General features: G+C 39.8%; 3 protein-coding genes across 10 annotated transcripts; 2 read left to right on the top strand and 1 right to left on the bottom strand.

Annotated features, from left to right (window-relative positions):
• Positions 1-2,128: 2,128 nt before the first annotated feature.
• On the top strand, positions 2,129-6,965 carry btf3 (basic transcription factor 3). Of its 2 annotated transcripts, none has more exons than XM_005815356.2 (6): positions 2,129-2,218; positions 4,289-4,357; positions 5,076-5,189; positions 5,267-5,468; positions 5,569-5,625; positions 6,465-6,965. In XM_005815356.2, exons 2-6 carry the CDS (start codon positions 4,289-4,291, stop codon positions 6,509-6,511), a joined length of 489 nt encoding a protein of 162 aa, XP_005815413.1. In that variant the 5' UTR covers positions 2,129-2,218; the 3' UTR covers positions 6,512-6,965. The 2 variants fall into 2 exon arrangements, with proteins under 2 accessions (XP_005815413.1, XP_023194569.1); XM_023338801.1 differs by lacking the exon at positions 2,129-2,218 and adding an exon at positions 2,251-2,281.
• Positions 6,966-10,276: 3,311 nt separating this feature from the next.
• On the bottom strand, positions 10,277-14,486 carry ankra2 (ankyrin repeat family A member 2). Its single transcript, XM_005815355.3, has 9 exons — positions 14,316-14,486; positions 13,789-14,108; positions 13,538-13,696; positions 13,394-13,459; positions 12,684-12,781; positions 12,477-12,602; positions 12,257-12,323; positions 12,076-12,156; positions 10,277-11,211 (listed from the first exon to the last, which is right to left on the bottom strand). The coding sequence occupies exons 2-9, from the start codon at positions 14,087-14,089 to the stop codon at positions 11,156-11,158; spliced, it is 954 nt and encodes a 317-aa protein (XP_005815412.1). The 5' UTR covers positions 14,090-14,108; positions 14,316-14,486; the 3' UTR covers positions 10,277-11,155.
• Positions 14,487-19,230: 4,744 nt separating this feature from the next.
• Positions 19,231-68,806, top strand: arhgef28 (Rho guanine nucleotide exchange factor 28). 7 transcript variants are annotated; one of them, XM_023338182.1, is made up of 36 exons: positions 19,231-19,492; positions 25,398-25,452; positions 31,139-31,283; positions 31,370-31,744; positions 33,649-33,826; positions 34,585-34,774; positions 35,249-35,312; positions 37,270-37,316; positions 38,733-38,805; positions 43,336-43,445; positions 43,526-43,758; positions 43,851-44,025; positions 44,113-44,209; positions 44,643-44,738; positions 45,629-45,671; positions 46,376-46,477; positions 47,018-47,141; positions 48,222-48,357; positions 48,430-48,485; positions 48,573-48,633; positions 48,767-48,902; positions 48,988-49,103; positions 50,552-50,698; positions 50,991-51,241; positions 51,308-51,433; positions 51,519-51,636; positions 51,738-51,986; positions 52,097-52,173; positions 52,258-52,436; positions 53,147-53,238; positions 53,350-53,535; positions 54,439-54,650; positions 55,282-55,329; positions 56,967-57,485; positions 60,827-61,076; positions 66,742-68,806. In XM_023338182.1, the coding sequence occupies exons 2-36, from the start codon at positions 25,420-25,422 to the stop codon at positions 66,894-66,896; spliced, it is 5,199 nt and encodes a 1,732-aa protein (XP_023193950.1). In that variant the 5' UTR covers positions 19,231-19,492; positions 25,398-25,419; the 3' UTR covers positions 66,897-68,806. The 7 variants fall into 7 exon arrangements, with proteins under 7 accessions (XP_023193950.1, XP_023193948.1, XP_023193949.1 ...); XM_023338180.1 differs by having other exon boundaries at positions 48,988-49,115; XM_023338181.1 differs by having other exon boundaries at positions 44,113-44,218.
• The last annotated feature ends 2,108 nt before the right edge of the window (positions 68,807-70,914 follow it).

Below are 70,914 nucleotides of genomic sequence, written 5' to 3'. Positions count from 1 at the left end.
TCACTTTTGACTAAAGATGCTGAAATTAGTGTCTGATTCAGCATATAATGAACGTTGCAACTTGTACCGTAAAACGGCAGCATGTAGTTCACTTACTTTCTCAGAGTTAATCTAATTCATTCAAACAAAGATTTGTATTTGTGAAACTTTTTTTTTTTCAACCCGAACAGGTGATCAACTCAAAACCACTCCTACCTTTTTACTCTCTCTCTTTCTCTTTGTAGCTTAAGCACACCCGTTACCGTGGCAACCGCCTGCGCCCCGCAAGACGAGCAGAGATTACGTTAAAAACATAACATTCAGTCTGTTACCATATCAAGTTTCCAGGCTTGATATTTATTTCTCCATTATTAATCAGCGCGTCCCTGAACACAACGGTGGTGTGTTCAGGGACGCTAATTAAAACTAGCTAATTAAAACTCCTGCTCTGCTAGTTAGTCGGTCTTTGAATCCTTGTTTTTTTTTTTGTTTGTTAAAGGAAACAAAACGCACTGAATTGCGCAACACCTTGTTGAAACAATAATTACTGAGATTATTAATTTTAACACGTTTCGTTGATTTTTTTTACAAAAAAAATATTACTCTTTAATGAAGCTACAAACGTTTAGGGTCTTAGTGATTATTTTGAGAAGCGCGTCAGAAGAGGAAGTTGTGGTCTCGGCGTCCTGGTGGCGTTCAGTTTGCCACCTACTGCCGAGATCGACTTATTGAGCCCCCCTGGTCTAGAGTATTGTAGCATTAAGGTTGATATTTTCATTTATCCGTCACCTTGTGCAACATTTCTTTTTGAAACTGTGGATGAAATGATGGAAATGAAAGCAGAATTTAGCTGTGAGAGTCAATCAATCAATCAATCAATCAAATTTTATTTGTATAGCACATTTCAGCAGCAAGACATTTCAAAGTGCTTTACATCATTACAAACACAGAAACACAATGCAATATAGAATCAACAATCAAAACAAAGCATTAAGTCAAGTTCCATCCATAAATTTGTAATTAATTACATTTCAAATACAATTCTAAACAGGTGGGTTTTTAGTTGAGATTTAAAAGAAGTCAGTGTTTCAGCTGTTTTACAGTTTTACAGAAAAGAGAGTGATTGAAATGGGGCTAAGTTTTGAGAAATTGAAGACCTTGTTAAACAAAACTATGGAATAGTCCAGCCGTGGCACTAATTACATTATATATATATATATATATATATATATATATATATATATATATATATATATATATATATATATATATATTATTTTTTTTTTTTTTTTTTTTTTTTTGAAGTGTTGCATCCTGCCTTTCTTGAGACAAATGTGAGAAATGAAGACTGACGTTTCTGAATCGGCAGCTGCTGCTGGACTAATCAATATGGGAATTCATCTCTGAGTTGATCTGTTCACCTCCAGTGCAGCCAATAGTCAAATGCAAGGAACTGTGGATGTAAAAAAAACTTGGTGCAATATTTTCTAAGCATCAACACAGTTGAATCTTCTGTGGCAGAAAAGGTGCTGAGTTCATTATTATTTGACCTTTTTTTCTTCTTCTGGAAACTCTTTTGAAGTTTCAGTTATTTTTGAGTTTTATTTGAGGTCCTATGATATGTATGCATGTCCACCGGCACCCGGAAACTTAGAAGATTGAACTCTATCAGTGTGTACAAAAACAGTATTTGTGTGTCCATTTATAAACACTCTGGAAAACTGATTCACAATATAAACTGTGAGAGGAAATAATTTCATAAGCACCCGTCTAGTTTTCTTTAGTATTGTATTTAATCTTTTTTAACTATCTATTGAAAATCCTGTAGCTGTGTTAGTAAGCTGTGTCTTTGTGAAATCTGTTTCTGTTATTTGTTGGGTCATAACTAATAATTCATAGCACTAATCAAACACGCTGCCAATGTTTGTATGTGTACATGTATATCATTTATAGAAAATGAGCAATCTCATTGACCAGCAGATGTCAAACTGTAACTGTTGCTATGTGTACTTACGACAACTGTTTTTATACACCTCCTAATTGAATTAAATGTAACTTAAGGGACTTGAGGAAAGTTTTGCAGACACTTTCATGCGGAGCGAGTGTCGCCTGCAACCTGCGGAACTAAACCCAGGGCAGAAAAAACCCAATTACGCTTCTCTTCTTTGTCTGACGTCACGTCCTCCCTCCTCTCTCGCTTCCATCTTGCTCCCCGCATGTGTCTGCTGTTAGTTTACAGGTCAGTGAGGAGCTTTAAATACTTTCTTCTCCGTACTGTTATCCCCTGATCAGACGGCCAGAGGTAAACGAAAGCCTTTCCCGACCGGACGGCTGACATCCGCCGCGGTGTGAAGCTAATCTTACTCACGGATCTGTGTGGCGGTGTGACAGGCCGTGCTGCTAGCAGCTAAGCTAGGCAAAGTTAGCCTCCAGCTTCCTCGCGTAAAAACTATTTAAAAAAAACAAAAAAAAACTCATTTAGGCTGAATGCAGATGAACTAAACTTGCACTTGACGTTGGATAACGTGTTGCCGGCTCATTTAGTTCGACTAACAATATTTCCTTGTTATTTGCTTGGCTTCGCTCGTTCACAGCACCTCCCAGAAATAAGAATAGCTTGAGTTTTGTAGCACTCGCCCTGCGGATTGGGTCATTTTGTCTTTTTTTTTGTGTTTGTCATACAGTGCTCACCGACGGTTCGTCTAATATGGTTTTAACGTTTTATCCTGAGCATTTGCAGTATTGCCACACCCACACTGACAATGCTGCTCCGTGCGCATTTGTTTATATGCGTGATATTCTTCCTTTGCTTTTACCTTCTTTTTTTTTTTTTATCCAATCAGAAAGCACTCTGCAAAAAGCTCCGTTTTGCACCGATGACACAATGTGTAGAAATAAGTGAATTAATTTAAATAAATTGTGCTTACGGTTAGAACTTTTTTTTTTCATTTGATTTGGCAGGTCAAACCTGAATAGCCTAATTTTAATATATATATATATATATATATATATATATATATATATATATATATATATATATATCTGTTTGTTTAAGCCAGCATAAACTATGTAAGTAAATTTAGGTTGGGTTTGCTTATTTTACCCATGTTGTTTCTTAAATGATTTGTGGGGGAAGTGGTGTAAAAATAAATTGCATCTGATTTCAATGGTCAGAATCTACTTTCTCCAAGATAAATTTCTGGGATCAGTCATCAAACGTTGTGTTTTTTTCTGCCTGAACATTGTTTGAACCTGTGATCTTTTGTAATTATAGTACTTTAGCATTTGGTGGATTGCTTATGGAAGATTTGAACAATGTTGGAGTTTTGCTTTCACCAGGTTTTAGTGTCCTATAGATATACCTATTTCTATATCTTTAAAAAATGATGTTTCTTGAGGTTTGTGTTTCTTCCCTAATTTCCAATCATGTTTGTTGATTTGTTTTTTCCTTTTTTGAAGTTAAGAGTTGTCACTAGTTTTATCATCTTAAGGAAATGCTTCCAAGTTGCTACTAAACAGATGGTTATTATTTTCTGCTAAAAGCAAAAAGAAACTCTGAAATTTTCAGATTAATTGCACATATTTACAAGGAAAGAATTTGGATGTTTTATGTTGTAAAATTTGCAAGGAAAAAAAGTAAATTTTCCAAGACTAAAGGCATGCATTTACATTTTTTAAACTAGGATTATTGCTGATATTAAGTCAGAAATTTGTAAGAAAAAAAAATCTCATTCAAAAGCAAGACTCATAAAGAGCTCATAAAGTCAGATTTTTCAATTTTAGACATCAGAAAATAACCAAATTACTACTTGTAAATATATGAAATCTCAACATTTCCTAGTTTTATTGATCTGCAACACAATGAAGAGTCCCTCATAAATGCAAATTTTGCTGTTATGATAAAGTATTAGAGTTTTTCTTTTTTTTTTTTTTTCCAGAAACCACATAATTAAGACAAATTTATAGAAATAAGTTCTGAGCATAAAGTAGGATTTGTTTTCTAACTTTCGTGGCTTCTAGTGTGTCTGAGAGAATCATTTTCTCTCTGCTACGCTTGCGTTCTTATTTCCTGTTGGCAAATGTCAAAAATGTCGTTCCTGCGAGTTCATGTCAAGATTAAAACCTTCGCTCACGGTTTCTAATCTAATTTAGTGTTTGAGTTGACAGTGTGATGTCTTTACCTGCATGGTGTGTCTTTGTGCGCTTGAGATTTCTGCATCATGTTGTCCCATGTTCTTATATCTTAGATTTGTCTGTAAATAACTGCAGCACTACCCCTGTTATAATATATCAATCTGTTCATTTGCAGATGAAAGAAGCAATTATGAATCAAGAAAAACTCGCTAAACTACAAGCGCAAGTCCGCATCGGTGGAAAGGTAAAGTCTTGCCGATATACGCAGTGTTTCGGTACTCTGTGCTCCTTTTAAAGGTTCCTTTTGTTTTTGTTTTTTTTTTTTGCTTCACCTGAATTTCTCAGAACCAACAAATGTTCATGAATAAATTGCAATTAATTCATGAGAATCATGAATGAACTGGCCTGGTCAGAAATGTAGAATCAGGAAATGACTCTAACAGGACCTGTCCGACAACATGAAGTAGGCCAAAAGATGTCAAAACGCCAATCAAGACCCCGACCTAACGAAGCAAAGTTTGAAAACGGTCACTAGGCCATTTCTAAATAGTTCTCACCAGCGAACTACGGTGAGAACTATTTACCACAAATGGGGACAAAGTTGAACAGTGATGAACCTTCCAAAATGAGGTGGAAATCTGCTTGTTTCAGTAATTCTTGAAATTGGACAGTTTGTGACCTCAGCTAGAAGCGTATTTGGGTTGAATAATCTGAAACAATTAAAATGGCCCAAAAGAACAAAGGTTTATGAGTTGTCTAGTTAAAGTCTGGGCCCCAACTCTGATTTGAGATGTTACTTAAACAGGCCACTCATACTGGGGTGAGAGGAGGGGCCAATATTTCTCCAGTGTGAAGTTAACGACTCATTCGGTGTTGTCGTGGTTGCTTAAATGCCTAACTGTGCAAATACTACTTCCACGGCACGTGCAAGATCTTAAGAGATCCCTGTCTCTCTCCCACAGGGAAGCGCCCGCAGAAAGAAGAAGGTTGTACACAGAACGGCGACCGCCGACGACAAGAAGCTCCAGTTCTCACTAAAGAAGCTCGGCGTCAACAACATCTCCGGCATCGAAGAGGTAGGCGCCGCGATGCGGAGCCCGCCACCCCCGTCCGCGCCCGCCTCCTTCGGTAACGCCTCGGCGTCTCGTTCCAGGTGAACATGTTCACGAACCAGGGCACAGTGATCCACTTCAACAACCCCAAAGTGCAGGCCTCCCTCGCCGCCAACACCTTCACCATCACCGGCCACGCCGAGACCAAGCAGCTGACCGAGATGCTGCCCGGCATCCTCAACCAGCTGGGAGCCGACAGCCTGACGAGCCTGCGGAGACTCGCCGAGGCTCTCCCCAAACAGGGTCCGCGACCCCACGCCGTCGTCGCAGATTCCGTAGCTTCGCCGCGCTTTTCCGGTCTCAATGCCGAGGTGGTAACTTTGATTGCTTCCTCTGCTTTCAGCTGGAGATGGAAAAGCACCGATTGCAGCAGTAGAGGAAGAGGACGACGACGTTCCAGGTGAGGGATTGGACATCTGAGGAAATCTTCCCACAGTGGGATCATTGCATCAAGGTGTTCCTCCTCCGGCTTAAATAAATAAAATGCCACAGGGTTTTCCTTCCCAGGATGCATTGCTGTCTTTTGACGATGGCGTTCGTCTTTATTTGCTTTTCTTTGCTGAGAAAGTTGGACCCAGACACATGAGGTTGTCATTAGCGCGATCCCGGGTTTTCCCAGGACTTCTCAGGTCCTCGCTAACGCAACAAACAATTACGCAGCCGCCCCGCCGTCGAAGCGCGTGATGGCACAGGGGTTAACTACCCTCACCACCACGTTGTTGATGGAGTTGGGTTTCCTTTTGTTCTCCTGCTGTTTGCCCAGACGTTTTTAAAAATTGTTTCCATTTTAACCTTTGACCCTCTGAGACTTGGACATGGTGGTTCTCACAGAGGAGGGAGAAGCCAAGTTCTTGAAGTGCTTTGCCATAATTTGTACTTTTTTTTTTTGTCGACAAGAAACTTATTTTCATAGCATGGCCTTTATATTGTTGTAATTTAAATTGATTCTGTTACTTTTTCTAAAACCCTGGCATAATTTTCTTGACAAATTTGTGCACCACTTTGTTCCGGCCTCATCTAAAATACATTGAAGTTTGAGGTTTTTATTGTGACAAAAGAAAGGTAAAATGGTGTGAATGCTATAACAAGGCATTGAATGTTGAGCACATTGCAAGTCTGTGTACGAGTCAGGAATCAGGTTTCAGATAAACTCACTCTTCCTGGGAGCGTTTTGAAAGCTTGGATGCGACTTTCTCTCCCGCTCAGTCAGTTCAGCCCTCCGCGTTTGTGTCGTTTCAGACCTGGTGGAGAATTTCGACGAAGCGTCTAAGGACGAGGCCAACTAGGGGGAGACGGGAGACGGCAGAACTCAACAGGACCACGTGGGGGGCAGGAGGGGCAGGAGACGTTTCGCATTGAAGAAGCGGAGAGTTGACAGTCGAAACACCGGAGCAAGTTGAGACATCGTGTCGGCTTTGAGCCTTCTGTAAAAAGCGCAACACTTCAGTTAATTGCCGCCACACTCTTCAATCATTTCTTTTGAGTCGTTTTGTAGAGTACTACTCCGTACGGAAACTGGGGTCACAGTATTTCAGAGTTCAGGTGTGTTTATTTCTCAGTACACCTCTTTGCCACCAGGCACTCCACATGCTTGTCGTGCTCATGTGGTCTTAATGTCCAGTTACAGTAAGAGATTGTGTGTCCGATGCCCCCTGGCCGTACATCCGTTTCCTCTGTTACCGAACTGTGGCCTCCCTAAAATCACCATATCTGGAATAAATCTTTGCTACTGTCACTAAACAGAACAATGTGTCTGGTTTTTTTTAAGCGGGAATGATAAAAAGCTTCAAAACATGTTTTCGTCAGACATGTTTGGCACTTTTCACCGAATGTCTGACTTTCCCCCACGCTTCTCTTGTACTCTTAATTGCAATATGTTGTATTGTTTAATGCTAACTTAAAGGGTTAGCATTAAAGTGTATGCAGAGCCGCAGTCTTAAATTCATGTATTTAAAATTAAGACCCTACAATTTCTTGAATTCAATGAAAAACAAGTTGGCCTGTTGCAATAAGCAAATTGAAGAATTGAACGATAAAACAAGCTCAATAACTTCCATTTCATGATTTAAAGTTTTTCTTTTCTTTCTCTCTACCAAAAATTGGTTGACAAATGTCTTCAGTCTCAACTAGCCTCTTTTTATTTCTTTGACAATGTTGTTTACAGAGACTTCATAATTCATCGCATTTGTTTCTGTTGCTTTGTCTTCCAGTCCCAGTGTTAAATGTTCCTTAGAATTTAAAGTTTATTGATTTTTAAGAATTGATTCTTGCTTTATTGTGCCATTATCATTAGGTTACTTGAAAGTGGTCTCAAAACAACAATACTATTTATCGCAATAGCTTCTGGGACTAATTATTGTTCAGCAAAATTTGTTACCGTGACGAGCCTAATGACAAGTTAATGGCGGGTCTTGAATTTTGTTGTGGCAGGACCGTTTAATCTGAGTATGTGTAGTTTTCTTGTGGGACTTTACTGTTGCACAGAACTTTGAGTCACATGCAAACATCTTCACTGCGATTCAAAGCGGTTGCAGCCATACACCTAATTTAATATTTTATTGTTTGTTTACTGATAACTAGCTGCTATTATATTCTTGCTAGTTTGACGGCCATCAAACGTAAAAGCAGGTTTATTGCCAGCTGGTTGGATGATATTTGTCTTGCCCATTAGCTCACTTCTGCTGCTAACCAATATGACTTGTATATATTTATTTGTACGTGTGTGTCACGATGTCTTGCAATGCATTCTCATTAGTCTTAAAAGGTCTTAAATTTGAATTGATGAAACCTGCAGGAATCCTGGTATCCAGCTATACAGTTAGGGCCAGAAATATTTGGACAGTGACACAAGTTTTGTTATTTTAGCTGTTTACAAAAACATGTTCAGAAATACAATTATATATATAATATGGGCTGAAAGTGCACACTCCCAGCTGCAATATGAGAGTTTCCACATCCAAATCGGAGAAAGGGTTTAGGAATCATAGCTCTGTAATGCATAGCCTCCTCTTTTTCAAGGGACCAAAAGTAATTGGACAATGGACTCTAAGGGCTGCAATTAACTCAGAAGGCGTCTCCCTCGTTAACCTGTAATCAATTAAGTAGTTAAAAGGTCTGGGGTTGATTCCAGGTGTGTGGTTTTGCATTTGGAAGCTGTTGCTGTGACCAGACAACATGCGGTGAAAGGAACTCTCAATTGAGGTGAAGCAGAACATCCTGAGGCTGAAAAAAAAGAAAAAATCCATCAGAGAGATAGCAGACATGCTTGGAGTAGCAAAATCAACAGTCGGGTACATTCTGAGAAAAAAGGAATTCACTGGTGAGCTTGGGAACTCAAAAAGGCCTGGGCGTCCACGGAAGACAACGGTGGTGGATGATCGCCGCATACTTTCTTTGGTGAAGAAGAACCCGTTCACAACATCAACTGAAGTCCAGAACACTCTCAGGGAAGTAGGTGTATCTGTCTTTAAGTCAACAGTAAAGAGAAGACTCCATGAAAGTAAATACAAAGGGTTCACATCTAGATGCAAACCATTCATCAATTCCAAAAATAGACAGGCCAGAGTTAAATTTGCCGAAAAACACCTCAAGAAGCCAGCCCAGTTCTGGAAAAGTATTCTATGGACAGATGAGACAAAGATCAACCTGTACCAGAATGATGGGAAGAAAAAAGTTTGGAGAAGAAAGGGAACGGCACATGATCCAAAGCACACCACATCCTCTGTAAAACATGGTGGAGGCAACGTGATGGCATGGGCATGCATGGCTTTCAATGGCACTGGGTCACTTGTGTTTATTGATGACATAACAGCAGACAAGAGTAGCCGGATGAATTCTGAAGTGTACCGGGATATACTTTCAGCCCAGATTCAGTCAAATGCTGCAAAGTTGATCGGACGGCGCTTCACAGTACAGATGGACAATGACCCCAAGCATACAGCCAAAGCTACCCAGGAGTTCATGAGTGCAAAAAAGTGGAACATTCTGCAATGGCCAAGTCAATCACCAGATCTTAACCCAATTGAGCATGCATTTCACTTGCTCAAATCCAGACTTCGGACGGAAAGACCCACAAACAAGCAAGACCTGAAGGCTGCGGCTGTAAAGGCCTGGCAAAGCATTAAGAAGGAGGAAACCCAGCGTTTGGTGATGTCCATGGGTTCCAGACTTAAGGCAGTGATTGCCTCCAAAGGATTCGCAACAAAATATTGAAAAAAAACTATTTTGTTTGGGTTATGTTTATTTGTCCAATTACTTTTGAGCTCCTAAAATGTGGAGTGTTTGTAAAGAAATGTGTACAATTCCTACATTTTCTATCAGATATTTTTGTTCAACGGTTTAAATTAAACGTTACAATCTGCACTTGAATTCTGTTGTAGAGGTTTCATTTCAAATTCAATGCGGTGGCATGCAGAGCCCAACTCGCGAAAATTGTGTTACTGTCCAAATATTTCTGGCCCTAACTGTATGTTGCTCTTTATTAAAATGGAAGCCCTCAATCTTGACAAAATGAAGACTATTGGACTATTGGCTGATGTGGTTACCCAAATGATCAACCACGGTTTACACTTCTTTCCGTACTAACAAGTGTAATGAACTTTTGAATAATCGCTTCAAAAGTCATTTAATAATTTAGCTTTAATTATAAACAGATTTTTTTATTTTTTATTTTGTCTTTTGTTTAACTCAATTCAAACTCATTTCTTGGTGACTCAATGTTGTTTACTCAGTGTGGAGCACTTTTAACTGCAGAGTCCTTCACATCTAAGAAGTGCTAATTATAGGGCACCTCTGTAATTTGGTAAAGACGAAAAACATTTTAAAAAAAGTAAATTGCCACAACTAATGGGATTTTATGTAATTTAAGTTTCACATGGTGGCCTTAAAGAAAATTATATATACATGTATATTTTATTTTCTCACATGCCATTCAGTTTTGGAAACCTATCATTTTGTAGCTTAAAACAGCTATTTTGTTATGGTAAAAAAAATGTAACTTTTTTTTTTTTTAAAACAGAAAGACAACCAACAAATGCATTTGGACAGACGGCAAAATTACAACTGTTTTAATGCACAAGCCATTTGATACAAAGCTGCAAAAGAAGCACCACGATACCACTTAGGGCTGTCGATTTGCAGTGTACGGTCTTTTTAAATTCACAAAACATCTAAGCGTGGCTGTACGTAAACACACAACTGACCCTAGAATGGCCGCAATACATTCAAATAAATAAAATAAAAAACACACAAGTAGATTAGGTAATTTCACCGACATGTTGCCAGCTTCATGTTCTCACGGTTCAATGTGCCTCTGAAATGTGCTTATTGTGAAGACCAGACATGATGATGAAAAACCTTTTTTTTTTTTTTTTTTCCAACTTTAGAAACCATTTCAGTATGGTTAAAGTTATTTAATCCTCCCACAGTCCTAGGTCGACGTTCGGGAAAAGCGAGGCAGATGTTACGGTCGGACAACGGGTGTCTCGTCGATTCCCGAAACCACAGAAATAAATAAATAAATAAATCGGAAAATCACACACGGGGTCCACTCTACCTCTTTAAGGTCAGCAGGAGGTTAACGGGTGGAAAAGGTGTAAAAACATATTAGGATGTGACAAAACCAATAACCCGTTGTTGCTTAATTAAAACATCACTTGCATGTAGTCTGCGACTCGCTTCCACGTCCTTCAGTGTGCTCCGATTACGTTTACAACTCCAGAGGATCACGTTGACGTTAAAGTGCAGAGCATGACTGCTTCGAAAAGGGTTAGAAGTGAAAACAAGCTGTCGTGTGCACAAGATTAAATAAATAAGATTTTACGACACCGTTTTTAAGAGATCAAAATATTCCCGCAGGCTGTAATCCAGGGCATGCTACATGATTGTCCAGCACCAAGCAACGTCCCACAAGGAGTCTGTCCTCCAGGAGTTCACTCTCTGATTCCCATCAGTAGCTTCAATAGGTGGGCCTCCATCACCTGTTGAACTAAACACACAAACACGGATTTGTTTCAAGTGTAGAACCAGTAGATGGCGCCACGGCCAAAGAAACAAACCCCTCAGAAACAGCGACACTTTGCTAGCTGTAAAATCACTTTGGTGGTAGTAACATGGTGAAGGTTTGCATAACAGCCAGGTGATACATGTGCGTCTTCATTGGTTATATGCTCGGGAAGGAGTTCTGTCCCACTGATGAATGTGGCTTTGGTGCAAAAATGCACCAAAGTACACTGGCTTTATATCCGCAGGATGTAAAGCCAGTCTTTTCAAGAGCTGAGAGGCAACTCTGATGAAGACTTCACTCCAAAAACAGAATTAAAAGTCAGATTGCAAAAGCGACAGACTTTTAGATCATTTCTGTGGTGTGCAGAAACCAAAACTTAAGTCTTTGGCTCTAATGTCAATTGCTACATTTGGAAGAAAATGTAACAACTGTGAACATCATTGAGAACACTGTCAGCTGGGAAGTATGGGGTTGGCAGCATCATGTTGTGGGGAAATTTTTGTGGCTGATGCTCCTTATGAAACAGCATAATGAAGAAAGAATAATATATTGACGCAACATCTCAAGATACCAGTTCAGAAAATGTTTGATTTATCTTCAGACAACAGGATAAAAATAGTTTTGTTTTTTTAAACGTAGGGGCGTAAATAACTGGTTTCAACTTTAGTCCCAAAACAACAAAATATCTATACTAAATTCCAAGTTGTGCACCCGGTTATTGTTTTTAAAAATCACTGAAGCCATTTCCTGGACAATTATTCACGTCTTTGATGAGCATGTAAACTTGTGACCAGCGCTGTAGTCAGAGCTAAACGTAGCGAGCAGACACGTTTGTTCCTCACACACCGTTTCGATGACCCATAGCCACGGCCATATCCATGGCGTTGAATCCCGAATCCGACTCTACAGTAGGATCAGCGCCGCTATCTAGAAAACATGAGTCACATTTCACGTTAGTGTCGAATCAAACAAAAGAGACGGGTATTTATCCTCTTAAAGTTATTACCTACAGATGAATTTTTCTTACCTAACAGAATCTCAACACACCGCACATGGTTGCCATGGACAGCATACAGCAGAGGGGCTCCTCCATTCTGAGGAAGATGAGTTAATGTTTAAACAGCGACACCCAGAGGCCAACCAAGGGAGTTAAACATCGTTACTCTGTAACATTAGCCTTCCACAACCAGATCTATGTTGATGCATCAACCACAATGGGCTGCAGTAGACATGGATCAAGCTCATACCCAGTCGTACTCATTGACGTCCACTCCACAGTCGATGAGCATCTTCACTATGTCTGTGTATCCCTTACTGCAGGCCAGAGACAGCGCACTTTCCCTTCCTTTGGCCAGCAGGTTTGGGTCGGCCCCCTGCAGCCAAGCGAGAGAGAGAGTGAATGTTTTCAGAGTCGATTCAATAACCATTACGTGCTCCGTTTTGTTCCGCCGTACGTTCTGCAGCAGAAACTCGACGACGGCGATTTGTCCGTGCGCCGCAGCCCACATCAGAGGGGTGAAACCTTCGTCGTCTTGGAGATTGATTACGGTCTCTGTGCAAAGAAATACACCTGAGATTAAAATCTGTTGGAGGTGGCAGAGGTACAAGAACAGGGTACTGTGGGTACACTTTTTCTATAGTTCATGATTATTAGGTCAAAATTGGCAATCATGGGCGTGCCGTGGTGGCGTAGTGGTTAGCGCGACCCGCATTTGGAGGCCTTGAGTCCTCGACGCGGCCGTCGTGGGTTCGACTCCCGGACCCAACGACATTTGCCGCATGTCTTCCCCCCTCTCCTTCCCTGTGTCCTGTCAGCCCACTGTCACATAAGGGGCACTAGAACCCACAAAAAAAGACCCCCTGGAGGGGTAAAAAAAAAAAAAAAATGGCAATCATTGTAGTGTTTACGTCTTAAATTGTTTTGTTCACACTGTAAAAGGATTAGAAGTGATATTAGCCAAGTTACACCAAGGTCGGATGCACCACAAAAGGCAGGCACTTTTTGGCTAATGGCTGACTGACAATTTTTAAGGTTTTTCTCCTATGGAACATATAAGATGTAAAAAATACAGAGAACAGTGCCCTGAGGAACGCACAATGACAAGAAATTGCTTTTACTGAAAGACAAAACTATATGCTCTAAAAACAAAGATGAACTGCCCACCTTGTTCAATTCTACTGGCCAAAAACACCATTTCTCCCTGGGCTGCCAGCTGATGAATGGATAAAGCTGGGAAATAAGAGGAAAACTTAACGTGTTACACTTCCAATTAAATGATACAAGTAAAACAAACAAAACATCACTTACAGTGGACCAAAAGAGGCGTGGAGGAAACCTCGTTGCCACGGTGTTTGTTGGTCAGCGTGGTAGACTGTTTGATCGGGGAGAAATGTTTGGTGGTGGACGGCGTGTAAACGTGACGTACTTGTATACCTGGTGACGGTGAGGTTTGGATGTTGCACTCAGCTGAAAGGAAGAAACGAGATCTTTTAGTGCACACACAGGATGACTTCTTGTACATTATAGAAACAAATTTCCCCTTAGAAGGCAGATCATACCTTTAAACAGAACGGAAGCAACCTCCAGGTCAGAGTTCACCTGGTCCTGAATGTTCTTACTGTCCTCCTCGTTGAGGGACTTCACAAATCTGGAGCAAACATTCATGTCAAAGCGATTGGGGAGGATGAACTTGATGCCCATGGCCACATTTTGAGGGCTTGGCTCGTCGGGGGTCGGACCCACAGACTGCTCGGTCTTTATGGAGCTCAGGTCAGGCATCACGCAGATCCCCTCCATGTCCTCAGCGACCAGGGGGCAGACAGCGGTCCCCTCGACAGCTGCCACGGTGACGTTATCCATCCTCTTATCTTTCACACGGCTAAAGCGGACCGGTAAGAATAATGAAATACAACGCTGTATCTCGGAGCTACCTTCACGGAACTCCACGAGTGTCAAAATACAAGAATTAAACTAGAGCAGCAGTTATTTTAGTCATCCACATGCCCACAAAACCAAACTGTCAGTTAGCTATTTGTTAGCATGTTATAGCATATTGTTGCTTCAGCTTTCTGTTAGTCATACTTACCTATCGGGAAATAAAACATGTTCAGTTCTTCAGACTTGAAACTTAATTTTTTACCAGCGTCCGAGAAGCTAAATCGAAAAAAAATACAACATGACGCCAAATTAGAAAATCGTCATAAAATCATCTCTGCGGCTTCGGTGTTTTGATAAATTTGCGCATGCGCACTTTGATTCTGGGTGCTCTCCCTTATTTGGTTCTCCTTGGACTTCCGGTGTCTTCAGCTATCCAACAGGTGCACTCAGCTGCGGTTTAGTATGATGATGCATTCAAGTCGGGTCGTACACTGTATTTTAAAACTTTTTCCCCCCCAGTACTTTATAAATGACATTCCAGGTTATTTGCAGGTAAGTTTTATGTTGTAAAGATTAAACATTACATAGTAAAATCAAATGCTCACCAAAAATAATCTCAAATCTGTACATGGCCTTAGTTTAGACCTCTTTTTAAGCAGGGTTAAAAAATGGGGCACCTTTTTTGCTCAGAACTAGTGTGTATCTAGAGTTTTGACGAAAATACATGAATGTAGATTATGCCACAATTTCAATTATTTGCAATTTGTGGTGCATCTTGCTGTGTTTTATTAAATTCATTTGACAAATGTGAGACCAGAAATATTCAAGATACTGAGCAAAGTACTGAAGTTAGGCATTTTCTGAAAGAAAAAGGGTATTTTATCTGAAGATTTTTGCAAAAATGAAACTAATTTATGCCGTGGATTTTACACTTCTACCAACAGATGGCGCCAATGTAAAGGTAAAAATCAAACGTTACCTTGAAATTGAAATGATCTTAAATTTATTATTGAATTCAGGCTTCACGTTTTTGAAGAAAACGAATTAAAAAGTATACCTTAGTGGTTTTTAAACCGTAGATATAAGATTAAAAGTATTTTTTTAAACTTATGATACATTAGTAAAAATGTTAACATGTTAACAAAAAAAACTTAAATGATCTGGAAGAAAGAAACAGTAATTTCTGAGGTCTCTGGGGACTCTATTTTTAAGCTGTGACTATCTCTGTGTTGTAAGAAATCTTTTTACATATTAAGACAAACAAAACATTCAGACTTGGTTAGTGGGTGGATGACAATGCAGTGGGGAGTGATTCATGACACGTTTCCTCCAGTAAAACTGTCATTTTCAAGGAACAGAGCCAAAAGACACATTGTACACTATATAAAGCAATATTGACATCATAAAATAGCCAGAAAAACACAAAATGAACAACTCCTTAAACTAGCAGGAGGTCTCTTCCTTCTTAAAAGAATACGACAACAAAGGACATACTTGGGAATTTGATCAGAGTGAAGTGACAATACATCTCAAACAATGTCCTTGTGAACAAACAGGAGCAAGGAATAGATGTTTGGGTAAACAGTCCAGGGCAGCACTACAGTTGGAGAAAACCAAACACAGTAACACCTCATGTCAACAGTCAAACACGGCAGAGGAAACTTGTCCATTTAGCCACAAGCACAAGTTAAGCACAATCTAAAAGCCTGGTGATTTATTTGGTGCACTGATCTGAAAGATGGTACTAATACTGTTTTTGACATATTAATAGGTTTTAAAAAAAAATACCAGAACAGTTCATTATAATATAAAATCTAAAAATGCTGACTAAATCAGTGAAATTCTGGGGTAAGAAGAGGCACTATTTCCTCTGTGTACATTAGTACAATTGTTAGCATGGTCTCCCTGTGCACTGGCAGATTCTCTCCAGGTACTCCCGCTTCCTGTAATGTTAAAAGCAGAATCAGCCAGAACCCAAAACGCAGCCACAACAAGAGGATGTTTCACCAAAGGTTTTATTACAAAAGTAATTGGTGTGGAAGGGTGTGGCCTCCCTGGTGGAGTCAGGGATGGGGGATCCACAGAGGTCAGGAGTCCAGCCGGGGGCAGGTAGGGTAAATGGACAAGGGGAGATCTGGGGGGGCTCAGGGGACAAGCAGACGACAGGGACAAAATCCACCAACCAGAAGCTGAGTCTTGAAACAGTCCGGGGTCATGCACGGGAAGGTCTCAGGCAATGAAAATCCAGAATCCAGAAGGCAGGAGGCAGGAGGCAGGGTCAGAAACAGGCAGGGTTCAGCAACAGGACTTTCAACAGCAGAAGGATTAGGCAAAAATCTGTGGTCAAAAACAGGCAGGATCAGAAACCAGAAAACTCTTTGGAACATGGGACAACAAGGCTTGAAAGCTGTGACAGGGGCAACAGACGATCTCACACTGAGCTGGTGATGAGCAGCTGTTTAAATAGGAACCAGCTCAGTGCAGGTGAGGGCAATGAATAATCAGCACAGCCAAGGCAGAGCTGAAGGGCTGGAAACATGACACTTCCTTCATAATTGTGATTCTGTGGGAAGACTTAAAACTCGATTTAAGCAGCTCTTCTCCACCTAATCTAACTGAAACGTAGCTATTTTGCGAAGAAAATTTGGGGAAATGTTTCGTCCCGAGATATGAAAAGCTAGTCGAATCACACAGTAAAAAAAACTGTAATTGCAGCAAAAAGTTTCATCAGAGTAATGATTCAGACAGGATAGAATACAAATGCAAAAAAAAAAACAAATTTTTCAAATGTTTAAGTTTTGTTTTTATTCCAAACAAAATGTGTTGAATTTTGCAGTCAGAACGTGACAAAATGTGGAAAATGAGCTAGTTTGAAATCTTGTCAGAAATATTCTGCTTTCGTTTAGCTTCAGCCCTTGCTAGTTGTAGTAGTACCTGAACACCACACCAGCATGACTGAAACTCACTTCATTTGTGGTTGGTCACAAACGTTGCAGATATGATGAAGGGACACTGCATTGCAAAGAACTGTAGCCGACCTTTGCAAACCTCCACTCCCCAGTCCTGTTTGACAAACAGAAACAAGCAAACCCCCACACAATGATGCTGCCACCACCGTGTTTCAATTCTGCTTTTTTGTTGTTGGAAGTGTTGTTTACGGGTCAAACATGCCTTGTGGCCAAATGGCATCACTGAAGGCTGGTGTGGCGTAACACAAACTCTTCCAGGGGTTTGAAAAATCTCTAACCACTGGAACTTAGAGATTTTTCAACTGGACTGGTGCATACGTCTATCCAGTGATCTTGCTTTCAGGTTTTCACAGTAGGTGATGTCACTCGTCTCTTGTCTGAAACGCATCCCGATAACGTTTTTCAGTTTTTTAAGTGCAGCCTTTTGTTATGCAGAAAGGGCACCGTAATGTGACATGGCGAACCATTGTTCGTATTTGCTTGTTTACACTGACCAAACCGGTTCCGATGTGTTCTTTCAACAGGTTTGCTGAATTAAAAGTTTCTTCAGATGTGAAGAATCTGCTGCTGCCTCACCCTGACTCATAAGTCTGACTTTACGAGACAAACGCTTGAAGGATTTTTGAAGAAGGCGTCTTTTTTTTTTTTTTTTCCACAACAGAGTCAGTCAGAAGTAAAATGTCTGCGTGTGTACGCCCATAAACCCGTTTTTAAATTTTATTTTTTTTTTGCTGCAGCATCCTCTAATTCAGTGATGGCTTGAACTCTTCTTGATATCAGCTTAAGTGGTTCCAGATAAGCCGAAATGACATTCAAGTGTACTTGAGAATTTTATTTGGATTTCACAGTGACAGCCATAGTTTGCAGTGGTTTCATAAAATGTACTGGATTACAATGGATCTCTTTGTTATGAGGTAGCAAACGCAACTGCAAAGTGAGAACAGTCTTACATATTTGCAAAAAAACAGGAACATTTACATACAGTTTTGACATACATCAATTTTTTTGTTGCTATAAAGGTGTATCTCATCCTTTTGGCCCACATTTGTTGCCTAAAAATGGGTATCAATTTTTATTTTTTATTTTTTTTAACCACGTGGTGAAATTAAGCTTTAAAATAATGTCACTCTCAGCATATCTTGGGGTGAAGCATATTTTTGCTGGCACAAAATGAGATGTAGATCGTGTCAGAATATGAGAATTTTCTGCACTGTTTGACGGTAATTTTAAGGTAGACATTATTTTAATTAAAAAGTAAAATTAAACCACATTTTAATTTCAGCTTTTCTGTTCTGATTGTGTAAGTCAAATTGATCATTCGTATTCTTATTTTAAAAAAGAATTTGACCTTGTTTATATTATTTTTATTTATGGGTTTATGACGAAACAATCCAATTACAGAAGGAAACACAGATTTACTTGGACACCAAGTGTGTGTACAAATAGAGGCAATAATAATAGTAACAGTCTCTAATTGGTTGAAATTTACAATATGGCACAGTTATGAAAACAAAATTAGAGTTTAAAGTAGCAATTTTTTTTATTTAATGTAGTAATGCGAATATTTCTGAAAGTAAGTGGAACTGAAACTGACAAAAATGACTAGAGTAAGAAAGTGGTAAAAAAAAAAAGTCTATTTAAAACTGTTTAATAATTATCTGATTTAATTAGCAGAGAGTTGAGTAAGCGGACAGACAGAAATATGAAGTTATGTGCAAATTTAGGTGTTTTAAAGAACCGAATAAAAATAAGCATGAAGAAGTAAGATAATCTTATCCATCCATCAGAGAAACCATGACAATGCAGGAAGTCAGCGAGTTGATGCATTCCGCTTCTGTTGGGTTTCCTTAGACTTTCTTTTTTTTTTTTAACCAAATTGAACAATAAAGTAAACTCGGTAGCATTGTGTGACCACTAGGTTCAATTTAAATTGCATGCAATTGAAAGTATGGTGTAGCAAAACTACAGTGGTTATGCCTGATATACTAAACATAATATTTGACTATTTACTGCCTAAAAATGTTAATACAATCCCCAAGATTGCTTTATTTAACACCAGACGTAGCAAGCAAATGAATAATAGACGTCATGTGAGGGGGCCGTGGGACTCGTCCTGTCTCTCTCCTCTGTCCTCCAGCTGCAGCCGGTGGCTGACGGAGAGAGAGGTAGGGGGCCGGACCACAGCAGAGCAGCCTGGGAGCAGTAAACCCAGCATGGCGACACCTGTGGACATTAACTCCTCGTGCTGACTTGAGTTGTTCCCCCCCAGTACAAAAAGGAAGAAAAGAAAACGCGGATGAAACCGAAGCAACTGGTGCGGAATGAGGGCGTGAGAGTCGCGGGAATGTACGGAGAGCCGAAGCGAGACTGAATTAACAGAAAGTTCCGCGACAGACGACAGAGGAGACGACGGCAGGTAATGGCAGACTGAGTCATTCTCATCCAGGGGAAAAAACAAACAAACAAAACGGTGCTTTAAACAGCTTTTTGGATGGCTTCGCTTTTTTTTCTTCTCGTGCTGCCTTAATATTAATGAACTAGCTCGCGTGCGTTTGTTTAATTGATCTGTTTAGACGAGGACCGGCCCAAGGCATAAGCAAACTAAGCAGCCGCTTTGGGCCCCACGGCCACTAAGGGGCCCTCTCAGTGGAGCTGATTTTTTTTTTTCTTTTTCAGTAATAATTTCTATGTCATTATAATATCAAAAGCAATTTCACTATGAAGTGATTTGTTTTTACAATAATATATATTTGATATATAGAAATTAGAATTTTATTGATTAAAAAAACCTCTTGGGGGCCCCTGGTGGCCACGGTAGGTACTGCACGCTTCGCTGGCAACATGAGCTGCCATGCAGAGCGCATCCAAACGTCCAAAGCTCCGGTCAGAAGTAAAGTAAGTAAAACAATGTGTCAAAGGAGGACTTATCCTTCGGGGAGGGAGAGAAGAAAGAGGAAACCTAGAAAAAAGCCAAGAAAAAGGTTTGCTTTAATGTGCTTTGGTAATGTAACGTAAAAGATTTGTAAAGCTGCTAATAGAAAATTAGCTTGATAGTGACCTGGAACGGTTCAGTTCAACAGCCAAACATTTACGCTGGGGTCTTTGTGTTTGTGTGAAACTGAGTTTAAACTTTATATGAATTGATTCTACTGCTTGGCTCTGTATATTTCTGAGGTATTTTTGGCTTTAAAATTGTGTGTTTGATAAAGTTTGATAACAATAATTAAAACTTCTCAATGTTTGACATTGTCTAGCAAAATATTTTTCCGTCAGGCTACTTAGTTGCTACATCAATGAGCTGCTCTATGCTGTAGTTGGGGACATGTTGTTTGCTGCTGATCATAATCATTTTGTAGCTAAAACAAACAATATTTTTACATCAACTTCTAAGTTATGTGAAACTTCTGTTAAAATCATTGAAGGCACAGAATCAGTACCGGTACCGGTCCACATTCTCAGGGGAGAAAGACTCACCTGGTATAAATTACATTTTTAGCTATTGGAGTTACGCTTAAGAGAAATTAATTTAATCATAGAATGTCATGAATATGTGTGCAGGGCTGCACCGATTGCAGTTTTCTGGCCGATCCCTGCTTACCGATCTTTAAAAAGCCTGACCTGCTGATTTTGATTTTGGCTGATATGAATTTTTTTTTGTCTGAAATGTTGCTAAATATAGCAAGAAAGTCGGTGAGTTGGCAACAGTGGGGTGAATATTGTTAACTGTAAACGTTCAGACCTGACCTGGTCTGTCAGTCACACCTCTCACTGTAGAGCAGAAGAGGACAGAGGCTGATTTATAAACCTTTGCTGACGAAGATAAGATGAGGGGATAAGATGGGCTTCACATGTAACTGTCGGCTAATCAAAATTCAGGAAATCGGCGCCTAGAAATCAACTGGTCAACAGTTGGCCAATAAATGTATCCTATATTCTACTTAATGTAAACAGCACTGCTAGAGATGCAATAAGTTTATAGCAGGTGTGTGAATGACCTAATGATCGGGCTGCTGATTGCAGCCAGTCCACATTGTTAGCAGAACTAGAGGGCCGAAAAAACTAAATTTTGCTTGGGGCCCCATGCAGGCTTGGGCCGGCCCTGGTTTAGACCGGTGCGTTCACAGGTAAGAAGCGGAGCTTGAGTTGCTTCTTTCACAAGCCATTCTTTGTTGTGGTCCTTCACACATCATTTGTTTGTTCTTGTGCATGTGGGAGGTTGCATGAGTGGCTTTCAGCATAAGTTGCGTTATTGTTCCAAAGGAATAAGCCTCGATGCTGATGATGTTCCACAGGCTTCTTTGTTTGAAGACGTTTTGACGCTTCGATCTGTATTTTTCTGTAAAATTCAATCAGATTTTAGGGATAGTTTCTTGAACTGACCTGTTTATGGTCAGTTTTTTTTTTTATTTGTTTTGCTACATAGTTGTAAAGCAGTTTTAAAGCTATTATCCATTGGTATGTATTTTAGTTGTGCGCTGGCAATAAAAACCAGCTGGGTAATGAAGTACCAGTTTACATTTCTGGATTTCACCATAATCAATGTTTTAAACAATGACTTTGACAAAAACAATCTGTGCTCTTTCTGCTTTGAATGCAATTAGACCAGCAACATCTCAAGAGGCACTTTTTAAAAAAAATGGACATTTAAGTTCTCATTCAATAATTACTTACTCAAAACAAACTTATCTATCTTGAAAAATAAAAATAAAAAACCCTTCCATAAATTTCTGACAAGTTATTTGTATGCTAGCTTATTTGGAGTGCAATGAGATATTTGCACTAGAAACTAGACAAAAATACTTAAGATGTTGTGTTTTTGCAGTTTGTACCTGTAGGACACATTATGACATCTCCATCTTTCTTGTCAACATCACAGGAAAGAAATGAGACAAAAAAGTCTAATACTTCACAATCAATGAACTCAAGTAATAGGAGATCCAAATGCATGCATTTCCTTTGTACTGACAGATCATGTAAGAGTGACGATGAGGCCACATGAAATTCAAAACGGCGTTTATGAATTTCAAATACACAGGAATACCAATCATAGGGAATGCTTCAAATAGGAAACTGTAACTGCACTTGTCGCAGTTTGCTTCAGCAGCAGTATTCATCTCGGCTTGGGAGTCACCCGATTCAAACTGCGACGCAGACACCAAGTCCTCAATCGGCGACAACGCTAATGCAACCCAGATTCCTCTCAAAATCTGCAAAGAGTCACTTATCTGTCACAGTCTTCATCATTGCCAGCTGATCAAGCTCGGTTTGTGTGCAACGTGTGATGTCATCGACCAAACTATAAACTAAGCAGAGTTTGCAGTTTTCCTCTAAAGTGGGATCATTTAAAACGCCCTGTGTGAAATCCTACATTAGAAATCCAAACATCGTCAGTGTTTGTGTGGTAACTAGATTTGCTAGTGGTAGAAAAACACATTAGAGGATAGTATCTTTAAAATAGCATCTGTCATTGGTTGTTTACATTCTGAAGTGAATGTTTCCAACATTGCATATGACAAATGCATCACAGTTAACCGGGAGGAAACTCCTGATACATTTGCATCATTTCTTCTTAATGATCATGTTAGCGCTCATTAGCGCCGTGTTAGTCTCCTCCTTGCGTGTAAAATGCGCAGGCATAATTGCAACAGGGAGCTAGTTTAAAGCTGCTTCTTTTCATGCAGTGTGGCAGCTTGCCGTGTGAAAGGAATTACATAATCCAATCGCGCTTCACCTGACAAGAAAGTGCAGGGCGTACTCACTTACATCTGAGAACATTTACATGGCATTCTTAGCTGTCAAAGACGCTCACCGAATGCCTTTTGACAGCGTGCAATCTTCTGGCGCTTGTAATCTCTTTTCCCACGCTGGGTTCTGGGGGAGCGTGGCTCTTAGCCAGCTCAGGTTTTTGAGTCACTATAAGCTCAGGGCCAGGACAATGACAAACGCAAAGATTTGTCTTTGCAACTCATCCTCCTCCCAAGGTGATTTTTAAAATATTTTTTTGTCTTGGTTTGGTTACCTGATCGTCTGACATCACGGTAATTGTTGGCTCAGATCAGAGCCAGACGGCTCTTCATTGTTTGAACCGGTGCATTGGGGTCATGCCATTTTTAAAAAAAAGCTTTTGTAAAGGAGAGCGAACCGAAGCGTTCGCATTTGTTGACCTGATGGGGCAGAGCCTGTCAACCCGCGGCAATGTTTACACTACAATATGAAATGTAGACTCACCTGTTGACTGACATAGTATTAAAATCAGAGACACCCTTGCCTGTGGCATCTTCTCCTGAAAATGCTGTATGTGCTTTGGATACTTTATAGTATGCAAACTAAGTGCTCTAGGGGGTTATTTCCCAGTCCTTCCAGCTTTAGACACATAAAGAAAAACACTCAAAGGAAATCGCAACTCCCAAAATATGTATGGAGAAGTATTTTTGTCTTAGTGCATTTAAAATAAGACAAAACTAATAAATAACTTTTCAACAAAAAAGTAGTTGCTTGTTTTAGTTCAATAATTCCTTAATATTGATGAAAATGTACAAGTTCCACTGGCAGATTATTTCATTATTTCACTTATCTGAAATTATAAAGTAACAAGGTTTTTAAAAAAAAAAAGCCGATGAAAAATCATCTCATAATACTAGAAATAATCTGTCAATGAAACTAGTACTTTGGAACCAATTTTAAGAAAAGTTTGACTCAAACTCCTATATCTTGTTGAAAAGTTACTTGCAGTCTAGTTTTGTCTTATTTAAAGTATATACAGACATGTGATCAATGTCAATAGATAATAGATAGTCTGACAGAATATTCAATAATTTCACTCAACTGCACAGCATTCTGGGGGATACAGGCTGAGGAAAGACTTTAGCTGATCTCTCACGGCCGCTAAAGGCGAGGTGGGTGGCCTTAACTAACTCACTCTTTGGTTACTTAGCAACGTACTCTGCAGCATTTGTAAGATTTCGCAATTGTTCCTCATAACTTCTTAAAAATAAACAACAGAGTTGCCAATAAACAATGCGTGTTGCAACAGCTAATGAAAAAGAGAGTCTGGGAGACAATGCCAGCTGTGAAATTACTTTAAAAAACAAATCTTCATAACTATACAACACAAAGCAACTAGACACATATATAAGCATGACAGCAACAGGAGAATGTTACTTTGTCTTCATCATTATTAGCCTAGCATAGAGAGCGAAGAAGCAAAAACAAACAAGACGCAAAGCTAACCTGTCTATCCCCACGATCAAACTGTTAAGTGTTAGTTTGCAGCCTAAAGCTCAGTTGAGGATGATGTCATGGCTGATTACGTCTGAGCAGAAGATGCAGTTCTAGTTTCCTGCTGTGCTTCACCATGTCAGAGCAGGTAGACGGTGTAGCCACGGTAGCATCAGCTACACAGGTTCAAGTTAACTTCATGCATTCACTAAAGTTTTAAAAAATAATTAAAAGGTGCTTCACTTTTACGTCAGAATGACTTTTTTTTAAACTAATATCTATAATTTGAACACGGTAGTCTTTAGATCATAAAAAGAGCTGCATGATATTAGAAAAGCCTCAAATTAGGATATTAGTGTTAAAATATTCTTTTATTCCCCATAATGCTGAGTTAACGTTTGAGATATTGCAAAAGTTGTACAAGGTTCAGGCTGAGATTCTTTTGCAGTAATTCAAGGAGAATCTCCTCCAGTTATGTGATAATTAGGATAGCAGAAAACATTTCGTAGGATTCTGAGTTACCTTAGCGAGATGTTTTATTTGCAAACGCGTAGCTTCAGACCACAGACAGGAAACACTGGAAACACGTAAGAATAAGGAAGAGGTAAGAAAAAACATATTTGCAGAAACTGGCTGAAAGTAATCTTGGATCTTGCAAAAATCTCTGTCAGAGCAACACAGAATTTCAATAAAAATAGCTGGATCTCATAAAAGTAACTCAGGATCATTCTAACTTAATTTTTGCAAGATCTTTCAAAGGGAGCTTTGTTTTCTATGAGCAGCAGCTCAAGCAGAATTATCTCTTTTGCCTCCATTTCTGATTTGCTTATAATCATTAAATCATTTGCTTATAATTAAAATATCAAACACCAAATTGTGGAGATTAAATATCTTCTTTATCTTTATCTCAGAGGGGTACAATTGTTTCTTCTTTTCATGCTTCTTGACAAAAAAAAAAAGCTCCAGACAACTAAGAACAAATGAGTGCGGTCCGAAGAAAACATGGGTTATAGATTAGACCTGGTCCAGGCCACCCACAGCTTTAAGGTTTCTGGTGTTATTATTAACTTAACATTAGAGTAACTCGACTCTTTCATCTGCAGGTATCTGGTGGATGGGTGGAAAATGGAGGTGAACAGACAAGAGGTTCCTTTATATGTAAGTAACTGCACAATTAGCTTTTATTTTGACACGTGTTGGTCTTGTGTAAGTCTGCTGGGTGATTTTTTTCATTTTTTTATTTTCCTGTCTAGAAGTAGAGCAGTTTGAGCTATTACTTTGTCTCCAAAGAACTAGCCTTCCGAGATCTGGTTGACTGGTGCGACTTGTGCCGCTGATGAAACCCAAGCCAGGGTTTTAGTCCCAAGGGAAGCCAGACCTTTAACAAGCTGTCCGCCGAATGAATACAACCTCTAAAAGCATAACTTCTCCTAAACACGAAGGCCGTGATGCAGGAATAAACGCGTCTGAGTGGGATTTTGGCTCTTTAAAAGCAACTCCACTTAAGTTTTAAGTGGTGAAAAAGATATATGGGATGTGCATTAACAGCTGGTTAATTGTGGGACAAAGTTTTTCCTTCGTGTAACACTTTTATTTCTTCAATCTACCTTCCATTTTCCCTTCAGTTTTCCAAATCTGCTGTCTCTTTTTCCTTTTGCCTCTCTCTGTTTTTCTCTCTCTCTCTCTCGCCCGGGTGTTCCCTTGCCCTTGTGTGCGTGTGGAAACGTGGGTGGGCCAGTTGTTGAAGCGACGCCAGATTTTTTTTTTTTTTGCAGAGTGTCTGCTTGTTTTGCTGTATCACCGCTTTCAGGAGGCAAAAAAAAAAAGAAAAAAATGGTGGTGTTGGGTGGAGAGACGATGGCTCTCCCCCCCCAAAAAAACCCCTTCGCCTAGACTCAACGAGGTCTGAAAGCCAGGCATGTGAATCATTACGGGTTCCAGCGCCTCTCCGGTTGGAGGAAGTGGGGTCTCCAACCTGGAAGGTCATACGCCTCAACATTAGCAACTCCGGCTGCTGAATGAGATCCAGATTTCAATGGCGGGCTTTGTGCGGACAAGCCGCGGCGTGCCGCTGCCATATAAAGGCCTCCATTGTAACACGCCTGGTAAAGTTTTATGGGGCACCTTCACAGATGTAACGTGGTGTCAGGCCAGTTGCAGATACTTGTGAGATCAATGGACAAGTGGACGCAGTTACGCCCAGACAGGAGGAGTTTGAGTTGGAAGCGGGTTTTAATTGAGGCGACCTCTCGACCAGGTCTGCAGTCTCCCTCTGAGCATAACGGAGATGTTTGATTGCTTTTGTGATCCGCACTGGCTTTGACAAGAAAATTAAATGTAAGACAAAGATTAGCTTTAAGCTTTCATTTCCAGGTATTTAGATGTTCCAAGTTCATACCCAGGCGGGTTTTGTACTTACTTCAAAGTAGACTGAAAGAAATTCCTCCGAAACAAACAGCTTAGCGATGTTTAGTTGTCTCAGTCAAACATAACTATGACAATTCATTAGGGCCATTGTAAACAGATAAAGAGGAGAAATAAATTTCAACTAAACTCTTTTTTTTCTCTTCTTTTTCTAAAAAAGATGACAAAATTTCAGAGATCCAAAAGTCAAAACATTGCAAGAAATTTTGAGATTAAGCTCTGAAATTTTCTAAAAAAAAAAGAAAATTTGTTCCTTGGTCTTCATGATCCCAAGGAACTGATCTTCACCAATCTTAAAAGAAAACAAACTCTGTGACCTTCACAGAACAGTTTACAATTAAATCACACAATTAAATTACAACCAGGTCACTGTCTACAAGTGCAAAGATCACTGAATGAATAAAATAGCAAAGTGACAAATATAAAGACGCAACAGAGTTTGAATGCTTAGGAATATCTAATAACCAAATTAAAAATGTAGTTTGTCTAAAATGCAAATGAATTATTTTAGAATTTAAACAGCTTTTCTCAACCAGCTAAACAAAACACCGGAGCTGGTCATCTAAAAAATAAAACTTCTTCTAGCGAGGCTAAAATAGCTTTAGTTTGAATCATGTCATCATAGCAGTTATTATTAAACAGGATTCCAGTTATATTTTCATAAATAGACAAGGATTAGGTAAGGTTGTCAGAATACAGTCAGTTATCTCACTAAAGCTGCATGTTTCTGTGTGCAGGTTTCTTTTGAGTTAGTGCAAAGTAATTGTGCAATTATGTAATTGTGTTGCACTTCACCAATTTAAATAAGCAGCACATATACTGGACATGTGCTTAGCAATAAACCATATAAAAAAAGCAAAATATTGTTTGCCTGAAGCTGGTGAACGCTTGTACCAGCAAGTGTCGTGTACTTGAAATACCTGCTTAAGGCTTTTTGATTATCCCTTTGAATAAGTATTCATGTTTTACTGCAGAAGCTTGATTTCACTCTGACAATATGAAACAGGAGATGTTTAATGCGTTTGATTTGTTAATTCTCTATTTGAATGGTTTTGTAATCCAGGAGCCCATCCCAGATTACTGTTATAATGTGTATCTCTAAACAAAAAGTGTTTACTATTTTAATGTCCTTTAGTTTGTTTGCCAAGTCCTGGACCCGACGTTCTTATGAACTCCTCTGCTTTGATCTTGTGGGCCCAGAAAATAAACCAGGTTGGGGCGGGCTTAGAATTTTACTGCCATATATTTTGGTACTATTGTGGAAAAAAAAGATGTCTTCCCCCTCTCTCATTACCCTCTTTCCTGTCTAACTACTTTCAATTAAAGGCCACTAGAACCAACAAAACCTTAAAAAGAGAAACGAGACAGAGCTCCACTCTTAAGGTTTAGCTGGTGACCTTCTGCCAAGCATCCCACTTCTGACACCAACTGTGCAGGATGAAGAATTACCAAGATGCATTTCTGCTCAAACTGATGCACAGGTGTACAGGAGAGAGTAGCATCACAGCGTGCCAAGTGGTTCCTCTGGGAGAGAATTACAGAGTTTAGCTTTTTGTTGTTGAGTGGAACACTTTCTAGTCTCGGTGGAATGCATTACTCATACAATATACAGTATATCATATGTTATTTATTCTTTTATATTGCTCCCAGAAGGTTTAGTATGAGGGCTTTTTACACATTCTGACAGGGCCTCTGGTAAGTGTGGAGAGGGCACTTTACTTCTGAGTTACTTTTTAGCCGTTGGCGTTCTTTATGCTGAAAAAAAATGTGTGGCTGACAGCTGTCATTATTTTCACGTCAGATTAAATCTGCAGAGTTTGAGAATAGGATGTTGGTTGTCACTCTCGGCACTCCAAACAGATCCTGAAGGTCAGGATACTTCTCTGAATTTCCGCTGTAAACAATTCAAGACTCTCTTGCTTATCTGTGAGTTTATAAATTCAGAGAGAAATTTATCAGCGCAAGTTTGAAGTCCTGACGATAATGTTTTGTTTTGTTTTTGTTGCACGTTTTTTGGTTTTGATCATTTATATTTTGTGTGGCCTAATTCTTCTTAAATGTCATATGAAAATAATAATAATAATAAAAGTGTGTCGTCCGTTTCTCTACAAGACAAAATGCAATTTGTGTCTGAGCTGTAATCCTATACGGAGAAAAACTGACATCAGGCAGCTTCTCACTAAGGAGAACTGCTTGTTATCGGAGCTGTTTTTGTTGTTCCAGCGGCGCTGGTCTCGCTCCCCTGACGTCACGAATGTGTTGCACTCAGGGGATCACAGCAAAGCGCTCCACTTGATAACTGCTGGTTTCCTGGAGACCGGACGGCAGATCTGATGTTGTTTTGCTCCTGAATGGTGAACAACACACCAAGATTCTTGTCATCCCCTTTTTTGGATGCAGCGTTAGGATTAAAACAGTTAAGTCATATCATACAGCTATGCCATTTTAAGACAGAGTTATGTTTTGGTCTTGCTTTGATTGCTGTTATCATTAGCCTGGATATTTCCGTTATAATATTGTGCCTCACCTGAAAATCTGACCATATGGGAAGCTAGAGTTGTTGAATTATTCAGTGATCCTGGATCAGGTTGTGTCATGATAACACGGTGGAGAATAGGCCATAGATCACATCAGTCTGGAGTCTTATTAACAACTCCTGGGGCCAAATGTCTTATTCTTTCACAAGGCACAGGAGGTGCGATCCAGATATTGCATGTTGTGTCAACTATGATTATTATTTTTGCTGTTGTATAAAAGGGTTAAAAACATAGAAGTGAGAGAATAATTTGTCTTTATGTATTTGTTGAAAAAGATTCATACACAGAAAATAATATAGTCAAAGTTTAGAGATTAATGTGAATGCATTTATTTAGGACAGGCATGATCTGTCCGAAGGAATGGAAATACACAGCAAAAAATATTCAGTTATTCTGCAATTAACACTCTATATCAGTCTATTTCTGAAGAAAAACAGTTTGGTTTTTTTTTCAGAAACAAAGAATGTTTGTTTCTGTTTTCTGGAATAATTATTTTAGCAGTCCATCAATTTTTCCTCTTTTTCTTCTTGGATATAAAATTCAGCAGATTTTTCATTCAGCTAAACGATATTAGCTTTAAAAGATGGAAACAAGCAACTCAATTTGTTTTTGAGAAAATAAACAAGGTTGTGAATTTGAGTTGGGTGAATTTCAAAAATGCCAGTTTCAGGTAAAACATCTTGACAAAGTTGTTTTTATCTTAAATTTGAAATGCTTTTTCAAATTTAAGATAAACATTTGAACAAGCGTTCAGAAATGACTTAGAAATGACTTAGCTCACACAACGGAGTGAAAAAAGGCAGCCAGTCTTGGCTCCCACAGTAAGACGGCTGTTTTTCCTACCCCTGCTCATCTGTTGGCTGGACTTAAGTAACAACTCTTCATTCATTCACTAGATAAAGATGATTCTATTGCAATATGAAGTTTTGTTGAACAATTGTGTGATTTAGAAGAATGTAGTTGGATTAGGATGGCCATATGGTCTCCAGGATCTCGCAGACTGTTCAAGCCTCTCTGGATTGCAGCAGATATAGAAATCCAAGTTTTTGATGTGAAAGTCTTCAGCGTTTTTGGTTTTTGAGACGCAGGTTTTTCCTATCACAAACATACTGCTACAAGTGTTGCTCTCCAGCCGCACTAATTCCCTGTAAATAGGGGAGGTTTTGGCATCTCACCCATCAATTTCAACATCACTGTGGAGGAGCAATCATTATGAATTAAGGATGATTTTAAGGAAATCTTGCTGAATATTGCAATACAGATATTTCTGAGGACATTGTTCATGAGCAGCAAACACCAAGGAAATTCACCTAATGTGGGCATTGAGGGAGTTATTGTTCATTCAACTGGTCAGCTATTAAATATGCTATTAAATATGTCACCTGAAATGTTATATCCTACCAAATATTACACCAAACCAGTCTTTTGCAATTTCAGCATTGAAAACACTGATGTTGACGATGCCACTGTCTCAAGACTCAAAGATCCTTCAGGAGCCTTTTTTGCCGTCTTGTGTAGTACCTCTCTTCCTCCATCATGACCTTCATTCTTACCTTTGCTATGTCTTATCCACTTTCTCTCTTTTTATTAATTTCTTTCGTCTTGTATTCCGTCTACTAATAATGAATGTTAGCGGCAGAGAACTTTGGAAAGCTAAGTCTGGAACTTTTGCAGCACGACGTTATCCCCTGTACAGACGTGGAAAGCACCGATCATTCCAGCACTTACTCTGGCACCTTGTAAAAGTACTTGAAAACCTTTTTAAAACCTGTATAAACCTTGATAAAAGAAACCAACCTTTGCCTAGTTACCCCCAGCTACGTGTTCTGATTGCCTTGCAAAGATATATTTAAATGAACGGATGTTTTTTCTCCTCATCTTAGGGACAAGTTGATGGTTGCATGTTGCTGCAAGAAGCAGTCCCTGAAGACGGCGAGTTTTATGTTGTTGCAGAAGGCTCCAGACTTACTCACGTGGCCACCGCAAAAAGAGGCGGGGACGAGCGGACTCTTTGTTTCACCGTTCCAGGTGATTCCCTAAATCATCATTGGGTGACACTCATTGACTCCTTGGCTGCCATTTTTGTAACGTGTTGTTTTGTTTTTCATCCACAGGTCATGATCGTGTGGAAGTTGTCTCCGTCACAGCCTACATCTCCACGAACAATGGAGTTTATCCTTATGGGTGTACAGCTTTCCTTCAATACTTTAGGGATACTGCTCAGGATGCAGCAGAGTACCTTAGGGGGGATTGGGACCAGCTTGACCCCCAGAGCCATCGGGAAGTCTTGAGGAGGTTTCCTCTGTTGGCGCAGGCAGCTGACCAGGAGATCTGTGGACTGTTAGAGTTCAGAGAAGTAGAGACCCAGCTCAGAGGAAGTTCAGGTGATAATGTTGACCTGAAACATCTGGATGAGAAGATCACTCTGGCCCTGGCTAACATGGAATACCCTCAGCAGTGGAAAAACCCTGACAGGGAGCAAGGAGAAGGTAATGTAACAGTACGGCAGGCTGGGGTCATGCGGGCAAGTTTACAGACACTCCGGTAGCTTCTTCCTGGCTGTTGATGCTTTTTGACAACTCCGAAAACCCAGACGAGTTTGCACACTATGTGGTGAAGACCATTTAAACTTCACAAAGTAAAATCCCATTCATTAAGGCTGGTGTCCGGTTGGAATAATTAGCTTCTAAAAGGGGAAGATTTCAATAAATGTGTGTATATTTTTGCCTACCGTCATTATTTTTTTATATCTGGAGTTGAGGTGACATCACATTGTGGGTGAAAGAATAGTTACTGTAGAATGATGTTTCACAATTTTTAAACTAAGGTAAAATTTGACTAGACTACAGACAGTGCAAATTTTAAACTGTCTCTAGTGTTTTATCTCAACAGCTGGCGTTGTTAGCCTGGCTAACATTACTAAAAGAACGGTCCTTATGCTTATTCCATAGAGAATGTATGTCTTCAGCTTGATTCTGAAAAGGCTGCTAACATTTACAAAAAGTTTAAAAGTATAAAACAGAAAATCATTAGCTGTTTTTTGCTCACAATTATTAGTTAACATTTTAACTCTTTTAAACAAATCAGAAATCACCGCCGGGAAGAAAACGCTCTACTCTACAGGCAGACATCAGCCAACAAACTGAAATGTAGGACACAAAGAGCCCTTGTGTAGCAGAGTGTAAATATGGTCATAATTTGTTTAGAGAAAGCAAATGTCCATGCAAAACACACACAAGGTACAGATGCAAAGTAGCTGTTGCCCCCTAGCCCATCCCCCACGCGGGTGGCCTCTCAGTTTGTTGTTTGCAGACACAAAACTTTGACAATAACTTTCTTGTTGTTTGACCTTTTCATGAAGTCGTTGGGCATTATTATCTCGCCACAGTTTGAACAAAACTGGGTCACAATTAGCAGCTCTGTTATAGAGCCCATGGGGCAATTCTTGTTATTTTGCAAATGTAGTGATAATGGATTATCTTGCTTTTATTCTTTTTAACATTTCTGCACCATAATAAAAATTCCAAAGACCCATATGCTGTCAATCCTTTAGAAAATTCTCTCTGAGATCACAATGAAAAATAGAAAATAAATAAAATACACCAAGACGCTGTTGCTTTCTACCGATGCATAGTATTAGCCAATAGAGAGCAGGTTGAAGTGTTTCTGCTGAGTCGAGGGGCCAATGTTTACAGTCCCTTATACTCCACTGATCAGCAGCCTTCAGGACACACACTCCAGGTGTTTGTGTTCAGTGAAACATCCTGTTTTTCTGGGTCGTAATATTGCTGATTTACTGTTTGGAACTGACGTAATTATGAGTCATTCATTCCTCCTTTTTGCACGTGTTATTACTACAGATTCCACACATGCATAGTGAATCATGTGTACAACTCAGTGAGTTGCACATAATCACCAGCAAAGATCATTTTGTGCCTTTACAACACAAACGTCAGTGTTAAATGGAGCCTTAAATGGCCTTAAATGGATTAGGCCTTAAATGGACTTAAAAAGCCTTAAATGGATTTATGCAATACACTTAAATACAAATAAGTGCACAAATTTCAAGTGAAAGGAAAATAGTTCCTTTTTTTAATTTAGTGTATATAAAATCCTTTCTGTTTACAATTATGCACTACTGTGTGTTGCTCTATCACATAAATCTCAGTCGCAGGTTGTAAATGACAGCTAGTTCTCAATCATTGTGATCTGGTTAAATAAAAGTTCAATAAAGAAAAAAATCAGTGAACGTTTGTAAAGTGTCAAATGAGAACATTTGTAAGGCTATTGCTGAGATGATTGATGCAGCTGTTGATGTGTGAAAAATTCTGTCTTTGGTTAAAATTTTTGACATTTGATTCATTTGAATTCCCGTTTTGTCTGTTCTCTCTAGGTCATGAGCATCATCACAAAGAAGCCCTCTTTCACCTTGCTGTCCGCTTGCATTTGGTCCACCTCACTCGCTTCCTAATTCACCAAACTGCAGGTGAAACATTGCCGAGCTTACCCAACGAGGAAGGGGAAACTCCACTCCAGCTGGCCCAGGGGGACGGATTTGATTCCACCTTCAGGTACCTGGCAGTGTAATGCTATGATTATCTTATGGGAATCCACTAATTTGTGGGACGATTACTCCAAGCACATTTTCCAATTTGGAGAAATACCCAATGCTGGAGTAAATATTCTTATTTTGCAAATATTAGTTATATCCAGTTGAAGAAAGCCTGATTTTCTTGTTACTTACGTCTGTGCTTAGATAATGAGCAACACCTGAAAGGCTTCTCAAGCTGCAAAACAAGTACTGCTGTATACAGACTGTGAAAACTTCCAATGTAATGAGGCAGCGCTTCTCCCCAGGGCTGTAAGATCTCCACTGGGGGCTTTTTAGGGCAGGCAGAGTGTAAACAGAACTTAGAAAAAACACATAAACTACATTTGTCAAGAACCAGCTGACCTGAGGAGATTTGAGCTGGAAAGTTAACTGCAGAAGAAGTAGAAAAAAAATGTTACGTATATTTGCTCCTCCTTGCGGAGTTGTGGATGTTTTGAGAGGCTGAATGTTTTCTGCAGTATTTATTCTGCTAACAAAGCTACTGTACAGCTAGAAAGATTTTAACTGGAGATAAATATGACGTGAAACTAATATTGTGCATTTCTGTTGCTAAGAAATAAAATTTAATAGCTATAAGCAAAGGTACTAAATGTCAAGAGCAAGTTAGATATTGCTTGTTTATAACTACTCAGCATGACCCTACTTCATGTTAACATCCGCACAGAGTGTTTTACTCAGTACTCTTGTTTGTTTGCTTTCTTTCTTTCCCCTCCTCAGTCTCTCTGAGGCTCCTGTAGGCCCTCCTCCGGGTGTTTTCTGTCTGTGGGCTGACAGCTCCTGCATGTTGAGGTTTTGTCCAGGAACAGAGTCCGTTTCCCTCACTCTGCGACAGGCTCCCGTTGGCTGCCCCCAGGACGCCATTATGGTTCTCAGAGAAAAACTGGAAGACCACAGAATCTGCAGACAGGTTGGGTGAAACCACAGGGAACGCTGTTAGTTTGATTCATTATTCTGACCTTGTTGGGGGTTTTTTCTCCATAAATGCAGTATAGTATTCATGGTTTGGTTGCCATGGAGATAAAGCAACATGAACACATTGCCTTCTCACTAAGTATTTACATTCCTTGAGTATTTCCACATTTTGTAACACTCCGACTACAACCCTAAGCGTAATTTCTTGGGATGTTTTTAAGTGATCACAGTGGAAAGGAATGGGTTCTTCAAATATAATTTGGCAATCGTGGTGTTCCGTTTACTCTCATACACTCCAATGAAATCCACAACAACTGCTAACCTACCAGGAGCTACCCACTTAACCAGGAGAGCAATTACTTTGACATGTGTGTAGTTCACATACAAAACAAAGAAAAGCTTAAAAGCAAAAGCATTTAGCGTAATATTTATGGTCGTTTTACAACACGAATATTTGTTTCTGTTCAAGATCAACAGTGTGAGAGGGAAACACAAGAAGTGTCACAAAAACGAAGCTCATCTGAATGATCAAAGTAAGTGTTTTGTTTTTCCTTTTTGGTATTTTAAATGCGGTGAATAAGTCGTACAGTAGTTGCGTAGCTGCGTATAATATGAAGCCGCTGTAGCTTTGCATTGATTGAATTGAAGACTTCAATAAAAAAAAACATTTTAAAGGACTTACAGGTACCACTCAATTGAATCTGCTTTATGAAAATATATTTTTTTTAAATCTGGATTCTTCTTTTCCTTGGGCTTCCGTGGTTAAATGATATGAATCACACTATGAATCACATGCGGCTTATTTCAAATAGAAATGTTTATCAAGACAAGAATTTGATGTGTGTGGTGCTATGAATGCTGTGTCATGCAGTTACCTAAAAAAAAGTAAGAAATAGTTTTTTATAGTTATCACAACAGTGCTATAAAATATTGTGATAAGCTGCACTTCATTTAATCATATTTTCAAATTTACATATAGAAAATAGTAAAAGTCCAATTTTAATGCATTTTTCTACCATTGACCGAAATTCTTTGTGACAGCGATAAATCAAAATTCCTACCATGACAAGAAATTTTTCTCAATACATGTTAAATGATACAATAAATGCCCTCACCCTCTAACTGTCTTGTTTTACATCTTGTATTTGACTGGAGTTTGAGTGGTCGTTTTACAACACGAATATTTGTTTCTGTACAAGATCAACAGTCTGAGAGGGAAACACAAGGAGTGTCACAAAAACGACACTTCTTGTGTTTCACAGAACACAACTCAGAGAAGAGACTATTGAAATAAAAGCAAGGTTCCGAAAATATTTGTAAAAGAGAGCAAAATGGAAATTGAAAAAAAAATCCAAGATTTACCTCAAGTGGGTCAGGAATTCTTACATTCCTGACCCACTTGAGGTAAATCTTGGATTTTTTTTTCAATTTCCAATTTCCAGTGGGTCAGGATTCTTACATTCCTGACCCACTGGAGAATAACGTGTGTCTGGATGGATATAGTGTCTAACAGTATAACTCTAGACACACACTCACGTTGGCGTTCATTCATTTTTAAAGCGGTTTATCAGCATCACTCTCCTGTGTTTTAAGGTTCTCTGATTTGTGTACGTTCGCTTTCCTCTCGTAACTCCGTGCAGACCCTGGGAGACGGCGCTGTCGCTCCGACTAAATGAGTATTTGACTTGCTCCAACCTAATAATCAGAGGACTCTGGATTAGTGCCAATAATTATTAGCTTAAGAGCTTGTGTTTCCCACCATCCCGTTCAGACGGCTGGCGATGGGTAGCTTCTGCATGGGTATGCGAGTGCGCGGGCTTCACTCCAGATCTGTAGGAAACGAACAACCGCAGATTCACTTGTGCAAACACCGGGTTCATCGAACATCCATCACTTGCAGCCTGCAGAAACTAGAATTAAAAAAAACAAAACACTTTTAACAAACCCCATAAAAGGAGACGTCCCTGTGCAGCGTAAGACAGAAATCGAGTCGAATGTTTCTGTTTTTTCCAAACCCCACCTCCTTCCTTGCGTGACATGCTCAGGCTGGTTTGGAAACCCACGTAGAGAAAGATTTTGATCAGTTCTTTTTCTTTTTTTTCTCCTGTTTTATATTTGTCAGTGGCTAGATCTTTCCCCGTAACTTGGGCCACTCTTTGTGGTTACCATAGAGACGGCAGATGGTGATATCGACTCATGAAGGCAGGCAGGCAGGAAGTGTACTTCAGTATTGACCTCAACCCTGTCCCGACTTCTGCAGCCATCCATTAATTCTCTTGAAATAACTTCTCAGCAGGGAGTGTGTGTTCTTTCTCAGGACCGGCCGCGGCGGACGGACAAAACATCTCATTTGTTTCTTTTGGATTTGCGGACTGAAGAGTTAAGAGAGAGAGCCTGATCTCGTTCTTTCCGCACGACTCGCTTTGTTTATTTTTAAGTGGAGGTGTTTTATTCAACACCTTTTGTTTAATGCTTTCTTTTTTGGCACAGGTGGGACCAAGGAGCTTCATGTAGATGGGAAGCAGATGGTGGACAACGTGAGTATTCTTACAAAAACAAAAAGTCTCAACATTTTTGCTTTTATGGTGCCTTGCAAGAGCTTTTTTTTTCTCACAACAATTACACTTAAATCATTCATGGTTTTGAAAGTTTTTACAAATAAAAGTCAGAAAAGTTGTCCGTACTTCAATGGAAGATTGCTGAAAGCCAGTCATGTCTTCTGAAAACATCAGGCTTCATTCTTGCCAATGATACTTGCTTGGATTTAGGTGTGGACTTTGACTAGGTCATTCTGAAACAGCGACATGCTATTCTCTAAATGATTTGCTTGCAACCTTCATAAGTGACTCTTTGAACCTAATAACTTTGGCTGAAAATGATAAAGAACCAACTGATGATTTTAAATACAGTTACAATAATAAATGCAGGTTTCAGAAGTTTTTACATTTTTTCAATGAAGTAATTGAATTAAACTCCCCACAACAGAATGACACTAGAAGTACCAGCATTATTCTTTTATTTCTATCTTTCTTGTATTTTGTCTAGAAACTACAAATATACTTTGCATCATTTTCCACAGAAGAAAATATATGGATTTTGGGGCAAAAGTTTTAGGTTTTTCCTTTAGTTTCAAATCCCAAAATTGAAGTAAAATGATGTTTCTTTTAGAAAAGGTAGATATTTATTAAAAAATGTTAGTTGTCTTTTCCCAAGGTCATGTAGCCTTAATGGCTCTAAACTGGTTTTATTTAGCTGAACTGTGTCTAAATCGATATATATATGTATATATATATATATATATATATATTCATAGAGACGTGATCAGTATCAATGGATAATACGTCTGGTAGTGAACTCCACCCTGAACCACACAGCATTCTGAAGGATGTAGGCAGAGGAAAGTTTTTAGCTGCTCAACCTCTAATGATGTTGGTGGTATCAAGAACTCATTCGCTCTTTGGTTACCTAGCAACAACCTGTTGCTAGATAACCAAATTCAGGTCAACTCACAGAAGAGAGAGAGAGAGAGAGAGAGAGTGCGTTGACCTCACAGAAACCTGAAGCTGCACAGCAGCAGTTTCAGGTTTCACCAGCGCTCCTCATAACTGCTTATAATTAAACAGCAACAGTTTTTCAGCCCTGTCTGATGATGCGTTTAGGGGGTTGGGTGACGTTAGCTTCCCCGCATCACTTTAAGTTTTGGACGTTGGCCACAAAGTGTCAGAGTAGATCAGGGTGAATTTGAACACGGTACCACAAAGTTTATTTGTGGTAAAAAGTTTTAGAAAATCCTGAACTATTATGCAATACTGTTTTGTTGTTTTGGTTTATACGCTGATGTCTGAGGTTGTAATGTAGCAAAATATAGAAAGAAAATGACACATACTTGCCCTGAACAGTGTGTTTATTTTTTTAATGTCTTCTGTGTGCCTTTGTGTTCCTTCCCTTTTAAGGTTTTCTACGATCCGACGACGTTGTTTTTAATCGACACCGATGGCGAAGAGGAAAACTCGTCATCGCTGCCCGGTAATTCTTCCCCCTTCTGCTCCTGGTTTAGATGTATTCATCCCACTCTCTGAACTTCTTCCATTTTACTACAACAACCTAATATTCCTGTCTCTGTCTGAAATGACGAACAGCTAAGCCCTAGAAGAACACAACAAAATTTTTGTGGCTGCAGAGAACAGCGGGGGTGCAGGAACAGCACACCATCACCGGCTGGAATCCTGTTTTATTTTAGGACTGGCGCAATGTGCAACCGGACTTCTGTTTCGAATCACATCACTGGAAATCAATACAGTTACTGTTTCGCAGACGCAGAGAGGGATGCACTCCTGCCTGACTTGCAGTGGTTGGTGGGAGGTTTCTTTCAGTGAATCTGTAAGCCTGTTCTGGTTGTGTCCCGCCTGCTCGGACTCGTTTTCGAGAGTCCAGGAATCTGCCCCATCACCAGGACAAAGACGGGAATGGGGTCAGGCTCGTCCCACTCAGAATCAGTCTGACCTGGGTGTCTTGTCCTCTCTTCCCCCTCTCCGCTACCCCCAGAGTTGTCACCCTGCCATCCCCTCCCCCAGCTTCCCCGATTAGACGGAAGAGCTGTCAGCACGAAGAAACAAGAGTTGGAATGTTAATAAGCTAAAATGCTTTAAAAGCCTCAGAGTTTAGACAACATGCTTACTTTAGGATGATGCTTTTTCTTTTTTTAAGTAAAAATCCATTTGTGTCCCATCAACCAAATGCTTTAGTAGTTATTGCATCTACGCAAGGTGGCCAGAGTTATTGTTTCTTTCCAAATCTGCTAGGATGATCATAATAGTTCCTCTGGTTTCGCCGACATAACTCAGCGCCTGTCGGTTATTGTTGGGATCTGCTGGGACGTTCCGTCTACCAGCAGAGACCAATCTGTCACCAGCCTTCGGGTTGGACAGAGGGAAGGTTTTCATGTCTCTGCTTGTGGTTGAATTTAAACACAAAAGCAGGAGGATGAAGCTTTGCAAACCTTCCTCACGTTTTTTCGTGCTGTAAGCGAAAGACTGCGCATGCATGTTGGGACATTATGTGAAAGATACAGGATTCTGAAGTTTTTGTTTTTGTAATGCATGCTGTGTAAGAAACACAGAGCCTGTGATCTTGGCAGATTCACCTGTGTGATTTAAAGGGACACAGTGATCCATAACGTGGGGATGGGGGGAGTCCCAGGTTAATTGTGGCATTTTGATGTTTTGCAACATCAAACGGCTGCATTTAAAGTTAAAGATACCCAGAAATAATCTGCTGCTGAAAATGATAGTTTGTTTTTGATGAACAGTCTAAATGTTCAACTCGTAAAATCAAGTCAACACCTTCTTTAACCTTAAGAAGTCATAATATCCGTCATTTCAACAGTTTTCTCAAAATCCACACAAAATTACTTATGGCTAAGTATTTATTTTGTTTCATTAAAACAGCAGCACTAGTTATGAATTTGTTCTTTTTATTAACTTAAATGTCATCCTTTCAGTTTGAGATGATCCAGAATAGCTTAGTCATTGTGTTCCTACTTCTGCACCAACACTGATAATCAAGATGCATTTTTTCATTGCGGCAGTCATTTTGTTTCTGAACCAAAGTTCTTGAGCTTAAACATTCCTGCCTTTAGAAATAAACAATAAAGGACTATTGGAGTCGGCACATCCAGCTATAAAGAGCCATTAGACGACCATCTGGTTCAGTTACACAAACAAAACTTACAGACAGAAGCTGTTTTCTTTCTACTTTACACATTGAAGCTTTTAATGAAAAAGAGTCTGACTGAAGACTCTGTGTCAGGGAGAGCTGAGCTTTGACACTTTGTTGCATCAAATGCATAAATGACCAAATTCTGCTTCTGTATATTTCATGTTTTTACATGTATGATTCAGTGGTTTCGGTCATTTTTTCTTACCAGGAACAGGCTTTGAGAAATGCTGTGATAGACCAACATGAACTTGCATGTAATTTAAAGGCTGTTTTCCTATTTTTTTGCAAATAAGAAGAAGATTAAAGCAAATCTTACTTTTACTCCTAATGCAAAAACGGGAACACTTTATTTGAAGTGGTGTGTATGAGACTGACGTGATACTGTAAAAAACTTCACAAATGTTTATCATTGTTGTCATTTGGTTAAAAGTTGACACTTTTTTTGCACTTTTAATGCAACTTTGGATTAAAAATGTCATTATTTACTAAATGACACTTCATGACAACAATCATAAAGATTCATGAAGACTCCTTCATGTTCATGACAGGCGTTATGTCATGTTTGTGACTGTATCATGTCAGTCTTATACACACCCCTTCAAATAAAGTGTGACTGCAAAAACTCTTAAAAATTATCATTACTCCTACCACCTTTACAATGTGTTACAATGGTCCAGTCTAATTGCCAGTCTAACTCGTGGGCAACACCACACTTTTCAGATTGTTACTTATAGAAATCTGAAAAAATAATACTAATAATTTGCCCTACACTTCAAAATGATGTGCTTCTTTCTCTTTATTACTTAAAATGTCGCTCCAACACTTTTCAGTTTGTAGCTGTAGAACGGAAAAATGCGGATTTAAAGGAGTGTCGCGCTGCTTTGCAAATGGGAGAAGTTAAGTACAGGACTGGATCTAAAACATCTGCCCCAGCGTGTCTAAACTCCAGCGTCTTCACTGTGTGAGAGAAGCACAGAGGAAATGCCTCTGAGATGCCCAGGATTTCCTTTACATTAGTGCAGCCTTGGCTGGTTCAGACATCAAAGACTGAGTGGAAAGCGCACTCATCAAGCAGGGCAATTTTCCACGCTGTTATTCTGCCACTCCTGCTGAAATGCTGCAACAGCACACGTACTTACAGACTGTACAAGCGCTGCTCTGCTCAGTCACAGAAATACGTGGAGTCTCTTTAACAGTGTTCTGATTTGGAAAATTGGGTCTGCGTGTTATTTTGAAGGTTAGGATTTCATGTGCAAAACATGAAGTGGTCTTCGAGATGCCGTTATGTTCTGTGTTTAATCATTTACCCGTCATTTGTTTTAATAAAACGATGTCGGCTCTCGGTTGTTTTCCTACATGAGTCACAGGAAAGAAGGAGTGTAGGAAGTCCATTTTTACCAGTTTCTGAAATGGATAGTTCTACTGGAAATCAGGCAGGAAGTTTTTTTTTTCTTTCTTTTTTTCCTCCCACTTTATTGAAAGTTTTTCTTTTTCCACTGCTTGAGCCTTGTTCTGGAAAGGTCTCCACCAGCTTTTTGTGATTGGTTTTAAAGCCAAGCATTTGATATAGTATTTTAAGAAATCAATCAATCAATTTGCAAATCGTTAGATGACATTAGAAGGAGTCCAGTAACCTAAAATATTTCCTTTAGGCATCCACAGATTTACAACATTTACAGCGTACTCATGAAATTCTGATGTTTTTCATTACTTATGCTTCCTGATTGGACATAACTGTCATGTCCAAAAATATTGTTTTGGACATGGCATATTAATATTTTTTTCTTAGAGTAGGGGTTTTTATTTATTTTCTTTATATTGAGAAAAATAATTTTTTTTCTCAGTGGGGAAACTCAGCAGCAAAGTAACAGACAAATGGATACACACAGATTCTCGCAAGCTAAAATATAATTTAAAAAAACAAGAGACTCTACACTGCTGACAAATTTACAACATAAAACAAAAGTACTGTAAGCCTACAGTTATCGAAAATAGCTTGGCTGACTCGGATTCAAAGAAACTGGGCCGGTTAATTAAAAACATTTCCAACATTTGCTTGTAATATAATGTAATACGCTGAAGTTTATCACTTTTATCACTCTACGCACATCATTTGCAGCGAGAGAGGCCAGCCGTTGGCTTTTCAAGATTTAAGACCTGACCGTTTTATATTAGAAGAGTGAGCATAAACATTAAGCAGATGTATCACAGCGAAGGGCCCTGACTCAGAGAAAGTCAATGTAATCCACCTTATTTTTCACCAAACACATGGGGCCTGTCGGCGAGGATGATGTGTAGAGGTTTTTACAAAAACAATCCTTTAAAGGTCAAACAGGAGTAGGTATGCAGCAGCTCATCACATTTTCCTTTCTACTCTCTAAGCCTTGACATTTGTGCAAAGAGAGAGTGATGCGTTGTGGTTTGAAAAAAGACAGAAGAAAATCCTGAACCAGAATAAAGCATGGGATTAATACGGGCCAGGAGAAAGTAAATATATCCTAATAGTCCAGCATTGTGACATAATCGGTTCTCTAAGTTTGGCGTTTCTGTGTGTTATAAACTTTTTTTTTTCTGGATTATTTGTCGTATTACTTTAGATTACTCTGAAAGCTGCGGTCTCTAAGCAGACATCCACGTATCTGGCTAAGGTTTTGATGAATTGTTAGGATTTTAAAGTAATTTCTCACCAGGCAGTCTGGTAATAAATCCCTCAGCTCTATAAAAACAACAATCTGCCATTGTTAGATAAAAAAAAAAATGACTGACCAAATATATGGGGAGGATTTAACAGACCACATTGGCAGGCGTAATGAGATTTTTGCTGTGTGTTTGTTTTAGTTAATGGGCACCCCAGACGGGACAGAGAAGTTCAGAACCAGTTCAGCCAGCGGACTTCGGACCCTTTACTCTCCATCGTCAACCACTCAGATCACACCCAGCAGACTCAGGTTGTACATTTTCTTTTTTAATTAATGATATCCTCAACTTTTTAAAACCCTTTTTAAAAAATTTCTACTCTAAACTTTAGGCTTGTGAAGAGCTAAAAATAGATGATGTGACGCGTGACAGCACGGGGACTGACGGCGGCCTGTGGGACCCTGATGATCTTCTTGTGACCGACACCCCTCCGCCTCATCCCCGCTGTGAAGATCTCCTCCCTGGGTCCGTCTCTCTTTCACCAGTCAATCGGGCCCTCACCAGTGTGAGCCGTCGGCCCTTCACCGAGCCAATCAGCCCGCCATTGGAAACCTGCGACATCAGGTGTTACCTTTTCCTTTGTTGAAGTCTCTATGTGCCAGTGTTCCTATTTTCATGACGTACTTATGATTTTTTTTATTCCCCCCACCGCCCAGCCTGGTGGCCCTGGAGGTGGACAGTGAGGATGAAGGTCCGGGGCCAAAGTCTCTGCTTTCCCGGCTGTTTTCAGACGTTGGTAGAAGCGAAGACAAGAAGGAAACTCCGCCTCCAGCTCCCGATCTCACTTGCACTCGGAGCCAGTCAGCCTCGGCGTGCGAACCCATCTCCAAAGTAAAATTAGCAGTCTCTTTCACAAACATTTCTTTTCACGCCTGTTACTTATTTATTTTTGCCTTGATTTGTATTTTTGCCGTGTAGGACTTGAGTGAGGACGGCGTTCGACTTCGCTCATATTCCTACTCGTACTCTAAGTTCTGTCCTAGTCGCAACCCCAGGGACAGCCACACGCCGGAAGGTAGCCCTGGTCGGTAAAACTCAGTCCGCTTAACACCCAGAGCATTTCAGTCTAACACACGGCTAATTTTCCTGATATTTTCTTCCACTAATGGAATAATCTTACATGTTGTGTTAATTTGTGAGCTACAGTCTTAACACTAATATAAAGTACAGTCATGTTCACATAGTTGTTGGACAGTGCAGCTTGACGGGGTTTGGAAATATCCATATTTGACATTATTTTGCTTCAAAATGCAGCACATGTAAACACCACATTTTCTAAAAAGAAATATAAATTTTTCACCCTATTTGTCAAATAACACAAACCCTGCTGCGTAATGCCCTGCTGAGTCTCTCTCTGCTGGAACCTGACTGCACTGTTCACGCTGATAGTTTGCACCCTCCTCCTGCAGTGGTTGTGTTAGCCGCCTTCTGTCCACTGTGCCCTGTAGATGGCGTTCTCCACAGCGTCAGCCACAGCCGATCTCTCCTTCAGGCGCTCTCTCTGTCTAAATCCACCCTGTCTCTGTCTCTGCTCCACCCGGGCAGTAAGTACTGGACGGCTGCAGCCACCGCACCACACCCAGCACTTCACTGAGAGCACTTCTACTTGTGCGTGTGTGTGTGGGTGTGTGTGTGTGTGTGTAAATGTGTGTAAGTGAGGCTGAGTGTTTGGGAATGCAAGGATACAACATCTGAAGATGGAAAGTTATTAAAATAAGAATTTACATTTCTAGCTAGCAGAACTGTGTGATTATTAATTTTGGGCTTCCTGTCTCATTTTAGGTTATTCCTATCTCTAAAATGTTAAAATCTGCAAAATAAACTTATTTAGATGGTAAAAAGAAGGAGAATTAGGTGACAATCAAGCCAATATTTTCTCTAACGGTTTAAAAAGACATGAATTTAGCTCCATTAATAAGAACTCGTATTTAAAAGAGAGTTTATGTCGAGTTTTGATTTCTGTGAATAGCTTTATTTCTACTTTTAGTTAATCCTAATCTTAAAAAACTTAAAGACATAATTTAAATAATGCCTCTTTTTAACTTAAATGACAATCTAGCATGAAAATAAATGCATGTGAGTAAAAGAATTGAAATTGACAAAGTACTTTGTCATAGTTTTTTTTGCTAGTTTCTTGTAATCTGGAAGGATTCATGATAAAATAGAGTTTCTGCTTTAATATTTATTGTTCCTGTTTTGATGAAGTTGTCATATATCAGCACAGCCACAGATCAGTTTTCAGAATGGATGAAGAAGATCAGACAGTTTGTTTGCCTTCGTCACAAACACTCATGATTTTCAAATCTCAAACCATTAAAGACTGAAAGTTGTTGAGGCTTTATTATTATTATTATTATTATTGATGTTTTTGCAGCTTTTCTTTTTGTTGTCTATCAAGGACTTTAACAGCTTCTCTCGTTGCATCTCTCTGCAGAACAAAGAGCCTCCAGCATTTCAGAGCAGTCCAATGATAAAAGGTATTAATTTTTTATACCGGACTCTTATTTTTCTTTTCCTTGCAGTTTCAATGAATATGTTAATATATCTTGAATTTCTTTCTCTTTTTTTTTTACATTCTGCCACTTTGCATGTGATAGACCAAAACAAAGTAGAGCATAGTTGTCAAGTAGAAGGAATATTTATTTAGTTCAAAAAAAACTTAGCAAGACTTTGCTAACTCACTCATCCCTGTCTGTTTTCAAATGGATTCCATAGTAGTTCTGGTTGTATGTTTTGGGTCATTATCACCCAAAACATACAACAGGTGAACTTCTCTGCCTCAGGTATTTTGCAGCCTCTAATAGGTTTTTATCAAAGTTTGCCCTGTATTTACTGATATTTAACTCCTCCCACCTTCGCTTCAACTATTATCCTAAAGCATGATGCTGCCGATACTTTTCTTAAAGGAGGGGATGGTTTAACCTGTGGCTTCTGGCTAAAATAAAACGACTTCATTATTGACATTTTATATTCACTTCATCATTTAGCTCCTGTTCCAACCCAATCAAAGTCAAATCTTTCATTGCCATCCATTTTCTCTCTGATAACTACTTGGTCTTAGAGGAAGAAATCAGACCGGCTGTAAATCGCAGAGATAAACTTTAATATTTTACAGTGTATGATGTCTTTTTATTTGTATGGCTTCACAAAGCTTCAGTGTGTGTGTCCGTGTGTTTTCCAGAGAGGTTAGGTTCCGTAAGCGGGCCCAGTCCGCTGACGATGAGGGCAGCGCTGAGCTGGCAGAGTCGCTGCAGCATCTCACCCTGTCTGAGTTTCTCAAAGAGTATGTGTACGGGACCGACCTCTGTTGACCTCTCCCTGACTGTCCCACAGCTGAAGATACTAACCAAAAACAAAACTGGTAGCTCCTTCCCCATCTGGCTCCAAACAGCGCTAGAGCAACTTGAGCTCCCACTGACCGTAGCATGCACAGGCGTCTTAGTCCGTCTTGGATGTTTTTAGCCTTTACCTCTGCTTCTACCTCTTACTCGCGCTCACGTCCCAGCAGTGCAGAAGTGGAAAACTGTTTTCTTACATTTTATTTACTAACAAAAAGGATTCTTGAGATGCTTTGACTCCCCGGGAATGCTCCGCTCCGAAACACATCCGATTTGAGAATGAACCTTTGCACCTTAAACTAACCGGATACATTTCATTTGCCTGGAGATTTATCTCAAAACCAGCCAGTTCTGCTTGCTTTTGTTGTTTTCTTTACTTCCCAGGAAGAAGAAGAAAAAAATGTGACAATTTTGAGTCTGCCTTATGAAGATCATCCACTCTGTATCTGGAGTTGCAAAACTTTGGGACCTTTTAATTTGTGCAGGATTGAAGAAGAAGAGTTGGAGAAGTGCAACATTCCCACCAAGGCAGAGTCAGAGAAGTATAAAGTCATTCGCACATTCAGCTTTCTGAAGAACAGGATGTCCAGCACACGCAACAAGAACAAGGTAAAACCAACAAGCCAAACTGCAGATTTCCAACTAGGGATGCATATTGGAGGAGCATCAATGTTGTCGTTAAGGCTCGGTTTTTGTGGCTGTTGAGAAAAACGGGTCAGACTGCAGTACCTGGAACTAAGCAGAAGCAATAACAGTATGGTTTAATACTTTTAGCTGTTATTATACGAATTGTGGTTTATTATGATATCAATAAACTGGGTGCAAACTCCCAAAACAGACATCATGGTTCGGATTGTTAATTCTGCTGCTTAAAATTTCTTCCCCACTCTTGGTTCCGTGTGATCATCAATAAATATTAATTGATTTGAAACATTACAAAATATTTCTGATTTTGAGTGATAAAGTTACACTACAAAACTAGTTCATGATGAGGATGTTTATTTTTAGAGCCATTTACTGTACATCCTAATAATTTTAATTTAAAATCCTTTCTTTTCATTTTAAGTTGTTATAATAAATCCCACAAAATTGATCGCTCCACCTTGAACTCAACATTACCCATCATTTTCGTAGCCTGATCCTAACACTATTTTGGAGTGTTTTTGGAACAGTAGCACTGTACTGAATAAAATAAATCCCACTTCCAGTCTCAGTTTTAGTCTCAATAAAGATGCTGAAGCTTTACAGTTCCCAGCTCTGGTCTCTGGTATGAACTATGCGTCTTTTGTCTTTCTGGGAGACACAACCAGGAAACAGTTCTGGGAATAACTCAAGGTCAGAGCGACAGACCAAACATGGTGTCCGGCCTCTTTCCTTTCAATGATTAATCCGCGGTTGTCGAGTCAGCACAGGGACTGGAAACCCTCCCCGATTTCAATCTGTTGTTTACGCTTTGGTCTGCTTCCGAGTCCCAGGACTTTTCTTACAGCTTGGAGAGAGGCGGGATTTGCTTCCATGTTTTGTTTTTTTTCCCCCTCGGGCTCGAGGTATATTTAACGTGTGAAATCGAAACTTTAGAAGACATTGTCCGAAGCTTGTCTTTAATGCAACTGTTACACCGTAGATGTAGGTGTAATTATCTGTGTGGTTTGGCTGTTGACACCTATGTCTCTGGCATGGTTTTTGAAGGGGAAAGGGAAGGACAGAGAAGCCAAGGATAGGCACCTGAATGGCCACTGGTTTGGAACGGGCCCCTGTTTAGGTCCCACACTGTGTGTGGTGTGTGACAAACCAGCTTCTGGAAAGGACCTTCTGCACTGTTCAGGTGAGTGAAAGGTAAACTCACACACACCGGAGTCATCCGACTGAAATCAGCAGTGATTTGTTCCTCCCTCAGGTTGCACTGCTATTGTCCATAAGAGCTGTAAGGAGTCTGTCCCACCGTGCTTGAAGGTTGGTCTGCTTTTTATTTGGTTCTCTACTTAAAAAATAAAATGATCTGAATAGAGTTTTAATCAGATTTCCTTATATGTTACTTAGAAACTACAGGATAGATGTGCGATGACCGTGGAGAAAAGCAAGACGGCGTCTCTTCCACAGAGTAAGATTTTACAGAGTCTAAGTTGATGATTACAGATTTAACAAAACGATGCAGAAAAAAGTTTGGCATTTGCTTTTTTTTTATTTTTATTTTTTTAAATATAACAACGGATCTTTGTCTGCTTTCCCCTCAGACTTCACAGTGAGAGACAGTCCTTCCCATTCTGTGATCCCCATTTCTGCTTCTCAACCTGTCCTCACCCCAAGGGAGAGGAAGGACACTGGGACACAGTCATGCTCTTTGCCTGGAAGCTTACCCAACAGTGACAGGTCATTGAGCAATCGTAGTTTATTATATAGATTAATGGAATGATAACAGTAATAACACACTGCCATGTTCTACTTTGTGGTACAGTATGCTCAGCGAGAGTTCAGAGACAGAATCTGAAGCCCTGAGGCTGAAAAGCCACTCGGAGGAGCTCCTGCCAACTCCGGGCTCCTCTGCCTCTAATGAGTCATCCTTCGGAGACGGTATGAGATCCAGTAAGGCTTCATGTTGAAAAAATCCACAAAACAAAAACTAGATATGCGTCGATTAAAGTTTCTGTTCTCCTGCTTCGTAAAGCTAGATCCTGATTTTTCACCGATCAAATGTTTTGCTCTAGATTTTCTATCATTAGATAGATAGATAGATAGATAGCATTTATTGTCATTGAACAGAATTCAACGAAATTTCCATTGCAGCTCCCGTGCAAAAGGTCAAATGCAGACAATATTTGTATTTTTCATAAGCGGAGGCAATGCCACACTCTGTTAGTGAAATGGCTTCTGTTGAGCTGAAATTTAAATCTGCCTTTAGCATCTTGAATTAGCAATTAGGTTATTGTAATTGCAAATAAATAAATAAATACATTTTTCCAAGTGTATTTTTAGAATGTAGACTAATTCCCTAACTAAAATCTCCAAAAGTCGACCCACATTGAATCAAAGAACAGCTAGCATGTCTGTGTGCAAAATAAATGTCATTTCATTTTAATCTGTTTCTTACAGTTTTTGTTCTTTGACATTGGTTTAATTTTGAAACACCTCCCTGACACTGAAAATGCTGCGGCGAACTTCTAGTCTTGTTGCTAAAACAACTGGTTGTTGTTGTTGGCATAATCTGTTAACGCTTGGGTTTGTTGCCTACTCTGACCAAAATAATATCAGATTTTTGAGGGTCTGTTCAACCTTAAAGTCAGCTTTTTCTGGTCACAACCAATTCCTTTGTACACCTCTAAAATAAATGCGTTGCTTTTAACCCACATAGTCTGGCACTCATTCCCTCAATGTGGTAAATGACTGAAGAAAAGCAAGTTTCTTATCTCAAAAAAAGATCTTCAGTAATAGATGTTGGTGAAAAAAATAAGAAAAAGCATTTTGCACAGTCATAATTTTTACTTCAAATGGTTCAATAATTGTTTTTCTGTGGCTTCTCCAGTTATTCCTGGAGTCCCTCCCGCTGTACTTTTGAATGTCCTATGTATGACCTCTTAGTGATATTTAAGCTTAAGTCAATTTAAATAAAAATAAAAATGACATTATAGTATTTGATCTTCAAAAATGTGTTGAGAATCAACATTCTTGATCATCACACCCTTTATATCTGATGGCGAAAAATCTTTTGGTTCAGTTCAGCATTTCTTCTGAACTGAGTTGAGCACAATTCTTTTTTTTAGTTAGGCTTGGCATCTTCCAAATTTAGCCTCTAATTTTTTTCCCTCACAGCCAGCTAATGGTGGATGTGGCTGATAAGAATGAGAAAAGAAATGAGTCTTTTTAACTGAATTTCTTTGCATGCCACTTGCTCAAAGTGCAAGCAAATGCTGAGAACAAAATATATCAAAGCAGACGTCCGTTTTAAAAGCGTAGTGAAGACTGTTTATAAAAAAAAAACAAAAAACGATCAGAAGTCATTTTGTACCTTTCTCTCTCCTCAGACTGTGTGGACTCGTACATTCAGACTCACGGCAACATATTAGCGGATTCTGCTGATTACGAGGCCGAGTCGTGGAGTTTGACGGTGGAGCACAAGTTTTGCAAGAGGCAAGACAAGCGGGCTGTCAAGAGGCAGGATGTTATCTACGGTAAGCAAATGTTAGAGGGATGATTTGTTTTCTCATGTGCTGTAATCACATGAATGTTTAAAAAATTGTCAGATTGAGTAACATTTTTGTGCAGCATTTCTTTTCCTCTTGACACCATGAGTTATGAAAGACCAATATGAAGTTGTTGCATAGTTGTGAAGCAGAAGAAAAAAGAAAAGTTTTGCCTTCTTCTGTATTAGTTAAATCTCTTTTTTTCTTTCACGTTACAACAGTATTTGACTTTGGATTGAAGTTTGTAGCTAGTACTGATCAAGCGTTTGACCCGACACAGAGCTGATGCAGACTGAGCTCCACCACCTTCAGACTCTGCACATCATGGCCGAGGTTTTCCGGCGAGGCATGAAGGAAGAGGTGCAGCTGGACACTGAGTCGGTGGAGCGGGTGTTCCCCTGCCTGGACCAGCTCCTCGCCTTCCACCACGCCTTCTTCGCTGCCATGAAGGAGCGGCGTCAGAGCTCCGGGCAGCCCCCAAGTCACGGGAACTACCTGATACAGCAAATCGGTGACATCTTGCTCCGACAGGTTGGCACTAACCTTACAAATTACCAATGTAGTAGAGTGCAGTGCAATAATGAAACCTGTCTGTAGTTTTCAGGAGAGAATGGAGAAAAAATGAAGCAGGTGTACGGAGAATTCTGCAGTCATCACAACGAAGCAGTAGCCTTTTTTAAGGATCTCATGCAGCATAATAAGAGATTTCAAAGCTTCATTAAGGTATTTCTTGTCCTAAATCTTAGTTAGCATAGTTACAATTCAGTGGAGTTAAACATTGTGTAGTAAAATATATAATTTTTTAAAGCAACAAGGTCATAACTCTTTGGTGCGGCGGAGAGAGATCCCAGAATGCATTTTGCTGGTAACTCAAAGGATCACAAAATACCCAGTGCTACTGGAGAGGATCCTACACTACACTCAAGGTTAGGCAGCAACTGCCCTCTGCTGTTAAATCACAGTCACTGCAGAGACTGAAACAAGTACACCAAATTGTTCTATATTTTTGTCCTTTCTGATCTTCCAGAGCAAACGGAGGAGCATGGCAACCTTTCCAAAGCCCTGACTCACATTCGCGACGCGATAGCGGGCGTGGACGTGAGAGTCAGCGAATACGAGCGCCACCAGAGACTACAGGAAGTGTGGAACCGCATGGAGAACCGCAGCGCGGCCAAGCTGAAGAGCGGCAACACCTTCCGCAAGCAGGACATGATGGGTCAAACTCTCAGACACCAGGGCATGCTGCTGTGGAAGACCGCCACTAGTCGCCTTAAAGGTTATAATATCTGATTCCCTACTGATTGTTACTCCACAGTTAATGTGATTGAGTTATTATATTGAAACTGATCTTGTGACATTACTTTCTGCTTATGTTGACTGTCCTAGATGTCCTGGCACTCCTCCTCACAGACGTACTCGTCTTCCTTCAAGAGAAAGACCAGAAATACACATTTGCTACTGTGGTGAGTGTAAGAAATAAATATCATCGGAGTTACTATCATCCTTGCCTTTAGCACTCTAAGGGATTTTCTACGCTTTTTCCACAGGACCAAAAGCCTCCTGTCATCGCGCTGCAGAAGTTAATAGTTCGAGAAGTGGCGAACGAGGAGAAAGGGATGTTTTTGATCAGCGCCTCTTCTGCAGGCCCAGAAATGTACGAGGTCCACACTTCATCCAAAGAGGAGCGAAATACCTGGATGAGGCTCATTAGAGAGGCCGTAGAAAGGTCGGTTTGTGTCTGGAACGTTCCGAGCCTTGTGATGTATTAATACGTTCATATTTTGTTACATTCCAACCTCGAAATTCAAAGCATCATGTGACTCCAAGACTGTATGTTTTTTTATTTTGGCTCTCGCAATTGTTGTACGAGTGTCAATGTGAAGCCCAACACATGTACTTTCACAAGCAAAGCTTTAAGACTTTTGTCTTTGAGTTTATTTCAAATGTAATAGTCACAAAAGAAAGGGACGGGAAGCTGGGAAAAGGTTTAAAGGGAAAACAGTGAAAAAGAGGCATAGAGAGAACACAAGTAAACACCCTAGAAATCTGTCTCTAAACTTTCAAAAAGAGAAAAACGATGAAACCAAGAAACTACAACAAACAACAAATGCATGTATAATAACAGTTATCACTGGAAAGAACATGGTACAAGTTAAACAATATTTGGTGACAAGCGTAGCCTAACTGAGAGTGTATCTAAAAAACACCTGAATCCTAAACACCTATGCGTGTGTACTGGGTTTTATTTAGAGACATTAGATTTGTTCCGAAGAAATGTGCAAAACATAAAAATTTGCTTCTACTTTACCTTGTGTTGGTCCGTCATATAAAATCCAGAAGGAACAAATATTTGAATTTGTAGCTGTAACGTGACAAAATGTAAAAATGTTTAACTTTACTCCTATATTGTTAGTTGTTTTTTATCGTTTGACTCAGCTGCCCTGAGGAACCTGAGGAATACGCAAGTGAATCAGAAGAGGAGAAGCGAACTGCTGAGGCTCGTTTCCAGAAGATCCTCAAGTTGCAAGGTAAATTCGTTCCAAGTACATAGGTGTTGTGTATATTCTGCCAACTGGAGTTGGGAGGTAGACATTTTTATTTTTTTCCTAATTTTTGAAATGCCTGAAACTGCGCATCAGAGAGCTTGACGAGTCAAGACCAGCAGATCTGCTCCAGCCTGGAGGAGAAGCTGCAGATCTACACAGAGCTGTCCGCGCTGAGCGAGAGGACGGACGCCGCGCTGCTGGAGCCGCGACTGCTGGTGCAGCCTCAGTCAGAGGAGCTGCCGCAGGCCGCTGCGCTACTGGCTGCTGCTCTGCAAGAAGGTGGGACATAACAGTATAGCATTTCTTGCCATGTTTTACTTAGATGATGCATACAAATCTCTGCCTTCTTAGCTGAAATATCACACAGCAAATCCATAAAGACAGGGTTTCTTTGCAGTACTGATTAATCCAAAAATGTAGGAAATTTTATTTGATTGTCATAATTGAAATAATTTCATTTAGTTTTCAGAGTGGGTTTTCAGACAGTATTGCATTTTCTTAAAGATTAAAAAAAGTACATTCCTAAAAAGAAAAAAACTGTTTCATACGCTGCTGTGTTTCTATATAATCCTACGAATTCAAAATAAGAGGAACAATTTTACTGTTTTGGAGACTTCTACCTCTAATACTTTTGATTTGCATTCACATTTTGACACATAAAAGAGAAAAAATAGATATGCTGCAGGATTTTTAAAGAGGTAGTAGTGTTAAATATAGCAGAAATTAAGGAATGGAAATATTTCTATTTCTGTATTAAAGCATGCTCCTTAATATTCATCAGATTTATATTTGACTTGAAAATAGTGCATCAGGGTACATGCTGTTTCTTGATGTGTTAATAGACTAGAAATGCTGGGAGTTCTGACTATTGATGTGTTCAATGAGCAAAAAATATGTATATATTTTTTACATGTTTGATTTGCCAATCAGGGTCAATTACAGATAAACTAATCTTTGGTCGTGTGGTTACTGAATCTCATGTCCTGATTTGATAAAGTGCTGTAGATTTGAAATGGAGATGATCTATATTTCTGACTAAAATGTTAAAAAAAACCAGAAACTAGTCTCTTAAAATATTAACATGCTTATATTATACTTTGTTTTCCATTGGGTGCTGCTCTTGCTCAGTATCGTTCTTTTATTTCAGCCACGTGTTTTTCTTTTCTTTCATTTGCTTTCCAGCTGAGAACCTCAAAGCCGCGCTGTCGTCCAAGGCCCGCTCTCTGTGGAGTCACAGCCAGGACTCGGACTCGGTGTTTCCCATCAGCCCCGCCGCTCTGTCCGAACTCTCATCCGAACCTTCGGAGGAAAACGGGGGAAACCAGAGCGATGGGTTTGACCTTCAGCCTACGTCTGACTCGCAGAAAAACCACCAGAGTATAGTTGACGTTGAGGTAGAAATTCATTTCTTTAAATTGTTGTTTTTCTAGTTTTATGCAGTAAATTGTTAATAAAAGCACCCACCCATTACTGCTGCAGTTCAGGTAAAGTGGAGCTGCAGAGGTAACAGCCTCTCCCAGGTTGGTTCCGGTTTTTTTCCACCCTATTTACAGATATCAGCCTAGTGTTCCTTTAATAATTGATCACCGTCTGTTAGAATTACATTTCAATCTTAATGTTGTGAATTATTGATAGACTCATAATAAAGGGAAGTCCATTTAGCTCTTAAAGATCCTGCGGCATTAAAAATAGATATGGAGGCTTGTTCCAAAGCCGTTAGTGCGTTTGTGCTGCTCTCTGCACCCTTTATGACCTGTGAGCTAAATTACATCGATAAGAATGAGTCGTTTTCTTATCGGCTCCTGTCGGGTGGTGGGGGCTCCTAAATGATGCTGTATTGATGCATTTTGCCTGGAGGGGGCGCAATTGCTACATGAATCTACTCTTACCATGATTGAAATGCATTTTGAACACCCCATGCAGCTTGTTATTTTGAATAATTTTGACACTGATGTTAAATATTGCATTAAAAGACATGATTGATAAATTGACCTGTATTGGTATTTGATTTTTTTTCTCTAACAGGCTGCTGAGGGTGTCCAAACCTTGACTCAGTTACTCTACAGTTTGCAGGTAAGAGCAGACCAACAAGAAGTAGTGCATGATTGTGAAATGGAATCAGTTTTTTGTGATTTCTACTAATTTTGAACCTAGATACTCATGTTTTTATTTGTAGTCTTGCCACAGTTTTAAGTCTAAACTTTAACTGTGCCATAATAACTAATCAATATTATTATTTTTTTCATCTAAAAAAATTAATTCATGCTCTTTTCATTCTTTTAAGATATAAAGAGCATTTTTAATTGTAAAAAAACCCCCCTGAAAACCTCGTTGAAGTTGAAACAATATATATATATTTGCAAGCTACACCTTCTTTGGTAGATTCTGACTTTACTCATCTATGTTTAGCCGCCACACAGATATATTTGTTTGCAGAAGAGACCCGAAGCCACAGGTTTGACAAACAGAGTAACAGTGCTGTGTTTGACTGTTTGAAGCCAAAGGAAGCAAGCAACAGGAGCTCTTCCCCCAAATGGTTTATTTTTTTTGTTCAGAAACACAGGAGGGTCTTTTGTTTGGCTTTGCACACACTCGTCTTTCACTATAAAATGTAAATTTATGTAGAGAGGGTGTGTGTGTGTTTGTATGTATTTGCATTTGGTTGTTGTGTGTGTGTGTGTGTGTGTGTGTGTATACGCTTTCCTGTTTGGATTTAGAGGTTTTGATCACAATGTGATTTTCATATTCAAAGTTTTGTTTTCCCCTCATGCATCTGCAACTAAAACCAGTGATTCTATCAGCAAAGTGGATGCAAGGGGGAAAAAAACTAGGTCACTTGTTGAACCTGATTCTAATTTCCATTATAATTTGCCATTCAAATCACCTGAAACAAGGATGCACATGTGCAGTAACGTGCACAGGTAGACACTAGGAGGTGCTAGAATGCCTGCCCTTTCTACACTGAAGGAAGAAAAAGTGCCCTTCTAAAATCTTTTTAAAAAATTGTACAGCATGTGGCGGAACAAAATGAACATTTTCTGTTTTGTTGTGGCTAGGCCTGTCGCAGTAAGCAATACATCAATTAACCACATGATAAATTAAAATGAGCTCAGTAATTTCCATTTGCATTATGTGTTGTTTTTTCTTTCTCCCTCACTGACAAAAACTGTGACAAAAAGCTTTTGTCTCAATTAGCCACTTTTTGTGAAGGACAGTTTTGTTTAGAGAGACTTCATAACTCGTTTTATTTTGTTGTTCCTTTTATTTTGTTTACTTTTTTGGATATTCAAAATGTTTTCCAGTTGAAGTGTTAAACGTTCATTGATTCTTGAGTCATTATGCCTTAGCTATTATATGAACTGAAAAGGGTCTTAAAACATGATGCTGTGGTGGCGCAGGGGTTCAGCACAACCCACGTAAGGAGGCCTTAGTCGTCGATGCCGATGTCTCAGGTTCGAATCCCGGCCTGGTGACCTTTGCTGCATGTCTTTCCTCCTTTCTTATTACACACTTTTGTGGCAATTCACTATCATATAAAGGCCCCTAGAGCCAATAAAACCTTTAAAAAACAAAAAACTTTGTTTATCGCAATAACTCGGGGACAATTTATTGTCCGGCAAAATTTGTTATTGTGACTGGACTACTTACACCTCAAAATGTCTGAATAAATGTTCATGGTGAGGTTAACCATTATTTCTTGTTTACGCCAGGCTGCCGTAACCATTCAGGACACTTGGTACGAGGTCCAGAAGCTCCTCCTGCAAGCGAGCGAGCTGGCCTCGCCCCGCGGTCCCTGCCTGCACCTCCACGGGCTCCGTGGCAACTCGCTGCAGGAGCAGGAGAAGCAGCGCAACCTGGAGAAGCGCAAGGAGGAGGTGGCGGCGGCCCAGCGGCTCCGGGAGCAGCTGCGCCAGGAGAGGGAGCGCTGGGAGCGAGAGTGCCAGGCCAAGGAGAGCCAGCAGGTGGAGCAGGAGAGCCAGCTGGTGGAGAGGGAGAGGAAGTGCCTGCAGGCTGCGCAGAAGCTGAGGCAGGAGAGGGAGGAGCTGGAGGAGCAGCTGGAGGAGTACCAGCAGAGCCTGGAGCGCCTCCGTGAGGGGCAGAGGAGCGTGGAGAGGGAGCGCGAGCGTCTGGAGGACCAGCAGAAGCTGTTGCAGGCCTGGACGCACGGGCGGCAGAGCAGCCTGCCCGCCGTGATACCCCACATGGTCATCCCTCTGGATGTGCAGCAGGTAAGAAGTCCAACCTCCAATCAGCATTCCTCTGGAAGAAATGCTCGACCCTTTGAGGAGAAAAAATAAAAATGAACCAAAACCAAACTTTATTACGGCTGACATCATTTTGCAGGTATTTTCAGTGTTACAAAAAAAAGTGAACGCAAAAGTAGTTTATGTCTTTCTTGTTTTTGTATGTAGGTATGCTATATTCATATTCCTTTAAAGGGGCAGTATTGTGTAAAATCAAAGCTTTTGAGCTTTAAATCATATTATATTGTTATTCCCTCATCAAAAACAAGTCTGGACTTGCCTTGATTCTTTTGTGCATTTTTGAGAAATCATCTAATTTCCCATGGCAACCATTCAGCTATGCAAAACACTTGGGGAGACCTAGTTTCTCCTCAGAACTGCAGTTTCCAAGCTTCTGAGCCTCCGCCTCACAGAGCAGCCCTCCCCCACTCAGCTCCTTCAGACTAGCCAGTAGCAATTAGCAAACACCTGGTGGAACTGCAGATCTGTGGAGCTCATTACACAAGTTACTTCCTGGTGCAATGTTGGTAAAAACGTTTTTAAAGATTAATAGAGAAGCCATGTTGTGATAACTTCCTGGAAGTGGACTTTCAGAAAGAGCAATAGTTCCTTAAAACACAATTTAAAGGCAATAAATTATGATTATAAGTCACTTTTGACATATGCAGCATTTTTTTAAAAGCTGAAAGTAACACAGTTAATTTATTTTGCTATAAAATGGCACTGTGTGCCTGGAAAATACATAGTACTGACCCTTTAAGACGCTGCGCTATGTGGAGAGCCTCTAGTCATGTGACTCTGCCCACTCCCGTCTGTAACAAGAAGTGAAAAAGACAGTGAGGTTGAGAAAATTGAGGAAATTTACAATTTTGACACGCCGGCAGTAGATGTGGTCGTGGAGGAAGAGGAGCAGAAATGAGCAATTATTTGGGAATATTCTGGATAGAGTAAGGATATTGGAAAGTAAGACTTTCTTTTACTTCTAAACTTGTTCAGTTGTGTGTTTTTTATCAGTAACTTGTACATAATTGCGAAAAAATTATGTGCAATTTTAGTTTTAGGGGTTTAGTGCTATCCTCCATTTATCGTTGGAGGTGAACTGCTCAATATATCACAATATTGACTTTAGGCCACATCGCCCAGCCCTAGTGGTGTCATGAAGCACGGTTCGTCCAGTATTCCTTTCAGTGACCTCACTAATGAGATTCTTCTTCTTCAAAGAGCTATCGGCTTACACCGGTTTCCTCCGCAGCAGCTCAACCCAGCCTTGATGTACAAGCTGTGATAACGAGAGCAATTCCAGCGCCATTCGTCTTCACGCTTCAGCGGCTCGGCTCACCAATGAACATCTCAATGATTAATGATAATTAAACCGCCGCAAATAAAAGCTTCAACAAAAATAATTAAAACCCGAGGCACGCGGCCCAAGGAACCGATCAATTGTGTCCTAAAGGGCTTGAATTATTGACACTCTGTTTGAAAAGCACCTCACTGAAATTTGCCCTGAAGCCGAAAGGCGTAGAAGATAAAGGATCTCTGCTCTCTTGGACCGCTACAGACCTCGGCTTGAATGATGAAACCAACGTGCCACATGTACCACATACAACGTCTTGCAAAGGGTATTCACTCAAAGGTGGTCAGATTGGATGGAGACCACGAGTGAACATCAGTTTTTAAGTTTGGTCGCCGCTTCCTTATTGAATTCAGCTCCGGACTTTATCTCGGCATCCTAACAAATGGGTTCGCTCTGACATAAACCTTTCCATTGTAGGTCCGACAGGAGTTTTTGTCCTAAATCTCTGTCCAAACTTCAATTATTTGTAGCTTCTATCAGATTATTTCAGGATAGCCCCTTGCATGATGCTCCCATGCACTACCTTTTAGCAACCGTCCATTTTTTGAGTGTATACTCCAGTTAACAGTTATTCGATTACTAAATTAGTAGATTAGTTATTTCATAATTGCCATGATTAATCCAATCAATCCTTTCACCCCTATAATAAGTACTCTTTCCGTGTATGTGGAGCTCAGCTGGCAGGTGGGTCTGCACCACAATGAGCGGACAAATGAGCACACTCAGGTTACAATATTCCCCCTCTCCCTCATTAATTTACACACGCCACTGTGGGTCTTTTTTTTTTTCCTTTGTAGGCTAGATTTGATAAGGCTCTCCTTGCTTTGAACAGACTCACTGTATGTATTTCCATTCATCTATTTTAGTCGCCACGGAGGCCACAGTAACAAAGCTGTGCTTTCAAAAAGGCGAGCAGAGGCAGTGGAGGTCCTAATGTTTCCCTGGTAATGTTTTAGCCTAAGGCAGTAGTTCATAGGGTCAGAGACGGATCGAATGACACACACACACACACACACACACACATACACGCACTCACATATCAGCTCTCAGGTCGTATCTAATTAGCTGTGCTGCCTCCACTCAACAGTGGAAAAGCCCTGTTGACGTGATCACTAGACAGGATCGTCAGCGGTCATTGAACGAGTTGCCAGGGTTACACCCTGGACAGGTCCAGAGGGACATCTTTCACCAAAAAAAAATCTAATTATCAGTCAGTTCATAAAATTGAATACACTGCAACACGTTGTGTTTTAGAAGTCTGCACTGGAAACAACCAATCTTGACTTTGAGAGACCGATTTCAAAACATCAGCAAATAAAGTCCAAACATCTTTTATATTATTTTCATACACCATGAAAACTAGAACGCATGGCTGTGGGGTTCATTCTGCGCATGCACGAGCAGATGACAACAAAAACAAGAAAGCATTGTGCTGTATTGTGCTACTTAACCAGTTTAGCTTAGCATAACTCTTGATGAGGAATATTTTTCATGAGCACTTTGTTGGGACACGGAGACGAGTTGTTATTTACGATTAGGTGGAAGCTAAATGTGAGAAACACATGCATGTTGCATGACATTCTAAAATCACAGCACCATCTTGTGGCCTGGCATAATAACTACAGCTGACTTGAGGTATCTTGGTGGTTCCGTCCAAATGTGGGTCTTTTTCTGAGGCGACATCTGAAAATACTGACAGGTTCACCTCCGAAATGGTCTTTGATCTCCTGCATCTAAAGGAAAAGTCTTTCGTCATCGACGTTCTCAGAACCATTTGATTGTGTTTTTTGCTGTGAAATATATTTACATAGTCAATGACTATAATTTACTTGTTACTTGTTCAATGTAACATCTCATGCTGCTAGAACATTTTACAGCTGGGGACACAGTTGGAACATCTTAAAATTTCCTTTGAATTCACGCTGCTTTCAACCCGAGAAACGTAACGGTGGGATTTTTCTCTGCCTGACAGGCCTCTCCGCCAAACAACTCCAGACAGCACTCCGGCAACGGCTCTGTGTTTGTGAACGAGGCGGCGTTTGCCGGCGGCAGCGTCAACAATCGCCACTTCCACCACAAACGGAACGACCCGAGAGCACACAATTGTTTCAACAGCTTGTTGGACAGATCCAACAACAGACAGTACCCCGGTGTTACGAGCCCGCACGGCACTGGATACATCTACACTAATCCCCTGGGAAGTCCGAAGCACTCAACCGGTGGTAAGAAATATCTAAAACCGTGTTCATAGAAGGCTGGTTTATTGTATGTTAATATCTTTAAATTGGCATTGACGTTAAATTAGCAATAAATGCTAATTGGCATTGACCAGATAATTGGTGTTACCTCGTTGCCTCCTTTTGTAATGTAGGCTTGAATTAAAGACTCAGTTGAGTCCCATCATCAACCATGTAACATGTAAACCATTTAATTGAATGAAGGAATTACTGTTTTTAAAATTTTGATTAGTTTTCAATTGAATAAGCCATACTGAAATATTTCAAATATCTACTTTGACCAAGAAAACTCCCAAACATCTAAAGTCTTTTTTGTGCTCATAAAGCAGACTGCAGTGTTAGTTACATGAGTTAAATCCTTGCTATCATATTAATATGAAATGCAACATATATTTATTTTGTAACTGTAAAGCACATTATGTTGCATCCAACAAAATCTTTACCAAACATAGTTCCTATGTGGTCTTAAAAAATCAGGAAAATTGTAGAACTTGATCAGTATTTTCCTTGTCTGGATAAGAAAAGGAAATTTGAAGAAATGTTTGTATTTCCAGATGTTATGTCATGTCTCACTGTCTGTGTGTTATCTTTTTGCCCCTCTTCCTTTTAAGCTTTGTCTTTCCTTCCTCCCTGTCTCGAGGAAGAAGGAAAGAATGATACATTCCTTGTATCATTGTTTTTTTTCTTTCTTTCTGTCCTTCATTGTGTCCTGTCCTCCCTTCCTTTCTTTCTGGTGTCTTTCTGTCAGTCATTCCTTGTGTTTTCTCTTTTGTCCTTTATGTTTTGGTCCTTTCTCATATCCTTTTTCTCCTTTCTGCCTTTCCTTTTACCTCTCCTACCTTTCTTCCTTCCTTCCTTGTTTCTCGTTAGTCCTTGAGCCATTTCTTACTTTCTTCTCTTCCCTTCCGTCTCCCATCTTTTCTCCCTTGTATGCCTTCTTCCTTTATTCCTTGTGTCATTTGTGTGTTCCTTTTTTCCCACTGTTTGGTTTTTCCAGGTTTTGCATTTGAAAACCCGCCAACATGTCCATTAAATAAATGTTAAATAACATGCTAAGTGCATGGTAGCACTTCCTGATACTTTGCTTTCGGCATCTTATGGTCAGGGCTGTAAGTGAATGGCTCCGATTACATTTTCCAGTTTTCATTTCAATTTTTTACCTAACACGATTAGGTGTGTTGGTGCTAATGGCACAGTGAGGGGTTCTGCTATCAACCCATCAGCTGACAGGAGAAATGTTCTGCCTGTGAGAATGTAAACGAAGCGGCGCTTCACTGGTTTCACCCATGCTTGCGAGAGCGCACTGAGCTTTCAAGGCTGTATCCCTGGTGAGGCCTCGTCTGCCCTTCCTCTCAACCCCCCACTCCACATTATTGTCTCACCATCTCCACCTGATCACCTCCCACCCGCCCCACAGCCCTGCCAAAGGAAGAGAAAAAAAAAATCAATGTATTCTCCATCTATCGCCTGCCAGGGGTCACAACAATACGTGAATCACAGTTCATAAGCGACGGGTGACTGATTAGGACATTGATCTTGAAAAAAAGATAAAAAATCTTTACAAAACTCATTACTGCATGACTTGTCATCGCAGCAGGTGAACGGACAGGGGGAGTGGGGAGCAGGGTGAAGGTGTGAGGTATGGGGTAGAGGAATGAGAGATCCAGACACAAATGGATCTATGTTTCTTCTTTCAGGAGGTGTCAGCAGTCAGCAACACTCTCACGTTCCTCATCTCTCATCCTGGTATCGCACACCGTAGATGAGGAAAATAACCGTTTACATTCGGCGCGAGTGTCCGTCTTGGCAGGAACGTGGGTGAGAGCTACCCGCGCCACCCGCCAGAGTTCCTGGAATTGTTTACCGTCTCTTGTTCATTGATTAGCTTATTAACCCCTTCCCCGTTATCGAGCGCACACAGGGCCCCGACGAAACCTGAGTTACTTGTTAACAAGCCGAGGGAAATAACGGCCGCGGTTTCCAGCATCAGGGTTGTTTCAGATCATTTTTTTCTGTAATGGATTGCTCAGTGAGTTCCACAAGGGCCTGGAATGAACTAATCCACACAGGGGGAATATAATAATTGATCTTTTCTTAATTTCCTGCTTGATTAAACACCCCTATAAAGGCCCATCCTCTTACTTTATGCAGATTTAAAGAGCTTCTTTGTCACTATACTTAGATTGAACCTCACCCTCACAGTCCCTCCGTGGCATGCAGAGGAACTTTCTGTTTTTAGTGACAAAAAGATCCTCTTTCAAATGCAAATTCTCCACTGTGCCGTCACATGATTCAAGACACCATCGCACATCCCCTCTTCTCCTTAGCATGTAACTGCTTCTCTCTGAGACGCACGTTTTCACGGAGTAGATTTCCATAATTTGATCCAGGACAATGTAATCTCTTTGAAGCAGTTGGGTGGAATTTACCGACACGATGCTGACGAGTTGCGATTCTTTTCACGAGTTTCTGAAAAGGATCGGAGATGTGAGTAAAAAGAGCGGGAAAAGATAAAACCAGTTCACCTTTACGGTGGACTGTGGATGAGTTGGAACTTCATAGGAAAAAAACCAAAGTAAAACCTTTAATTTCCACTTTACTATTATGCATTGCTTTTTCTTTTTGTTGTTTTAACACTACATTATGTCCAAAAGGTCAAAGGGTATTTGTAAGGCACTATACAATGAAGTCATCCTATCGCTTTTAGGGTGTTTTGACAGCACCAGCATTCTGCTTTTGGCTAGACTGGATGGGGTACTTCACCGCAAGCCATTTAGATTTAAGATTCAATTTCTCAACATTGCTCTGCACAAGATTGGGTAATAAAATTATACAATCTTGTGTTTTCCCTGAAGTCCCTCTGGCACAAAACAAAAAACAAATGAAAAGCACTGCAGCAGAAAAATGCGGTCTGATCGAACAAACCGAGGACATATCAGTTCGTGCCTTTTTCAGCCGGTGTGTATCCAGTGAAGTGTGTGTGTTTTGAGCGACCGTATCGTTTATGGGTCCAGCCGAGTTTCTGCAGATCATAAAAACGTACGCGCCTATCCCAGGCTCGGGTCTGTCACAAAAGTTGTGGTGTAGGTTTTGTTTTTCCCTTTGTCCTGAACATACAAGGTAAATGGGGCCATTGACTTATTTTATTTCAAATGTTATTAGTTTTATTTCTTAAACAAAGTAGTTAAATAAATATCCATATGTCCTCTATTGTTTTTTTTTTTTGTGACCACACAGCAAACAAGGCATCTAGATCCTATGTTGAGTCTGAAGTCTGTCATTTTTACCTGTGCTTCCTAAAGTAATCAGCATGAATATTCATAACTTCATCTGTTTTTGGAAGGTTCTTAGCAGAAGAGCTGATAAGAGCATCTGTTTTATGTAAATCTAGTTTAATTTAATTGTTCCTTCTGTATGTGGGCTTGAAGCGACACAGAGTTCTGTCTCTCTGCTGCTGCTGCTTCGTAACTGAGTCATACGTCCTTCAGTGAGGGGGAAAAAAAGTGAACAGAATGGAAAAAATTAAAGTAAAAATGTGACAAATGTGAGACCGCTGCTTTATTTTCATTCTCTGGCGTTGACATGGAAATAAAGAAAGTCCTGTTGTTGCCATGGAAGTATAAAAAAATAAAATCTAATGTTGCCGCCATGAAAATCAAACACGTTCTTCAACAGTTGGGCATCTAACAACCGTCCTTTCTTTAACTCGTGGAAGTGAGACAAAAAAAAAAAATCTCAAACTGAAAAATTGCACATAAGCGCACCATAAATTTCAAATTTTAATTTGTGAACAAAGTAGGACTTTGGTTACAATTCATTTACACCCAGGTAGGGATTTATTGAGAAACGGCAAAAGCAAATGAGGCAGGTTAGCAGTGTTTGCTAAAAACTGATGGTGCCATCCAGGACATGTTGCTGTGAAATGTCATCTCTGCTGCCTGGAAATGAAGCGACTGTCTTCAGTCAGAGGCCTGTTTGAGAGCCTGACTGCTACTGGATATCATCATCTTGCCTGGATAATACAAGCTAAAACATTTACTTTCCCTGTGGGATAAAAATAAACAATTTTTTTGAATTGGTATTTTTTTGCCTTCCACACCAAGCCACAAACAGCGATATCATATGGTTGATGTGACTGACAACTTCAACATCAAGCAACCTACTTACACCTTAAAGTTTATATTTTATTTAGAAAGCGTTTTGCCAAGCAGGAAAGAAAGTTTCTAATTTTTAAGCGTGTTTTTTTTTTTTTTTTTCTCAAGCAAGCTGCTAGCTGTATATGAATATTACTAATATGGGATATCTCCACGACAGAGATTGAGTGTTTTTATCATCTGGCTCCACGTTGATATCTCATCTATCAGCAACCATGTGGCGGCTGAGAGGGCGACTCTAACAGATGCTCGTATGATTAATCAGACAGAGAGACTTTCCTGCAGGGACACAATGAGGCAATTTACAGTTCATGCCATCTGTTACCATGACAACACACCTGCCCTAATACTAGACAGCCCGTCCATTAAGACAAACATAAAGATGCAGCTCTACCCTAAATGCACAACGACATGCAACCCACATATTACTGCCTTTTTATGATTTTGTTTGTTAGAATAACTACATATTATTTAATCTGTTTAGTATCTCAGACCCTGTATTATCATCAAGAGTGAGCCGGCACGGCTCCTCAAAGTCAAGTCCTAAGTTTTAGATGATCATAAACAGAGGATACATTGGATAGTGCTGAGATGAAGGGCACTGGCTTTAGAATCTGTTATTGCATGAACCTCGTACTTTGATCTTAAAAAACCCACTGCGATTAGAAAAACACTGGTTGGCTAATCAGGGCGAGATTGTTAAATAATTTAGCAGCACTTGCTGAACTATGATCCTGACTCTTTCAAGCATTAGCAGTAATAAGGGTTTTGATGATCTTAAGCGTAAAAAAGTCAATTCAATTCAATAATTTTCAAAAAGTATTTTACATGTCAACTCAACACAGTGTTTAGACTCTGATATATGAACACAGATATTCAGAAACTCTGCATAATGGAATGACTGACTTGCTTTATTCCCAGTAAACCAAACATTTCTTTAAAGAAAGATGCAATCCCTCTCAAAAGAAGCATAAAAAAAAAAATCCAGATTACACTTTGTGAAGTACAGCTGTAACATCATGCTGTGGAGATGTTTTGATTGGTGCACTTCACAAAATGTGTTTAAATAATTTAAATAATTTATTTATATCCTGTTTAGGGATAGAACTTTTAAGAAGGTAGCTTTACCTTTCAGTCAGGAAGGTAAAGCTTAGGTTTAACTGAGTCTTTGATTATGTCACCGAATTAATTTCAAAGTGGTTGATTGATGAGAAAATCTTCAGGCAAAACTGAAAAGATGTTTGAAAGCAACAAATCTAACTCAGTTAGAGCCGTTCCAGCAGGCAAAATCCAGTTCACTGTTGTGAAAAGTTTGTGTAAGGTTGACCCATCTTCTACCAATCACTGTAAACCTTTGAGCATTCTCAAAAAAACTTTTTTTCTCTTTTGAATAGGCTTATTTAATGTCTCTCTACCTAGGTTGAGGAGTTACTGTGTGGAATTGAACTGTCTTCTCTTTTTTTTTTTTTCTTCTTTTTTCTTTTGTGTTCACTCAGAGCACAGCTACAATGGTAACACCTGGATGTCGACAGCTGACCCCGATCCGGAGCTCCCACATCCCAGTGAGCATCATCTGGAGCTGAGCACGCTGGTTTCCTTGGAGACGGACAGCAATCAGGAGGAGGGAAGGGAAACGATCGTGTTCCTGTGAATGTTGAACCATGTCAGACACCCGGAAGCATTTCCGTCTTATATTTTGCCTCACACGCCTCTCACTGCCGTTCTCCTCTCCCATGCATCTCATCTCTTGCGCACTATATTTAATGCTCTTGAAAAAGATCCTTTAACTGAGTCTCTACCCTGTATCAATGAAAATGTCAGCAAGCCCTACTTTTTCTTGCAACTCCAGTAAATTACAGAGCAGCTTAGCAGACCTGTTGTCCGTGAACACATGTTGCCTCTCAGTTTAAAGAAAAAATAACGTCTGACATGACTGCAGGAGAAATGTTGCACTTGTGTTGCTGTGCTTGTTAAATCAGGGATTAACACGAAACAGTAGAAACAAACACTTCAAGTACAGCAAATCCTACTTTAGGAATAGTTTGGTGGTTTTTGAAGCGAGGTGATGTTAGCAGATTGTAAGATGTTCATATTTCAGCTGCAGATAACTCTCTTGATGTCTCCATTTGATGTAAACTGAGATTAATATTTCTCAAAGGCTGAAGCTAACAGCTAGCTAGCTAGTTGTAAAACAAGTTCAGTCCCAGAAACGTCATAGTGGTTTACGAAAACACTAAAAATGCCATTGTTAGGTTTGCTTTGAGTGGATATTTAAACAGTAGTCGATGGTTATTTACACAGGAAATGAAAGAAGAAGGTGGTGCGCCACCAATGATCTTCCTGTGTGAAACGTGTGCTGTACTGAGTACAGAATAGAAAAGTAAGGCAGTTTAACAAACAATAAAATAGGGTTCACTTAAACTGCCATACAACTTTTTTCTTTTTTTGCATTCTACACTGTTTTTGTTTATATCATCCATTTCTCAGCGGATGTGAACACTTTCAGTTTGACTTGTTTTGAATAGCTTAGCCCCGTTTCTGGCTAGCTGTTAGCCTTTAAACACTGAGGATTACTTTTGTTTTCTAAGAAACAAAAGTTGCTCTAGACATATCGTTTCTGTTGACATATCTGCAACAGAAACCATCTCCGGTTATCTCTATGATATTAACTTCATAGAACTTTATTTTTAAAATCCGGACTAAGTCGTTAAGGTGGCAGTGTGATTGAAATGTTTTTTTGTTTTTTTTAATTGACATATATTCTTCAAACAATTTCTGCATTTATTTATCAAAGACCTTCGGTTTGTAAATGAGCGAGGCTACCTTCACTTTGCCTTAAATGCAAAAATAATTTTGGCATTTGCCTTTTTTAGCAAGAATTTAGCTAAAACCACAATTCTGCTAACTCACTCAACCCTGCATGCATAGAAGGCTTTCATCTCTTCCATTATATTTTATGAAAAAGAGAAAACATGTTAAACCTTACAGGTTGTAAACCGTCCTGAGAATATTTTTGAAGTGCCCATAATAATACAAAGTTGCCTTCCTGATGCTGTTCTGCTTACTTCTGAGCGATTGCACTTGAATATTCATGTTGTGCATTTGCATGCTGTTTCTCCAGAGCATTTTGCTTTCTTAAAACAGATCTGTGCCAATGCTTTAGCCATGTCCCGTTGTTTTTACATGCACTACAAGACAGAAAATTATTCAATTTTTCTGTTTTCTTTTACGTTTGCTGCAAGGGCAGTAAAGCAGTGGCAGTATTTAATGTGGTATTTAGTAAAATGTACAGAAAATATGTTCGTTATTTATTTATTGCATAACAATTTATATTTTACCGGGTTTTTTTTCTTCTTAAAAGGTCGATTTGTACATAATTGTGTAACTGTGTGAACGTCGTCATTCCATGAGCGTTAAATAGCCACACGTATCGATAAAATGTCTTTTGTGGACTCCCGAGACGTGAGTTTTGTTTTCCTTTTGGCTTGTTAAGTAAAAATCCACTTTTGTTTTACTATTTCAATAAAACTGCACCAACGAGTGGCACAGCCGCAAACATCACCTCATGTATCGTGTCCTTGATTTCGCTGTGCGGCGTCTCCAGGTGCAAACAGATGTGAGCGCGACTGGCCGCTGTTCAGCTGCCAGCGGTGACAGGTGGCAGACCAGGTGCATGAATGTCAATGACTCAGTGTCGGACTGCACCTCGGAATTGCAGTCACCGTCAGTACAAAAGAAAGCAAACAAACAAAACAAACATTTAAGACTTTTAAACATTCTGCTTATGATGTTGTTGGTTTAGGTAGCAGAGAAAATCCAGGTCAGTCCTGTTATGGAGAAAGTTCGCTCAGCTGCAGCTTCCCCTTATTTATTATGAACCATCTGTGTCTGTGCTGCTGTCAGAGGAGAGCAGAAATGTGAGACCGGTGTTCCAGCTACAGCTCATTATAATTAAATCAGCCTGTACTGCCTTCCTCATCAGCCATTCTTTTATCTGGTCCGATATGTTTACTTTTTGAAGGGATGGTGTTCCTTCACAAAATTTACGTAATTTTATTTATTTACGTTTTTGGGGATTTTATATGACAGCGAAAGAGCAGGAAGACTATTTATTTTTCTAAATAAAAAACCTGAAAAGTGTGGCATATTTTTATTCAATTTACTCATCAACAGCATCACGGAGATCAATAAACACACCCGACATACTAGGGATTAAATGATCAATCAGAGAAGTCTGGTTAATCTTTGGGTTCGATTTCCAGAAGCCCAGAGGCGCCATGTTCATCAAACAATTATCTAAGAGCGTAAACGCCATGGTGGTTTCTATATGTCCTTGAGAAATGCTAAATTCTTTTGAGAAAAATATATCTATTCATCCCACCAGAAAGGTAAGAGAGTAAACTGAGTCCTGCTCCAACATGGGCTGAAAGGCCGTTCAGTGAGGAAGAAGCCATTACTCCAAAAGCCAGATTTCAGTTTTTCAAATGCAAAAAATGTCAACTACTTAATTATTTGGAGGCATTCTCTGTGGTTTGATACAAAAACAAAATCCAAGTTGCAACACAACGACCATTGTTAAATATCAAAGAGAACGGGTGACGCGTTGAAGCTACATGTGGGCTACTGACTGGTGCACTTTGCATGAGAAGTAAAAGACACTGAACAGAAGCACACCAGTAAATTAGTGACTAATTGGCTTGAAGAGAACAAAGGCAATATGTTGGACTTTCCTGATGTTGGTACCACAGAGAAACCTGAAACGGTGTCTGTAATTACATGCCTAATGCAGTTCCACTGTTTCTACCAGGAACCTAAAACACTCCATTCAGGCTTTACTGTTTAGAAATGGATTCAACTTAGTTATTGTTAGTCATTTGTAACAATTTATGCTGATTGTATATCAGACAGGGAGCAAAAAACAAAAGCTTTAAATACAACACATCTTAGTAGCTGGTCTTAAATGTTAAGGATATTATTTCTATGTTAGTTTTTTTTTTCAATATACAGCACGGTATATTAGTTCTGCCTTCTTATGTGTGCCGCTTCTACTGCATTAGTCTGCGGTTTCCCTTGAATTTGATTCTCTTTGCTTCGAACAGACCATCAGGGATCCATCCTGTTACCTCTACTGTTCATGTTTGTGTCAGTTCCTTCAGCTCCGGTCGAACTTGGCATCAAACACGCGACTCTAATCAGTTTTGAATTGATTAGGTAATGTTACCCCCTCTCCCATGTTAAAGACTGCGGTTCTGCACAAAAGGAAACTTGAACAGCTGTTTGAATGGGAAATATTAGCGCTAAGAGACTGAAATGGAGGCACGTCTTACTGTAGCTACTGAGTGCTTTCGCATGCATTTAGTGGAGATATGCCAACGCAATTTAAACTGCTACAGAACACCACTACCGCAAACCTTAATGCGTTTTATTGGGATTTTATGTGCTAGGCCAATGCAAGTTATTGAATAACTGTGAAGAGAATGGAAAAAACAGCATTGTTTTCAACTTCTTTTTTTTTTTTGATTATGAATTAAAATCGGCTGCACAGTGGCGCAGTTGGTAGCACTGTTGCCTTGCAGCAAGAAGGTCCTGGGTTCAATTCCCGGCCCGGGGTCTTTCTGCATGGAGTTTGCATGTTCTCCCTGTGCATGCATGGGTTCTCTCTGGGTACT

The sequence above is a fragment of the Xiphophorus maculatus genome, chromosome 8 (genome assembly GCF_002775205.1).
Source record: "Xiphophorus maculatus strain JP 163 A chromosome 8, X_maculatus-5.0-male, whole genome shotgun sequence".
Classification (NCBI taxonomy): domain Eukaryota; kingdom Metazoa; phylum Chordata; class Actinopteri; order Cyprinodontiformes; family Poeciliidae; genus Xiphophorus; species Xiphophorus maculatus.
Note: the sequence above shows the minus strand (reverse complement) of the source record. Positions and strands in the feature narration are given on the sequence as shown.

Coding starts and splice junctions, on each gene's coding strand:
- btf3 (XM_005815356.2), top strand. CDS start 4,289: ATGAAAGAAGCAATTATGAATCAAGAAAAACTCGCTAAACTACAAGCG. Junction 5,469..5,568: donor CGAGGCTCTCCCCAAACAGG/GTCCGCGACCCC, acceptor CTCTGCTTTCAG/CTGGAGATGGAAAAGCACCG. Junction 5,626..6,464: donor AGAGGACGACGACGTTCCAG/GTGAGGGATTGG, acceptor GTGTCGTTTCAG/ACCTGGTGGAGAATTTCGAC.
- ankra2 (XM_005815355.3), bottom strand. CDS start 14,089: ATGGATAACGTCACCGTGGCAGCTGTCGAGGGGACCGCTGTCTGCCCC. Junction 12,603..12,683: donor TCGAGTTTCTGCTGCAGAAC/GTACGGCGGAAC, acceptor GCTTGGCTGCAG/GGGGCCGACCCAAACCTGCT. Junction 12,157..12,256: donor GTGTGTTGAGATTCTGTTAG/GTAAGAAAAATT, acceptor CATGTTTTCTAG/ATAGCGGCGCTGATCCTACT.
- arhgef28 (XM_023338179.1), top strand. CDS start 25,420: ATGGAGGTGAACAGACAAGAGGTTCCTTTATAT. Junction 31,745..33,648: donor TGACAGGGAGCAAGGAGAAG/GTAATGTAACAG, acceptor TGTTCTCTCTAG/GTCATGAGCATCATCACAAA. Junction 55,330..56,966: donor AGTTACTCTACAGTTTGCAG/GTAAGAGCAGAC, acceptor TGTTTACGCCAG/GCTGCCGTAACCATTCAGGA.